Source organism: Maylandia zebra, linkage group LG10, assembly GCF_041146795.1.
Source record: "Maylandia zebra isolate NMK-2024a linkage group LG10, Mzebra_GT3a, whole genome shotgun sequence".
In the NCBI taxonomy this organism is placed as follows: domain Eukaryota; kingdom Metazoa; phylum Chordata; class Actinopteri; order Cichliformes; family Cichlidae; genus Maylandia; species Maylandia zebra.
The window spans coordinates 18,321,513-18,380,217 of NC_135176.1; the positions used below are offsets into that span (position 1 = coordinate 18,321,513).

General features: G+C 43.9%; 3 protein-coding genes and 1 pseudogene across 3 annotated transcripts; 2 read left to right on the forward strand and 2 right to left on the reverse strand.

Annotated features, from left to right (window-relative positions):
* The first annotated feature begins 3,461 nt into the window (after window positions 1–3,461).
* On the forward strand, window positions 3,462–4,439 carry LOC112435441 (olfactory receptor 1500-like). Its single transcript, XM_076888837.1, has one exon. It carries the CDS (start codon window positions 3,462–3,464, stop codon window positions 4,437–4,439), a length of 978 nt encoding a protein of 325 aa, XP_076744952.1.
* An 8,343-nt stretch (window positions 4,440–12,782) lies between these two features.
* LOC143420724 (olfactory receptor 1500-like) lies at window positions 12,783–13,763 on the reverse strand. The gene has a single exon (XM_076888838.1). The coding sequence runs from the start codon at window positions 13,761–13,763 to the stop codon at window positions 12,783–12,785; it is 981 nt and encodes a 326-aa protein (XP_076744953.1).
* A 27,182-nt stretch (window positions 13,764–40,945) lies between these two features.
* LOC143420725 (olfactory receptor 1500-like) lies at window positions 40,946–41,917 on the forward strand. The gene has a single exon (XM_076888839.1). The coding sequence runs from the start codon at window positions 40,946–40,948 to the stop codon at window positions 41,915–41,917; it is 972 nt and encodes a 323-aa protein (XP_076744954.1).
* A 6,964-nt stretch (window positions 41,918–48,881) lies between these two features.
* Window positions 48,882–49,861, reverse strand: LOC101471557 (olfactory receptor 1500-like; annotated as a pseudogene).
* Window positions 49,862–58,705: the final 8,844 nt, after the last annotated feature.

Sequence of the window (58,705 nt, forward strand, 5' to 3'; positions counted from 1 at the left end):
CATCAGCTACGCGGAGGAACATGGAAATCGAGCAGCCGCGAGAGAATTCAAGATTAATGAATCAATGGTTTGCAAGTGGAGGAAGCTGGAAAACAAGCTCCGACAGGTCAAGAAGACGCAGCTGAGTTTCCGCGGACATAAGGCGAGGTGGCCCGAGTTGGAGGAAAGACTCGAGCAGTGGATCATCGAGCAAAGAATGAGTGGGAGAAGCGTTTCGACGGTCACCATTCGACTAAAAGCAGTTTCGCTAGCAGAAGAAATGAAAATTGAACATTTCCGAGGAGGTCCGTCTTGGTGCTTTCGTTTCATGAAACGGTGCCATTTTTCCATCCGGACCAGGACTACGGTAGCGCAGCAACTTCCAGCGGATTATAATGAAAAGCTGGCCATCTTCCGCTCCTACTGCAGCAAACACATCGCCGACAAACACATCCAGCCCAGCCACATCACTAACATGGACGAGGTGCCGCTCACTTTCGACATCCCGGTGAGTCACACTGTGGAGAAGAAGGGGACCAGCACGGTAGCGATACGCACAACGGGGCACGAAAAGTCTTCTTTTACTGTTGTGCTTGGCTGCCATGCTAATGGACAGAAACTGCCGCCTATGGTGATTTTTAAGAGAAAGACTTTGCCTAAAGAGAAGTTTCCAGCAGGAATCATCAAGGCAAATGAAAAGGGCTGGATGGATGACAAAATGATGAAAGACTGGCTGAGGGAGGTGTATGTAAGGAGACCAGGTGGTTTTTTTCCACGCATCACCATCGCTGTTGATCTGTGACTCTATGCGTGCCCATCTCACAGCCGATGTGAAAAAACAAGTGAAACAAATGAACTGTGAGCTTGCTGTCATTCCGGGAGGCCTGACAAAGGAACTCCAACCGCTGGACATCGATGTGAACCGGCCGTTCAAAGTAAGGCTGCGAGCGGCGTGGGAGCGATGGATGACCGATGGATGACCGATGGAGACCACAGTTTCACTAAGAGTGGAAGGCAGCGCCGGGCGAGTTACGCCACAATTTGCGAATGGATTGTAGATGCTTGGGCTAACATGTCTGCATAAAAATGTGAGTACCTAACTCAGTTTTGCTCCCGCTTCATTTTTAAATACGCACACTTGTATGCTGATGATGATGACGATTACCGGTAATAAAAATGTGAGTACCAAACTCAGTTTTGCTCCCGCTTTATTTTTAAACACTGATACTTGTATGCGCCCTATAATCAGGTGCGCCTTATGTGTGTGTTAAATACAGTAATGGCACACATAACTGAGACTGCGCCTTTTAGTACGGTGCGTCTTATGGTTGTGAAAATACGGTATATAGGAAACTCGAACTGTGTCTAAAACGAAAGAGCGGGGCGAACGCCCGAACGCCAGCTCACACTGTAAAAGAAAACCGCTACAGGCCCCCGGGTCACCTGCGCACGGCTCCGGCTCCGGGGAAGCTGCGTCGCGGAACAGGTAAGCTCGCTGGGGCTCGGGATCTGCCACGGGCTGAGGTGAACTACTGGCGGCGGGTTCTGACTCCGCCGAGGGTTGAAGGGACTGGATGTCGGATTGCATTTTAACCTGCTCGTCTGTAAGCGTGTGTACTTGGGCTAGGAGATACTGCAGCGTCTGTTCGTGACTACCGATGATAGCCCCCTGCTTACTTATCGCTACACGGGTTGGGTCTGCTGTGTCCATAAAACTGTCCTGAGTATACTGTCACGGCCGAACGGCGCGAGGTAACAGAGATGGACACAAGTGCAGAAACCAAACCGGAAGCGAGACGATAAGTGAACAGAAGGTTTATTTCCCCCCACAGTTAAACACCAGCAAAACAACACGACGCCACCACACTAGAGGTGCGCAGAAAAACTAAGTTAACTAAGGGTGACCTAGACAACTCTAGGGTGCAGCTGAACAGCTGAGGCAGTGGAGAGGTGGAAACTGGGCTATGAAGTGGCCGGGGCACTGTAATGAGAGGAGAGGGCACAGTCAACGGGATCCAGCAGACAATCGGCGATCCTGGTGGATGAGGTGGAGGCGAGACCTCCACTCCAGGAGCTACCTCTGAGGACAAGAAAAACAGGTAAGTCGTCACACGGGTTCTGGACAAAGCAATCACACTCCACTTGACTAACATGGGGATTGCAGATACTCAGACGATGAACGGTTGAGTGCGCAGGTCTTATATGCTGCCGGAATAATTGCCCACAGGTGGTCAGCCAGGGAGGAGCAACCAATCTCTGCCTAAAGGAGGAGGAGCCGCTGTTGGAGACCTGCAGGTAACCACCCAGACCATGACAAATCTGAACCCATCTTATCTTAAAGGCCTCATGGTACCATATCATAGAATGGGAGTGGGTGACCTTGATATCCACCCTTAAAAGTCCTGGGCTTCTGGGGGGGTTCCTGAGATGCACTATTTCTTTTTCCTCATCTTTTTTGACTGACTGTTTATACACAACTTTGCATTTAATCATTGGTTATTATTAATCTCTGGCTTGCTTCTACAGTCTGGTTTTGTCTACTGTTCCTCTGCTCACCTCCAGCCAGTCGCAGCAGATGGCTGACCTTCCCTTCTGTCTGAGGATTTTTTCCTGTTAAAAGGGAGTTTTTCCTTCCCACTTCCCAATAATGGTGTATCACTTCAGCCTAGTGAAAGAACTACTGCTTCGAAGATGCCTACCTGTTCATCAGAGGTTTCACGCTTGAGCTTGTTGGAGGCATTTGCTGTCCCAGAATATCCAGGGTGTGGCTCACCCTGGATATTCTGTCTCTGCACATCTCACCGCCTGCAGAGACTGCTCCCCAACTGCAGCAATTGATACTGTCTCTCCACATTCCTCCACAAATGTGAGTGAAATTGACTTGGGCCCAACTTTAACCCAGCTTTACTTTGTTTTTTGAAAGGTTCCAGCAATAAAGATGACTTTTGAGTTTAGTTCTGCATCCAAGTCCTGCATTAGGGCCCATACACTGCCTGCCACACAGAGTCATTGTGACAAGTAGTGCAACAGCATTGCTACATAGAGCAAGAGTCCAGGTTTTAAACTGTTCTGGCAGTTCAGACCTCTCACTTTGTAACATATTGGCACAGTATAAATTTTGAATTATTGAAAAATGCTGAACATTTAAAAACCTATATCAAACAACAAAGGAAAAAAGCAACATGTGAAACTACCTCCCACCACCCACCCACCTCACCCCCACTGATAACACACACACACACACACACACACACACACACACACACACACACACACACACACACACACACACACACACACACACACACACACCAGCTATCAAACCAGAGTAGCTATTGGTTTGATAAATATAAACACTGAGGGGACCAGCTAGAACTTCATCATCTGGGGTACTCCAGTTTGCATAACAGAATCATGATGTGCAGTACTGCTGTCTGCATTATCACAGCTTAGGCAATATAAGACTCTAAGATTTTTTGCCAATGGATCTTTTCAACTCTGCACTTGGAAAAAATATCACTTTTTTGCGTCCTGCATTTTTCATTATAAGTGGATTTATTGGCATTCCTAATATAAAATATTATTATGCCTTTCTGTTTTTTGTTTATATTATTTCTGTCCTGGCAAACACAGCTGTCATGGCCGCAATATATTTGGATCACAATCTAAGAACACCGAAATATATTGCAGTTTTCAATCTTGCATTGGTTGATCTGTTAGGTAACTCTGCCATGGTGCCAAAGGTTCTCGATATCTTTTTGTTTAATCACCCTCACATTTCCTATAATGACTGCTTGACATTCCTGTTTTTCTGCTATGTATTCCTTTCGATGCAAGCTCTAAATCTGGTTGCACTGTCATATGACAGAGTTATGGCGATCGTTTACCCACTGCATTATCAACTGAAGGTGACTCAAAAGTTCATGCTCTGTTTAATTGCCTCCTTCTGGGTGTTTGTCATTATTGTTGTACTTATTGCAACTGGCCTTCTTACAAGGCTTTCCCTCTGTGAGTCAGTCGTTATTAAAAGCTTTTTTTGTGACCATGGTCAGATATACCGGCTTGCATGCAATGATTATACACCCAGCGATATAACTGCTTGGATTTTGCCAGCTCTTATTCTTTGGATTCCTCTTTTGTTTGTTTTGTTGAGTTATCTGAGTATAAGCTATGCTTTAGCTAAGGTAGCCACAGTTCGAGAAAGAATGAAGGGCTTTAAAACCTGCACAGCTCATCTTTCATTAGTGGCAATCTATTTCCTCCCAATATTAATCACTCTACGTTTAAACATAGAGCCAAATGCCAGAATCATAAACCTGTCTCTGACATCAGTCTTTCCTCCAATGCTGAACCCTATCATATATGTTCTTCAGACACAAGAAATCAAAGAATCTCTAAAAAAGTTAAAGGGAAGAATCACAACACACTACAAAAATAGAAAAGTCAAATTTAAAAAGTAAGAATAAATTTGGCATAAATATTTTTACCCCTTTGTTTATTTAAGGAATGCATATAAAATAAAATAAAAATGTTCAAGTATGTTTAAGTACTTCCAAATAGAACCCAAATTACAAATGTCACACTTCACGGGGCAGTGTGTGATTGATTTGAAAACACATCCTGTAGCAAAGATTTGTGATTTGTAATTTTTTAAGCAACTGTAATTGTTACTGTTAAGACCAACACAGAGAGACATACAGATACTTATTCACAACTATGGGTCAGTTTATGAACGTGAAAGCTTAGGAGTTTATCATAAATAAAATAAAATAAAATAAAGCCTGTTGACAAGTCATGCACAAACAGGGAAAGCATGGAAAGGTGAAAGATTAGATTCAAAGTAGGGACCTTTATGCTGTGAGGTGATAGTGATAACTAATCACATTTATCTTTAGCCAAATGTAAGGGTTGCCTTTCTGAGAAATATGCATTGCAGCATGACATATGCTTGTTTTGTTTTTTTTCAAAGTGAGATTCAGTAAAGCTACTATATAACTACAGAAATACATTTTAATGACTGTTTAAATAGATAATTTTCTGCTATGAGAATATGTCAGGAAGCCTTCCAACTTCTCTTTCTTCCAGATTCTATGTGGATATGGGCCGCCTTTGATTAGAGTTTCAAAGAATGTCCAACCAAAATGTAAATATAATGTAAAGGACTGACTAAACTGGTAGAAACCCAGAAATGTTATTTTTTGTGGCTGAATCATTGTGTAGTGACCCGATTGAGTAAATTCTACTTATAACAATATAATCACATGGTTTGATTACAGAGGGAACACAGGGCTAATAAAAGTGAAAGACCATGTGGTTAAGTTGAGACTATGAGTCGTATTCTTTATATTTATGAGAAAATTCATATTCACTCACTAATAAATTAAAAAACATTGGTGAAAAAAAGTTTAAAAAGCACAGGAGGAATCAGCAGTACTGAACAGGCCAATTGCTATCCGGTAATCAGATTACAATGTAGGGTTTCTGAGTGATTTGCCGTTAGTAGTAACAAACCACCCAAAGTGTAAACTCAAAGTGTAGACTCTACACACTGGGTACTCTTCAAGGGGTATAAAAGAAAATCTCACCAGTCTGTACAAGAGCGAGGTCTAACCAAGTGTGTTAGCTCACATACTGTAATATGTAATTTGCTGGTAATAGAATCACAGTCAGTCTTTCAGTAACAAAGGACAACAATGTTTCATGTCTCATAATAACAATATAACATTTTATAATTGGTGGTGAAAAGTGAGACTATTTAAAATGTAATGTATAAAAATCCTAAAAATAATGTGTGAACATTTTATTGTGAACACAATTGTGCTGGAGTAATACACTTACAAGTAGAAAATATTTTAAATCTAATTTCCAGTGTTTATAACGATGACCAGGAAGCAGGGTTGGAGGCAGTGACTCAGCGGAGGGTGGCCTCCAATTCCTGGTTGAGGCGTTCTGTCTGACCGTTAGTCTGAGGATGGTGTCCTGAGCTCAAACAGGGTTTTGTTCCTAAGGATGTACAAAACGCCCTCCAGACCTGCGACGTGAATTGCGGTCCTCTGTCAGACACGATCTCAGTGGGTATCCCGTGCAGCCTAAAAACATGGTCAACTAGCAGATTAGCAGTTTCAGTGGATGTGTTTGTCGAGGGCAATGAAGTGAGCTGCCTTGGAAAATCTGTCAATCACAGTGAGGATTGCGGTCTTGCCAGAAGAAACCGGTAGAACAGTAACAAAATCCAAAGAAATATGCAACCAGGGACGCCGTGGAATGGAGAGAGGCTGCAACAACCAAGCCGGGCATTGCGTGTTAGATTTGCGGTTTCACGTTGCGGGACCCTGGGCGGTAAGAGATCGAGAAGTTAAACCTACTGAAAAACATGGACCAGCGAGCTTGACGTGAATTCAGTCTCTTGGCTGTACGAAGGTAAGTCAAGTTTTTGTGATCAGTCCACACTATGAATGGGTGTTCCGCTCCCTCGAGATAGTGCCGCCACTCCTCTAAGGCCAGTTTCATGGCCAACAGTTCCCTTTCACCCACGTCGTAATTCCGCTCAGCGGTGATAAGCGACAGGGAAAAAAAGGCGCACGGGTGAAGTTTGGACGCCGTGCCAGAGCACTGTGACAATACCGCTCCTACCCCGACGTCAGACGCATCCACCTCAACTATAAATGGCTTCTTGGGGTCGGGGTGAATTAAAATCGGCGCTGAGGTAAATAGTTCCTTTAACTTGGAGAAAGCAGCTCCTGCTTCCGGACCCTAAATGAAAGGGAGCTTTGAAGATGTTAGCTGGGTCAGCGGTGCTGCTACTTGGCTGTAGTTTCTGATGAAGCGGCGGTAAAAGTTTGCGAAGCCCAAGAAACGCTACAGAAGACTCCGGGACGTTGGAATGGGCCATTGCACGACTGCCTGTATTTTAGCCGGGTCTGTCTTCACCTGCCCCCCCAAGGATGTAGCCCAGGAACGAGACGGAAAGGGAGTGGAATTCACATTTCTCCGCCTTAACGTACAGTTTATTCTCCAGCAACCGTTGTCACACGGCTCGGACATGCGTTTGGTGCTCCTCCAGGTTTTTGGAAAAAATCAGGATGTCGTCGAGATAAACGAAGACAAAACGGTCGAGGAAATCTCGCAGTACATCATTCACCAGATTTTGGAAAACCGCTGGGGCATTTGTGAGACCGAAAGGCATCACTAGATATTCAAAGTGCCCCAAGTGAGTGTTAAAGGTGGTTTTCCACTCATTGCCCTCCCTGATTCTGACGAGGTGGTACGCATTTCTGAGGTCTAATTTTGTGAAAATGGAGGCACCATGGACCGTCTCGAAGGCGGAACTGATCAGCGGTAAGGGGTATTTGTTTTTTATCGTTATGTCATTAATGTGAGTACCTAACTCAGTTTTGCTCCCGCTTCATTTTTAAATACGCACACTTGTATGCTGATGATGATGACGATTACCGGTAATAAAAATGTGAGTACCAAACTCAGTTTTGCTCCCGCTTTATTTTTAAACACTGATACTTGTATGCGCCCTATAATCAGGTGCGCCTTATGTGTGTGTTAAATACAGTAATGGCACACATAACTGAGACTGCGCCTTTTAGTACGGTGCGTCTTATGGTTGTGAAAATACGGTATATAGGAAACTCGAACTGTGTCTAAAACGAAAGAGCGGGGCGAACGCCCGAACGCCAGCTCACACTGTAAAAGAAAACCGCTACAGGCCCCCGGGTCACCTGCGCACGGCTCCGGCTCCGGGGAAGCTGCGTCGCGGAACAGGTAAGCTCGCTGGGGCTCGGGATCTGCCACGGGCTGAGGTGAACTACTGGCGGCGGGTTCTGACTCCGCCGAGGGTTGAAGGGACTGGATGTCGGATTGCATTTTAACCTGCTCGTCTGTAAGCGTGTGTACTTGGGCTAGGAGATACTGCAGCGTCTGTTCGTGACTACCGATGATAGCCCCCTGCTTACTTATCGCTACACGGGTTGGGTCTGCTGTGTCCATAAAACTGTCCTGAGTATACTGTCACGGCCGAACGGCGCGAGGTAACAGAGATGGACACAAGTGCAGAAACCAAACCGGAAGCGAGACGATAAGTGAACAGAAGGTTTATTTCCCCCCACAGTTAAACACCAGCAAAACAACACGACGCCACCACACTAGAGGCGCGCAGAAAAACTAAGTTAACTAAGGGTGACCTAGACAACTCTAGGGTGCAGCTGAACAGCTGAGGCAGTGGAGAGGTGGAAACTGGGCTATGAAGTGGCCGGGGCACTGTAATGAGAGGAGAGGGCACAGTCAACGGGATCCAGCAGACAATCGGCGATCCTGGTGGATGAGGTGGAGGCGAGACCTCCACTCCAGGAGCTACCTCTGAGGACAAGAAAAACAGGTAAGTCGTCACACGGGTTCTGGACAAAGCAATCACACTCCACTTGACTAACATGGGGATTGCAGATACTCAGACGATGAACGGTTGAGTGCGCAGGTCTTATATGCTGCCGGAATAATTGCCCACAGGTGGTCAGCCAGGGAGGAGCAACCAATCTCTGCCTAAAGGAGGAGGAGCCGCTGTTGGAGACCTGCAGGTAACCACCCAGACCAGACTTTTGCTCACCCTATCTCGGTGGGCAGTGCGGTTCGGCGGCTGTTAAATCTCCGTCAGGGCTGCCGTAGCATCGCAGATTATTTGATTGACTTCCGCACTGCCGCGGCGGCAGTCGGCTGGCCCGATAAGGCCCTTCAGGGAGTCTATTTGCAGTCGCTGAACGAGCACATGAAGGATCAGCTAGCGTCCCGAGACGAACCTGTCACTTTCGAGGAGTTAGCCTCGCTCACGCTTCGCATTGACAACAGACTGCGGGAGCGAGAGAGGAACTCCAGTACCCGTCAGCCAGTGCGGCGTGTGTCCCCGGTTTTCATTTCCCCATCGCCGCTTCCGGTTCAGCCTTCGGCCACAGTCGCCGTGGAGAGGACTGAATCGGAACCAGAACCCATGCAGATCGGGTGATCCCGGTTGTCCCCGCAAGAGAGGGAGAGGCGTTGTCGCTCTCGCTCGTGTTTTTATTGTGGCTCCGCTGAGCATTTTATTTCCACCTGTCCCAAGAAAGGAAAAGGGGGCGCCCACCGGTAGGTCCGGGGATACGGGTGGGTGGTACCAATATTGATTCTAAGCCCCGTTTTTGTTGCCGGTTACGCTCTTGCTCGGTTCTGCGACCCACACGTCCCAGGCATTAGTCGATTCGGGCGCCAAGCAAAGCCTCATTGATAAAGAATTAGCCAAGCAGCTGAATATTCCCCTTTTTGAGTTGGACTCTAGCATCCCAGTTAAAGCACTAGTAAACCAAGTTTTCTCTCACATCACTCACTGCACCGCACCTATTACTATAGTCACCTCAGGCAACCATAGGGACAGACTCCCCTTCTTGACATTCCACTCCCCCAGCACTCCCGTTATCCTTGGTTTCACCTGGCTAAAACTACATAACCCTCATCTGCACTGGGCAGGGCAGAAAGTTATAATTTGCAGCCCATTTTGCCATGCCAATTGTCTCGTCTCAGCCCCGCCGTCTGCCATTGTCGAGCTCGCACATGACGAAAGCGCCAACATAGACCTTTCTGTTATACCTTTGGTATACCATGACTTAAGGGAGGTTTTTAACAAAGACAAAGCTCAATCACTACCCCCGCACAGACCTTACAACTGTGCCATAGACCTGTTACCGGGTTTCACCCTACCTTCAAGCCGCCTCTACAACCTGACACGCCCCGAGAAGACAGCCATGGAAAAGTACATTCTCTGGCCGTGGGCATCATCAGACCCTCCTCTTCACCCATGGGGGCCGGATTTTTCTTTGTCGGTAAGAAGGACGGCCCTGTATCGATTTTAGGAGGCTTAATGACATAACGATAAAAAACAAATACCCCTTACCGCTGATCAGTTCCGCCTTCGAGACGGTCCATGGTGCCTCCATTTTCACAAAATTAGACCTCAGAAATGCGTACCACCTCGTCAGAATCAGGGAGGGCAATGAGTGGAAAACCACCTTTAACACTCACTTGGGGCACTTTGAATATCTAGTGATGCCTTTCGGTCTCACAAATGCCCCAGCGGTTTTCCAAAATCTGGTGAATGATGTACTGCGAGATTTCCTCGACCGTTTTGTCTTCGTTTATCTCGACGACATCCTGATTTTTTCCAAAAACCTGGAGGAGCACCAAACGCATGTCCGAGCCGTGTGACAACGGTTGCTGGAGAATAAACTGTACGTTAAGGCGGAGAAATGTGAATTCCACTCCCTTTCCGTCTCGTTCCTGGGCTACATCCTTGGGGGGGCAGGTGAAGACAGACCCGGCTAAAATACAGGCAGTCGTGCAATGGCCCATTCCAACGTCCCGGAGTCTTCTGTAGCGTTTCTTGGGCTTCGCAAACTTTTACCGCCGCTTCATCAGAAACTACAGCCAAGTAGCAGCACCGCTGACCCAGCTAACATCTTCAAAGCTCCCTTTCATTTAGGGTCCGGAAGCAGGAGCTGCTTTCTCCAAGTTAAAGGAACTATTTACCTCAGCGCCGATTTTAATTCACCCCGACCCCAAGAAGCCATTTATAGTTGAGGTGGATGCGTCTGACGTCGGGGTAGGAGCGGTATTGTCACAGTGCTCTGGCACGGCGTCCAAACTTCACCCGTGCGCCTTTTTTTCCCTGTCGCTTATCACCGCTGAGCGGAATTACGACGTGGGTGAAAGGGAACTGTTGGCCATGAAACTGGCCTTAGAGGAGTGGCGGCACTATCTCGAGGGAGCGGAACACCCATTCATAGTGTGGACTGATCACAAAAACTTGACTTACCTTCGTACAGCCAAGAGACTGAATTCACGTCAAGCTCGCTGGTCCATGTTTTTCAGTAGGTTTAACTTCTCGATCTCTTACCGCCCAGGGTCCCGCAACGTGAAACCGCAAATCTAACACGCAATGCCCGGCTTGGTTGTTGCAGCCTCTCTCCATTCCACGGCGTCCCTGGTTGCATATTTCTTTGGATTTTGTTACTGTTCTACCGGTTTCTTCTGGCAAGACCGCAATCCTCACTGTGATTGACAGATTTTCCAAGGCAGCTCACTTCATTGCCCTCGACAAACACATCCACTGAAACTGCTAATCTGCTAGTTGACCATGTTTTTAGGCTGCACGGGATACCCACTGAGATCGTGTCTGACAGAGGACCGCAATTCACGTCGCAGGTCTGGAGGGCGTTTTGTACATCCTTAGGAACAAAACCCTGTTTGAGCTCAGGACACCATCCTCAGACTAACGGTCAGACAGAACGCCTCAACCAGGAATTGGAGGCCACCCTCCGCTGAGTCACTGCCTCCAACCCTGCTTCCTGGTCATCGTTATAAACACTGGAAATTAGATTTAAAATATTTTCTACTTGTAAGTGTATTACTCCAGCACAATTGTGTTCACAATAAAATGTTCACACATTATTTTTAGGATTTTTATACATTACATTTTAAATAGTCTCACTTTTCACCACCAATTATAAAATGTTATATTGTTATTATGAGACATGAAACATTGTTGTCCTTTGTTACTGAAAGACTGACTGTGATTCTATTACCAGCAAATTACATATTACAGTATGTGAGCTAACACACTTGGTTAGACCTCGCTCTTGTACAGACTGGTGAGATTTTCTTTTATACCCCTTGAAGAGTACCCAGTGTGTAGAGTCTACACTTTGAGTTTACACTTTGGGTGGTTTGTTACTACTAACGGCAAATCACTCAGAAACCCTACATTGTAATCTGATTACCGGATAGCAATTGGCCTGTTCAGTACTGCTGATTCCTCCTGTGCTTTTTAAACTTTTTTTCACCAATGTTTTTTAATTTATTAGTGAGTGAATATGAATTTTCTCATAAATATAAAGAATACGACTCATAGTCTCAACTTAACCACATGGTCTTTCACTTTTATTAGCCCTGTGTTCCCTCTGTAATCAAACCATGTGATTATATTGTTATAAGTAGAATTTACTCAATCGGGTCACTACACAATGATTCAGCCACAAAAAATAACATTTCTGGGTTTCTACCAGTTTAGTCAGTCCTTTACATTATATTTACATTTTGGTTGGACATTCTTTGAAACTCTAATCAAAGGCGGCCCATATCCACATAGAATCTGGAAGAAAGAGAAGTTGGAAGGCTTCCTGACATATTCTCATAGCAGAAAATTATCTATTTAAACAGTCATTAAAATGTATTTCTGTAGTTATATAGTAGCTTTACTGAATCTCACTTTGAAAAAAAACAAAACAAGCATATGTCATGCTGCAATGCATATTTCTCAGAAAGGCAACCCTTACATTTGGCTAAAGATAAATGTGATTAGTTATCACTATCACCTCACAGCATAAAGGTCCCTACTTTGAATCTAATCTTTCACCTTTCCATGCTTTCCCTGTTTGTGCATGACTTGTCAACAGGCTTTATTTTATTTTATTTTATTTATGATAAACTCCTAAGCTTTCACGTTCATAAACTGACCCATAGTTGTGAATAAGTATCTGTATGTCTCTCTGTGTTGGTCCTAACAGTAACAATTACAGTTGCTTAAAAAATTACAAATCACAAATCTTTGCTACAGGATGTGTTTTCAAATCAATCACACACTGCCCCGTGAAGTGTGACATTTGTAATTTGGGTTCTATTTGGAAGTACTTAAACATACTTGAACATTTTTATTTTATTTTATATGCATTCCTTAAATAAACAAAGGGGTAAAAATATTTATGCCAAATTTATTCTTACTTTTTAAATTTGACTTTTCTATTTTTGTAGTGTGTTGTGATTTTTAAGAACTTCTTCAGAGATTCTTTGATTTCTCGTGTCTGAAGAACATATATGATAGGGTTCAGCATTGGAGGAAAGACTGATGTCAGAGACAGGTTTATGATTCTGGCATGTGGCTCTATGTTTGCACGTAGAATAAATGTGATTAATATTGGGAGGAAATAGATTGCCACTAATGAAAGATGAGCTGTGCAGGTTTTAAAGCCCTTCATTCTTTCTCGAACTGTGGCTACCTTAGCTAAAGCATAGCCTATACTCAGATAACTCAACAAAACAAACAAAAGAGGAAGCCAAAGAATAAGAGCTGGCAAAATCCAAGCAGTTATATCGCTGGGTGTATAATCATTGCATGCAAGCCGGTATATCTGACCATGGTCACAAAAAAAGCTTTTAATAACGACTGACTCACAGAGGGAAAGCCTTGTAAGAAGGCCAGTTGCAATAAGTACAACAATAATGACAAACACCCAGAAAGAGGCAATTAAACAGAACATGAACTTTTGAGTCACCTTCAGTTGATAATGCAGTGGGTAAACGATCGCCATAACTCTGTCATATGACAGTGCAACCAGATTTAGAGCTTGCATCGAAAGGAATACATAGCAGAAAAACAGGAATGTCAAGCAGTCATTATAGGAAATGTGAGGGTGATTAAACAAAAAGATATCGAGAACCTTTGGCACCATGGCAGAGTTACCTAACAGATCAACCAATGCAAGATTGAAAACTGCAATATATTTCGGTGTTCTTAGATTGTGATCCAAATATATTGTGGCCATGACAGCTGTGTTTGCCAGGACAGAAATAATATAAACAAAAAACAGAAAGGCATAATAATATTTTATATTAGGAATGCCAATAAATCCACTTATAATGAAAAATGCAGGACGCAAAAAAGTGATATTTTTTCCAAGTGCAGAGTTGAAAAGATCCATTGGCAAAAAATCTTAGAGTCTTATATTGCCTAAGCTGTGATAATGCAGACAGCAGTACTGCACATCATGATTCTGTTATGCAAACTGGAGTACCCCAGATGATGAAGTTCTAGCTGACTCCCTCAGCGTTTATATTTATCAAACCAATAGCTACTCTGGTTTGATAGCTGGTGTGTGTGTGTGTGTGTGTGTGTGTGTGTGTGTGTGTGTGTGTGTGTGTGTGTGTTATCAGTGGGGGTGAGCTGGGTGGGTGGTGGGAGGTAGTTTCACATGTTGCTTTTTTCCTTTGTTGTTTGATATAGGTTTTTAAATGTTCAGCATTTTTCAATAATTCAAAATTTATACTGTGCCAATATGTTACAAAGTGAGAGGTCTGAACTGCCAGAACAGTTTAAAACCTGGACTCTTGCTCTATGTAGCAATGCTGTTGCACTACTTGTCACAATGACTCTGTGTGGCAGGCAGTGTATGGGCCCTAATGCAGGACTTGGATGCAGAACTAAACTCAAAAGTCATCTTTATTGCTGGAACCTTTCAATAAACAAAGTAAAGCTGGGTTAAAGTTGAAGTTGGGCCCAAGTTCAATTCAATTCAATTCAATTCAATTGTATTTATATAGCGCCAAATCACAACAAAAGTCGCCTTAAGGCGCTTCATAGATACAGAGAAAAACCCAACAATCATATGACCCTCTATGAGCAAGCACTTTGGCGACAGTGGGAAGGAAAAACTCCCTTTTAACAGGAAGAAACCTCCAGCAGAACCAGGCTCAGGGAGGGGCGGCCATCTGCTGCGACCGGTTGGGGTGAGAGAAGGAAGACAGGATAAAAGACATGCTGTGGAAGAGAGACAGAGGTTAATAACAGATATGATTCAATGCAGAGAGGTCTGTTAATACATAGTGAGTGAGAAAGGTGACTGGAAAGGAAAAACTCAATGCATCATGGGAATCCCCCGGCAGCCTACGTCTATTGCAGCATAACTAAGGGAGGATTCAGGGTCACCTGGTCCAGCCCTAACTATATGCTTTAGCAAAAAGGAAAGTTTTAAGTCTAATCTTAAAAGTAGAGATAGTGTCTGTCTCCCGAATCCAAACTGGAAGCTGGTTCCACAGAAGAGGGGCCTGAAAACTGAAGGCTCTCCCTCCCATTCTACTTTTAAATACTCTAGGAACAACAAGCAGGCCTGCAGTGCGAGAGCGAAGTGCTCTAATAGGGTGATATGGTACTACAAGGTCATTAAGATAAGATGGGGCCTGATTATTTAAGACCTTGTATGTGAGGAGCAGGATTTTGAATTCAATTCTGGACTTAACAGGAAGCCAATGAAGGGAAGCCAAAACAGGAGAAATATGCTCTCTCTTTCTAGTCCCTGTCAGTACTCTTGCTGCAGCATTTTGGATTAGCTGAAGGCTTTTCAGTGAGTTTTTTGGACATCCTGATAATAATGAATTACAGTAGTCCAGCCTGGAAGTAATAAATGCATGAACTAGTTTTTCAGCGTCACTCTGAGACAGGATATTTCTAATTTTAGAGATGTTGCGCAAATGGAAGAAAGCAGTCTTACATATTTGTTTAATATGTGCGTTGAAGGACATGTCCTGGTCAAAAATGACTCCAAGGTTCCTCACAGCGTTACTGGAGGCCAAGGTAATGCCATCCAGGGTAAGAATCTGGTTAGATACCATATTTCTAAGATTTTCAGGGCCGAGTACAATAACCTCAGTTTTATCTGAATTAAGAAGCAGAAAGTTAGCGGCCATCCAGGTCTTTATGTCTTTAAGACATTCATGCAGTTTAACTAATTGGTGTGTGTTATCTGGCTACATGGACAGATAGAGCTGGGTGTCATCAGCATAGCAGTGAAAATGTATGCTATGTCTTCTAATGATGCTGCCTAAGGGAAGCATGTATAATATAAACAGAATTGGTCCTAGCACTGAACCCTGTGGAACTCCATAATTAACCTCAGTGTGTGAAGAGGACTCTCCATTTACATGCACAAATTGGAGTCTATTAGATAGATATGATACAAACTACTGCAGTGCAGTACCTGTAATACCTACAGCATGTTCTAATCGCTCTAATAACGTCAGACACATAAAAACCAAAATTTCCAGAAGCCTCGCAGTTTTGAACAAAGTGAAACAATTCCTTGATAAAGATGCACTTTGTACTCTGTACTGTACCCTGGTTCTTCCATATCTTACATATTGTGTGGAAGTGTGGGGAAATACATATAAAAATACAACTAATCCATTAGTCACAGTACAGAAACGAGCACTGCGTATTATTCACAAGGCTGGTTATCTAGATCATACTCACAAATTCTTTCTTCAGGCAAAGTTACTTAAATTCCAGGATCTGGTTAATTACAATACATCCATAATTTTGTATAAAGCTTTTACTAAACTTTTACCGGCAAATTTACAAACTAGATTTGAAATTCGAGAAAAGGTTTATAATGTGAGAGGCTTTGGAGAATTCAAATTACCCAGAACTCGAACAACCCGTAAAGGTTTTTGTGTGTCTGTATGTGGTGTGAAAATCTGGAACAGTCTGAGTTTACAATTGACACAATGCAAAAATATTCATAGATTTAAATTCCTCTACAAACAGTTGGTCTGGTCACAGTATACTCAATGATGGTTTTTAGTGTGCTCTGTAATGTCTGTTCTCTTACCATTGCTGGTATGGATTCAAAAAAAAAAAAAAGTGTGCGTATGTATGTACATATATGTACATGTGTGTGTAGATATATATGTATGTATATGTATGTGTGCTTGTTACTTGTAGTTACCTGTGGTAATGCAATTTATAATTTACATATTCTGTATTCAGTTATGAAGGCTCTAATTGTTGTTTGCGAGCTGCCGTTTAGATGCTTGTATGTGCCCGGGGCTGTTGATGGGTCTGTATGCAATGATGGGCGTAGCTGCGGGAAGTTTATTGTTTTTTTTGTTGATGAGTGAATATAGGGGTGGGATTTAATAAGTTTTCTTCGTCCCACTTCTTTTTCAGGCAATTTTTGTTTTTTGTTTTGTGCATTTTATGTTCAATATAGGTATTTGTTGTGCCTGAAAATGAACAAATAAATGAAATGAATGAAAAATGAAATGAATAGGATATTATGGTCAACAGTATCGAATGCTGCAGTAAGGTCTAGCAGGACAAGCACAGAGATGAGACCACTGTCAGAGGCCATAAGAAGATCATTTGTAACCTTCACTAAAGCTGTTTCTGTGCTGTGATGAGCTCTGAAACCTGACTGAAACTCTTCAAATAAACCATTGCTCTGCAGATGATCTGTTAGCTGTTTGACAACTACTCTTTCAAGGATTTTTGATACGAAAGGAAGGTTGGAGATTGGCCTATAATTAGCTAAGACTGCTGGGTCTAGAGATGGCTTTTTGAGTAAAGGTTTAACTACAGCCAGCTTGAAGGCCTGTGGTACATAGCCGATTATTAGAGATAAATGATGATCAAATGATCAACCTAAGATCGAAGAATTAATTAATGGCAGGACTTCTTTGAGCAGTTTTGTAGGAATGGGGTCTAAAAGACACGTTGATGGTTTGGAGGAAGTAATTATTGAAGTTAACTCAGAAAGATAAATTGGAGAAAAAGAGTCTAACTTAACATCAATGGTACTAAGAGTAGCTGTAGATAATATTACATCTGTGGGATGATTACTGGTAATTTTTTCTCTAATGATAAAAATTTTATTTGTGAAGAAGTTCATGAAGTCATTACTAGTTAACGTTAAAGGGATGGTTGGCTCAAAAGAGCTCTGACTTTTTGTCAGCCTGGCTACAGTGCTGAAGAGAAACCTGGGGTTGTTCTTATTTTCTTCAATCAGTGATGAATAGTAAGATGTTCTGGCTTTGCGGAGGGCTTTCTTATAAAGCAGCAAACTATTTCTCCAGGCTAAATGATGATCCTCTAAATTTGTAACACGCCATTTCCTCTCCAGATTACGAGTCATCTGCTTTAGGGTACGTGTTTGAGAATTATACCACGGAGTCAGGTACTTCTGATTAGAGACCTTAGTTTTCACTGGAGCTACAGTATCCAGAGTGGTACGTAGTGAGGAGGTGAAATTATTAACAAGATAATCGACCTCTGTTGGGGTAGCGTTCAGATAGCTGCTCTGCTCTGTGTTGGTACAGGGCATTGAAGATGATAACAGTGGGTGGATTATATTCTTAAACTTAGTTACAGCGCTTTCAGAAAGACATCTACTTTGATAAAGTCTACTCTCCACCGCTGTGTAATCAATTATTGTAAATGTAAATGTTATCAGGAAATGATCAGACAGGAGAGGATTTTCAGGAAACACTGTTAAATGTTCAGTTTCTATGCCATATGTTAAAACAAGATCTAGAGTGTGATTAAAGTGGTGGGTGGGTTCTTTTACATTTTGAGAGAAACCAATTGAGTCTAATAACAGACTAAATGCCATGTTGAGGCTGTCATTTTTAGCATCTACATGGATGTTAAAATCACCCACAATAATTATTTTATCTGAGCTCAGAACTAAATTAGATATAAAGTCTGAGAAATCAGACAGAAACTCTGTGTAAGGCCCAGGTGGACGATAGATGATAACAAGTAATACTGGTTTCTGAGTTTCACAGCTGGGGTGGACAATGTTAAGCATCAGGCTTTCAAATGAATTAAAAGTCTGTCTTGGTCTTTCGTTAATTAATAGGCTGGTGTGAAAAATTGCTGCCACACCGCCCCCTCGGCCTGTGCTTCGAGATTTCTGGTAGTTAGAATGACTCGGGGGTGTTGATTCATTTAAACTAACATAATCATCCTGCTGCAACCAGGTTTCTGTAAGGCAGAGTAAATCAATTTGTTGATCAATTATTAAGTCATGTACCAACAGAGACTTGGAGGAGAGAGACCTAATATTTAATAATCCACAATTTCACTGTTTTACTCTTTGGTTCAGGTGTGGATACTGTATTGTTCTTTCTTTGTAATTGTTTATGTTTAAGTTGTTTGTTGCTGGTTTTTAGTTTGTTTTTTGTCTTTTTGGAAGCTGACACAGTCTCTATGGAGATGGGTTTTTGGGGGGGTAGCAGGAGGAGAGAAGCTGCAGAGAGGCGTGTAAGACTGCAACTCTGCTTCCTGGTCCCAACTCTGGATAGTCATATTTTGGGGGGTTTAATAAATTTTTCCATATTTCTAGAAATGAGAGCTGCTCCATCCAAAGTGGGATGGATGCCGTCTCTCCTAACAAGACCAGGTTTCCTCCAGAAGGTTTGCCAATTATCTATGAAGCCCACATCGTTTCTGGGACACCACTCAGACAGCCAGCAATTTAAGGAGAACATGCGGCTAAACATGTCACTCCTGGTCTGATTGGGGAGGGGACCAGAGAAAACTACAGAGTCCGACATTGTTTTAGCAAAGTTGTACACCGATTCAATATTTATTTTAGTGACCTCCGATTGGCGTAAGCGGGTGTCATTACTGCCGACGTGAATTATAATTTTACTGAATTTACGTTTACCCTTAGCCAGCAGTTTTAAATTTCCTTCAATGTCGCCTGCTCTGGCCCCTGGAAGACAATTGACTATGGTTGCCGGTGTCTCTAGCTTCACATGTCTGAGAACAGAATCACCAATTACCAGAGTTTGACCCTCGCCGAGTGGGGAAAAACGGTTAGACACATGAACGGGTTGGTGGTGTACCTGGGGCTTCTGTTTAGGACTATGCTTCCTCCTCACCGTCACCCAGCCGCCCTCTTTCCCCAGCTGCTTGGGGTCTGCCGGGGAATAGCTAGCGGGGCCTACGCTATCTTCGGCTGTACCAGCTACAGGGGCCTGGCTAGCTACGGGTGAATGAAGGGTGCGAAGCCGAGTCTCCAATTGAGTAATCCTGGCCTCTAGAGCTGCAAATATGCTACATTTGTTACAGATATCATTACTGCTAAAGGAGGCCGAGGAGTAACTAAACATCTGACACAATGAGCAAGAAAGTGCAGGAGGGACAGGTGAAGTAGCCATGGTGCTAATGAGTCGGCTACGAGCTAAGCTAAGCTAGCGAAACAGTACAGAGACAGTGAGTGAATACTTTGGCTATAAATTAGGTAGTGAGTACACAGAAAGTGTGCTTCGGATAAAGCACGTGAAGATTATACTATGAAAGAAGAATGTATTTAAAAGTTGTTAATTAAATTGCTAAGCAAATAAGCTACTCAGAAACACCACTGTGTTTGAGCAGGAACAGGAAGTGATACTCTACCGCAGAGCGAGCGAACACCAATTTCATTCACATTTGTGGAGGAATGTGGAGAGACAGTATCGATTGCTGCAGTTGGGGAGCAGTCTCTGCAGGCGGTGAGATGTGCAGAGACAGCAAATGCCTCCAACAAGCTCAAGCGTGAAACCTCTGATGAACAGGTAGGCATCTTCGAAGCAGTAGTTCTTTCACTAGGCTGAAGTGATACACCATTAGTGGGAAGTGGGAAGGAAAAACTCCCTTTTAACAGGAAAAAATCCTCAGACAGAAGGGAAGGTCAGCCATCTGCTGCGACTGGCTGGAGGTGAGCAGAGGAACAATAGACAAAACCAGACTGTAGAAGCAAGCCAGAGACTAATAATAACCAATGATTAAATGCAAAGTTGTGTATAAACAGTCAGTCAAAAAAAGATGAGGAAAAGAAATAGTGCATCTCAGGAACCCCCCAGCAGCCCAGGCCTTTTAAGGGTGGATGTCAAGGTCACCCACTCCCATTCTATGATATGGTACCATGAGGCCTTTAAGATAAGATGGGTTCAGATTTGTCATGGTCTGGGTAGGTACCTGCAGGTCTCCAACAGCGGCTCCTCCTCCTTTAGGCAGAGATTGGTTGCTCCTCCCTGGCTGACCACCTGTGGGCAATTATTCCGGCAGCATATAAGACCTGCGCACTCAACCGTTCATCGTCTGAGTATCTGCTATCCCCATGTTAGTCAAGTGGAGTGTGATTGCTTTGTCCAGAACCCGTGTGACGACTTACCTGTTTTTCTTGTCCTCAGAGGTAGCTCCTGGAGTGGAGGTCTCGCCTCCCTCATCCCCGCCTTCCTGGACCTGGGCCACCTGCTGCTGGTACGACGTTGCCAACTGGCCCGCCACTCACTTGAATGCCTCCCCACGCCTCGACCGCATCCGGGCCTTCCGCCCCACCTGTCCCCTTCACCTGAAACCAAGTAAGGCAACTCAGTTTGACTGTGGAGGATCGCCGATTGTCTGCTGGATCCCGTTGACTGTGCTCTCCTCTCATTACAGTGCCCCGGCCACTTCATAGCCCAGTTTCCACCTCTCCACTGCCTCAGTTGTTCAGCTGCACCCTAGAGTTGTCTAGGTCACCCTTAGTTAACTTAGTTTTTCTGCGCGCCTCTAGTGTGGTGGCGTCGTGTTGTTTTGCTGGTGTTTAACTGTGGGGGGGGGGGGGGGGGGAATAAGCCTTCTGTTCACTTACAGTCTCGCTTCCGGTTTGGTTTCTGCACTTGTGTCCATCTCTGTTATCTCGTGCCGCTGGGCCGTGACAAGATTATTAAAGATCTTATATGTGATCAGAAAGATTTTGAATTTTAGTTCTTGATGTAATGTGAGCCAATGAAGAGAAACCAGTATGGGAGAAATATGATTAAGTATGTGCATTGATAATATTCATCAACAACTAAACGGGATTGTAGAAGACAAAACTAGAGGCTAACTCCAAGGCTACTGCACAAGTCACCATCAAATGTGGAATATGCCAACATGCGCAATATGTCCCTATGCTATTCTGATTAGGCATCAACCCCAAAGCCCGCTCATTGCTAAGGGTGTTTATGGATATACTCAACAAAAATATAAACGCAACACCTTTGTTACTGCTCCCATTCCCCATGGGATGGACGTAGAGACCTAAAATTCATTCCAGATACACAATATAACCATCCCTCCCAAACAGTGGTCACAAAATCAGTCCAAATGTGTGGTAGTGGGCACATCTGCTATATTGAGATAATCCATCCCACCTCACAGGTGTGCCACATCAGGATGCTGATCTGACATCATGAGTAGTGCACAGGTGTACCTCAGACTGCCCACAACAAAAGGCCACCCTGGAATGTGCAGTTTTGTCTCACAGCAAAATGCCACAGATGCCACAAGCAATGAGGGAGCGTGCAATTGGCATGCTGACAGCAGGAATGTCAACCAGATCTGTCGCCCGTGCATTGAATGTTCATTTCTCAACCATAAGCCGTCTCCACAGGCGTTTCAGAGAATATGGCAGCACATCCAACCGGCCTCACAACCGCAGACCTCGTGTAACCACACCAGCCCAGGACCTCCACATCCAGCAGGTTCACCTCCAAGATCGTCTGAGACCAGCCACCCAGACAGCTGCTGGAACAATTGGTTTGCACAACCAAACAATTTCTGCACAAACTGTCAGAAACCGTCTCAGGGACGCTCAACTGCATGCCCGTCGTCCTCATCGGGGTCTTGACCTGACTCCAGCTCGTCGCCATAACAGACTTGTGTGGGCAAATGCTCACATTCGATGGCGTCTGGCACGTTGGAGAGGTGATTGGGGAGGGGACCAGAGAAAACTACAGAGTCCGACATTGTTTTAGCAAAGTTGTACACCGATTCAATATTTATTTTAGTGACCTCCGATTGGCGTAAGCGGGTGTCATTACTGCCGACGTGAATTATAATTTTACTGAATTTACGTTTACCCTTAGCCAGCAGTTTTAAATTTCCTTCAATGTCGCCTGCTCTGGCCCCTGGAAGACAATTGACTATGGTTGCCGGTGTCTCTAGCTTCACATGTCTGAGAACAGAATCACCAATTACCAGAGTTTGACCCTCGCCGAGTGGGGAAAAACGGTTAGACACATGAACGGGTTGGTGGTGTACCTGGGGCTTCTGTTTAGGACTATGCTTCCTCCTCACCGTCACCCAGCCGCCCTCTTTCCCCAGCTGCTTGGGGTCTGCCAGGTGTGCGCTTCACGGATGAATCATGGTTCACATTGTTCAGGGCAGATGGCAGCTGAGAATGTCCCAGTTCTTGCATGGCCAGCATACTCACCGGACATGTCACCCATTGAGCATGTTCGGGATGTGCTTGACCGGCGTATACGACAGCGTGTACCAGTTCCCACGAATATCCAACAACCTCGCACAGCCATTGAAGTGGAGTGGACCAACATTCCACAGGCCACAATTGACAATCTGATAGACTCCATGCGACGATGTGTTGCACTGCATGAGGCAAATGGTGGTCACACCAGATACTGACCGGTTCTGGGTCCCCAGACCCCCAATAGTGCAAAAAACTGCACATTCCAGGGTGGCCTTTTGTTGTGGGCAGTCTGAGGTACACCTGTGCACTACTCATGATGTCAGATCAGCATCCTGATGTGGCACACCTGTGAGGTGGGATGGATTATCTCAATATAGCAGATGTGCCCACTACCACACATTTGGACTGATTTGTGACCACTGTTTGGGAGGGATGGTTATATTGTGTATCTGGAATGAATTTTAGGTCTCTACGTCCATCCCATGGGGAATGGGAGCAGTAACAAAGGTGTTGCGTTTATATTTTTGTTGAGTGTATGTCTGTGAAGGTTCTCAGTCATCCAGGTCATCGTAGTCAAAGGAGCTTGCAAAGAAAAGCGTCTGGACTTCTTTAAGTTGCTTGAAGACGTTTCACCTCTCATCCGAGAAGCTTCTTCAGTTCTAAGGTCAAATGGTGGGGAGTCCCAGATTTAAACCTAGTGGGAGTATCCCCCCACAGAGGGACAAAAGGACCCCCTGATGATCCTCTAATCGCCTGAGCCAAGGTGTGAAACTGGGTGTGGGTCCCAATCAGCCAGAGTTTCGGGTGAGCTCATTGTGAAACCTGGCCCCACCTTATCATGCAAATTCCTGAGGTCAGATGGCCCAGGATGTGAGTGGGCGTTAAGGCGTCTGGGGAGGGAACTCAAAACTGGATTATAGATGGCAGACAGTTGGTGTCATAAACCACCGCCTCTGTTCAAAGATGGTCGCTCACAGTGGACATAGATGGCTTCTTTCACTCCTTTTTCAAACCATCTGTCCTCTCTGTCCCAAACGGGAACATTGGCATCCTCGAAAGAGTGTCCTTTATCCTTCAGATGCAGATGGACTGCTGAGTCTTGTCCTGTGGAGGTGGCTCTTCTATGTTGTGCCATGCGATTGTGAAGTGGCTGTTTGGTCTCTCCAATGTAGAGGTCTGGGCATTCCTCGCTGCACTGTACAGCATACACCACATTGTTAAGTCTGTGTTTTGGCGTTTTGTCTTTCAGGTGAACCAGTTTTTGACTGAGCGTGTTGCTGGGTCTGAAATGCACCGGGATGTCATGCTTGGAGAAAACTCTCCTGAGTTTTTCTGATACACCGGCTACATAGGGGATGACAATGTTGTTGCGTCTGTCCTTCTTATCCTCCCTCGCTGGTGTCTGATCTTCGACCAAACTATATTCTCTTTAACTCTGATGTATATTACGGAATCTATTTTCAACACGACTCAGAAAGAGAAATAAGAGTAATATTAAAACTAAATAGCTGGAATTGTTAAATAGCTGGAGATGTTAGCCCAGTGCATCTTGTATGCACACTTTCTCACAGTGACCTTTGCATTGTAAACAATAGAAGGTCATATTAACACACAGCTTGTAAATAGACACAGAAAAAACTGGCAACCAAAAGATCTGCATGGCCTACAAGACATGCAAAACTAAGATGTTGCTTTCATCCTCCTGTTCCTGTAAAAAAAAGAAACATCCATGCTTTTTGCTCTGTGGGTGGAGGTGCAATCTTGCATATTGGTGTCAAGTCAGTCAAGTTTTTGTCAGTCCAGTCAGTCCCCATGTTTATTGCTGATAGCCGAACCTCTCGTGTCGCATTAAGTTTCTACTGCCAGCAATATGATGACATTTCAAAAAGAACAAAAATAGAATTTTAGAATGGATTACCTCGCTGAATCCTTTTAGGCAGGGACTCCCTATCTGGTTGCGTCCCAAATAAGTGACTTTCTCCAGAGCCCATTGTAATGTGGAGAAGCTCAGTTTGCGATCATTTTCCAGCAAAAATTTTACATAACGCTTTCAGATCCAATCATGCATGCCTGCTTGAAGGAGAGAAAATGGTCAAACAAAACTTTTAGTGCACTGTTTAAAAATACCAGCATAACCAAATATATAAAATCGTAGTCTTAGGGCTTATCCCTAAGTTACTGCAGTAGGTAACTGAACAAACTGGCGATCAGTAGCAGGCAGCGCTGGCTTAAATAGTCCTCCTGTAATTGGCAGCGGTTTGGGCTCAAGTGCGGCCCAGGTGGCTCCGCCCAGGAGAGAAGCCAGGGAACAATACTGATGACAAAATGCAAAAAGCCCCTAAGCTGCTCCCACAGACCATGACATTCTCTCACAAATCATTAACGTATTGCATTCATTGCTTTTAAAAAAACTTGTGTGTGATATGCAAGCTCCATTGGCAGCATTTATGACAACATGTAACTGCATATGGAGGGAGGCTCATGTGGGATTAATGCTATTAATTTACAGAAGGTTTTGTGGTTATGACACCTGTCTCCCACAGGCTAAAACTTAAAAAAAGAAGAAAAAAACCACAGAAAAACATTCATACCCACACCAATGGGCAATTTGTAATCACCAATTAACCTAACCCCACTAAGTGCATGTGTATGTACTGTAGGTGGAAGCTATGCAAACTCAGGTAGAACGTCTCAGCCAGTCGAGCAAAATATAATGTTCAACATAGAGATGGCACGATACCACTTTTTTATGTCCGATACCGATATCATAAATTTGGATGTTGGCCGATACCAATATGAATCCGATGTAGTGTGTTTTTCAATCAATAAAACTGTTTTTTTAATATCTTGCTGCATTTTGTATAAGTTCATACTCAAGTTGAAATAAACAACAACACTAAAGCTATTCTGTTATACCGGTATGTAAAAAATACACTGCACCCAAAATATTTCATAGTTCAGCAAAACTGATCAATCTAATGAACTTAAACCTACTCCATCCTCACTATTCTGGTATTTTAAAGAGTACTTAGCAGAAATATTAAGCAACCTAACTAATAGGGTTGCAAACTCCCAGCAAAAAAAAAACATAGGGAACTACCCCCCACCCCATGATGCTTAATTGACGTAATCAACTTTAATTTGATGCAGTGTGGAAAGAAAATGCACAGAAATAAATTATTTTCCAAGAATAATTAAATAGATTCAACATCTTTCTTCAACAGAATTGCAGACTGCACAGATGGTACCTTCCCAAAGGAAAAAGTAGTATAGCTAACTAGGGTATATTAGACTTAACAGTTACTATATACAGTAATGGACTTCTATATATTTTACATAAGATTAAAACTTTGGGTGTAAAATTCAGATAATTATTTATTAAAAGTGAGACATTTTAAATGAGAATAAGAAAGAAAAGTATGTCTTTGTGCCCCCTTCTCCCTGTTCATGTCCTATCGGCCCCCCTGGCTAAACTTTGCTAGATCCGCCCCTGCACAGTTACCAGCCATCAGCTACGTAGAAAAGGATCCTGGTCTAGAAAGTTATATAATATTAAATAAATTCTAACAACACCTTATCAAGCTTAAACGTGCTGCTGTTGTTCAGCCGCTGTTTTCCTCTTTCTGGTTGTTACGTCCCCTGGCTAGTCTAGGGGGTTGAAGGGACGAACATAAAGGTGGATAGAGAAGGAGGAGCCAAGATGGTAATTTTAGAAGGTTTATTTAATACTGGTGATGGGATTTGGGTTCAGACTGAGGTATAACGTCAGGGAGAGCCAAGGCCAACATAACAAACTGTTACGGCCGAGAGGTCCAGGCTGTGGGTGTGGACTCAAATGCAGACACAGAGGGAGGCAAAACGGGCAAAACGGGCGTGAACACAGTGCTTTATTTACAGTGCCTAGTGAACTTACAAAGCAGGAAACTATGAATGCCACATCTCGCTGATTCTGATGCGTCGGCGGGTCCACGGTTTGTGTTTACGTCTTTGTGCAGAATCGGTGTACCTGCTCTCATTTACTGTTTCAGTTGTTTGGTGGTGGTTGAAATGTAGTAATATTTATATTAAAAATCGATTCAGGGTTTTAATGAATCGATATCACGTTATCCAAGCCTGAATCGATTTTAATCGATAATCAAAACCTGCTCCTAGTACCTGTGTAATCATGCTTATGTACATCTGGATAATGACACAAACTAGTGTTTGGTGCTTCACTTTTTATTAAACTAAAAGACAGAAATCAGATTATAGGATCTGTAGTGTTGTTTATTTATATTATGGTGCTTATCATTTGTGATATTTATTACTGTGTGCATACTTTATAAGGAGAGATAAAAGAAAAGAAAAAATCTCTTCCTTGCTGGTTCGATCGAAGAAGAAATGCTCAAGTAACTACACTCAAAAAAGTCAACTAAGGCAGTTGTTTGATTAATTCAATAGACATTTGTCTATTGAACATGAACATATTGAGTTTAGGTTTTTAAATCATTATCAGTTGTTGGTTTAACATAAAATAACAAAAAGTTTAATGAACTAGATTTGCATTCTTCAGTTCAATTAAATGTAATTACTTTAAATCAACAACTCTAAAACCGATGCCTAGTGCGCATGCTCAAACTTCCCAGAAGTGAAGAGGCGGGAACGCGGAGAAAGTTATATGTGTTCAGTGAACTGCCATTTCCCTCTGCGGAATCTTCCACAATACAGGTAGGGCTGCCACAAACGATTATTTTGATAGTCGACTAGTCACCGATTATTTTTGCGATTAGTCGACTAATCACATCATCATCCATTGGACATACAGCATACAGCTTATTGCACCAGCAGCATCTGCTCTTATATAACTATCATTAGTTTACAGCTTTAAGTGTTTAAGGTATGTGCTAACTAAAAATGGTAAATGGCCTGTATTTATATAGCGCTTTACTAGTCCCTAAGGACCCCAAAGCGCTTTACATATCCAGTCATCCACCCATTCACCCACACTGGTGATGGCAAGCTACATTGTAGCCACAGCCACCCAGGGGCGAGGCTGCCAGACACTGGCGCCACCGGGCCCTCTGACCACCACCAGTAGGCAACGGGGGAAGTGTCTTGCCCAAGGACACAACGACCGAGACTGTCCAAGCCGGGGCTCGAACCGGCAACCTTCCAATTACAAGGCAAACTCCCAACTCTTGAGCCACAATCGCCCCAAAATAAAGACAAGATGATAGTTTATTAAAGTTTAATGAAATTTGCAGATTGTTTCGGTGAAGTTTAATAAACTCCTTGCTATCTAAAATATAACAGGACACCTGAGTATATTCTCGGCATCTCACACTTCTGATAATCAGCTGTCTGCTTGACGTTTATTCAGCTGTGTAAAAACTATAACTTTAATCTCAGCCAAACTGATTTACTCAGGAACAAATAAAATACTAAAAAAAAAGCCAAACAATAACATTTTAAGTTATCTAAGTGACTTATATATCATGTTTAACCTGAGTAGCGAAAGACGGCGGTGGGTTGGAAAACGATTTGCCGGGAGTCCGGTGTTCTCACGGGCTCTAGTGAGCCTTGAACCCCGGCTAGCTATCGAGCTGGTGAGACGTCTGTTACCCTCGTCAGAGCGCAAAACGTCGGAGCGCTTTTGAAAATATGCGGTGTCTTGATAAACTGAGCAGGTATTTGAGGTTTACACAGCTACATTCTCGCCTGAAAATATGTTAAACGTTTATTTTGTGACCCAGAAAGAATAATATGAGTAATATAAAAACTAACTAGCGGCCATCATTGTATTAGACGGTGCCAATCGGTACCGTCTAATACCTGATTCCTAATCCGCTCCGGGTATATTTATAAAAAAAAAGAAAAAGAAAGAGAAGAAAAAAAAACAAAAAAACAAACTATGAATGCTATGAACTATGAATGCTATGAACTGTGGAAGCTATGAACTGAGAACTGTGAGGCCAAACTGTGAACATGAAACTGAGTGCTATGACTAGGTGCTAGATTTCACGGATGGATCCGGGAATGGAAAAAAGGGGCAGCGGCTTGGATGGAGGTACGCAGTCACTATAATGAGAGGAGACAAGTAGTCAGTGGCAGTCTAGTGAATCACAGCTGAAGGATTAGACTATGGTGGTTAGGGCTTACGCGTTGCAGGTGTAAAGTGTCATGCGAGGAGGGGGTGTCCAGGGGGTTCCGGGTGAGGAGTGTCCAGAGAGGATCCAGAATATGCTTGAAGTGAGGGACTTGGCAGGGAGGCAGGCAGGTGTAGTCCGATGATGGAAAGGAAGCAACCAGATGACAGAACCAGCGTCCAGGCGGAGATGTGAGTAGTCTAGGTTGGGAAGCGCGACTGCCAGGTGGGTCCTATGACAAAGAAAACACGGTGAGGAGAAAAGCAGTAGTTAAGGGTTCTCACAAGGGCTTGGCGGCCTAGCACTAACATGAGTTAGCAGAAGATCTGGCAGAGGTCTGTTGTGAATGCTGGTCTTATATGCTGGTGACTTGATTGGAACCAGGTGTGGAAGCTGATTGGAGTCTCTGCCTGAAGGTGGAGCCCAGCGGAGTGGAAAAACCCCGTACTCACCCGGACCATGACAGTACCCCCTCCTCAAGGATCACCCCCCGGCGACTGAGCCGACCCGGACACGCGACAAGACCTGTAAAAATCAGAAACAAGCGCCGGGTCCAAGATCAGAGACGGAGACACCCACGAACGCTCCTCAGGCCCGCACCCCTCCCAGTCCACCAAAAACTGCCAGACCCCGCCCTTCCGCCGCACGTCCAGGATACGCCGCACCGAGTAGGCAGGATGACCATCGACGAGCCGGGCGGGAGGAGGGGGGTCGGAAGGAGGGCACAGAGGACTAGACAACACTGGCTTGACCTGCGAAACATGGAACACTGGATGGATCCGCAACGATGCAGGTAATGTGAGCCTGACTGCCGCAGGGCCGATTAGCCTGTCAATCTTGAAAGGCCCAATATAGCGCGGAGACAGTTTGCGGGAGGTTCCCTGGAGTGGGATGTCCTTAGCTGCCAGCCACACCTTTTGCCCCGGAGAGTAAGTAGGTGCTGCCGTGCGCCGCTGGTTGGCGTAGTGGCATTGGCGAGACACAGCGTGCAACAGCGCCTCACGAGTCCGCGTCCAGGCCCGGCGGCAACGCTGCAGATGATGCTGGACAGAAGGCACAGCAAGCTCAGCTTCTTGCTCAGGGAACAGAGGTGGCTGGTAACCTAAGGATGCTTCAAAAGGTGTAAGACCTGTGGCTGAGGTGGTGAGTGTGTTATCTGCATATTTAACCCACGGTAAGAATGTGGACCAAGAGGCTGGGTTATGGGCAGTAACGCAGCGAAGAGTGGTCTCGAGTTCTTGGTTTAGGCGCTCAGTTTGGCCATTGGTCTGTGGATGGTAGCCTGAGCTCAAACAGGGCTTGGCCCCCAGGGCCGTACAAAAGGCTCCCCAGGCCTGAGAAGCAAACTGGGGACCCCTGTCAGACACTATTTCCATAGGGATCCCATGGAGTCTGAAAACATGTTCAACCAATAGTTTAGCTGTTTCTGAAGCAGTGGGCAGTTTATCTAGAGCTATGAAATGTGCTGCCTTGGAAAATCTGTCAACTATGGTAAGTATGGTAGTCTTTCCTGCTGAGTCTGGGAGTCCTGTAACAAAATCCAACGCAATATGTGACCATGGCCGGTGTAGGGTGGTTAGTGGTTGAAGCAGTCCGTAAGGGCGGTGATTTCTGGACTTATTACGAGCACAAACTGTGCAAGCAGCTACGTATTCCCGTACATCCCTATCCAACGTCTCCCACCAAAAGTGTCTCTTCAGTAGCATAGCTGTCCTACCTCGGCCCGGGTGACCTGTGAACTTGGCCGTGTGAACCCATTCCAAAACCTTGGAGCGGGCTGCTGTGGGTACATAGCGCTTGTTAGCTGGACCGGTGCCCGGATCAGGTTCTGCTTGTAGAGCCCGCTGAATGACGGAGTCTACTTCCCATGTGACAGCCCCTACACGACAGCTGGCAGGGAGTATAGAGGGTACCCCTGACTGCTCCGAGGCAGCTTCGAACTGGCGGGAGAGAGCATCTGGCTTAACATTCCGGGTACCTGGGCGATATGAGATAGAAAAGTTGAAACGGGCAAAAAACAGTGACCAACGGGCTTGGCGTGTATTTAGTCTCTTTGCATTCCGTAGGTATGTTAAATTTTTATGGTCTGTCCAGACTATGAATGGGTGCTCAGCCCCCTCCAGCAGGTGCCGCCACCTCCTCAAATCAAATCAAATCAAATCACTTTTTATTGTCACATCACATGTGCAGGCACACTGGCACAGCACATGCGAGTGAAATTCTTGTGTGCGAGCCCCACAAGCAACAGAGATGTGCAAACACAACAACACAAACGAGCAAAATACAAGAATGGCCAACCTGAAACTAATAAATATATGTACAATGTATAATAGTGTATGCATTTCTGGATGTGTATACTAAATATTTTCCTACGTGTGTGTGTGTGTGTGTGTATACACATTTTTACAAATTAAATAGTAAAAAAATTAAATAATAATAATAATAATAATAAAATATATAAAATATACAGAGTTGAATATGTGCAAAACAAGTGGCATTTATATACAGTGTGGAGTGCATAATGTTGAAGTTCCAGTAGTGAAGCTGAGGTGTCTATGACGTGTTCAGCAGTCTGATGGCCTGATGGAAAAAGCTGTCTCTCAGTCTGCTGGTACGGGACCGGATGCTGCAGAACCTCCTTCCTGATGGAAGCAGTCTGAACAGTTTATGGCTGGGGTGACTGGAGTCCTTGATGATCCTCCCCGCTTTCCTCAGGCACCGCTTCCTGTAGATGTCTTGGAGGGAGGGAAGCTCACCTCCAATTATCCGTTCAGAGCACCGCACTACTCGCTGGAGAGCTTTGCAGTTGTAGGCGGTGCTGTTGCCATACCAGGTGGTGATGCATCCAGTGAGGATGCTCTCAATGGCACAGTGATAGAAGGTCCTGAGGATGCGGGGGCTCATGCCGAATCTTTTCAGTCTCCTGAGAAAGAAGAGGCGCTGCTGCGCCTTCTTCACTGTTTTGTTTGTGTGTACTGACCACGTAAGATCCTCAGCCAGGTGTACGCCAAGGAACCGGAAGCTGCTCACTCTCTCCACAGCAGCGCCGTTGATGGTGATGGGGGTGTGTACTTCTCTGCACCTCCGGAAGTCCACTATCAACTCCTTTGTCTTGGCGACGTTGAGGGTGAGATGGTTGTCTTGACACCAGTGGGTCAGGGCGCTGACCTCCTCCCTGTAAGCCGTCTCATCACCGTTGGTGATAAGACCCACCACTGTAGTGTCGTCCGCAAACTTCACAATGATGTTGGAGCTGTTAGTGGCTGTGCAGTCGTAGGTGTAGAGTGAGTACAGGAGAGGGCTCAGTACACACCCCTGTGGAGCACCAGTGTTCAGTGTGATGGGGGATGAGGTGATGCTGCCCAGTCTGACCACCTGGCGTCTGTCAGACAGGAAGCTAAGGATCCAGCTGCAGAGGGAGCTGCTCAGTCCTAGATCCTGCAGTTTCCTGTCCAGCTTCGAGGGAACGATGGTATTGAATGCTGAGCTGTAATCTACAAACAGCATCCTCACATACGTGTCTCTCTTCTCCAGGTGTGACAGGGCAGTGTGTAGTGTCAGGGCTATGGCATCATCAGTGGACCTGTTGTGGCGGTATGCAAACTGTAGAGGGTCCAGTGAGTCGGGTAGTGCAGAGCAGATGAAGTCCCTGACCAGCTTCTCGAAGCATTTGCTTACGATGGGGGTCAGGGCTACAGGTCGCCAGTCGTTCAATGAGGAGATGGTGGAGGATTTGGGTACAGGGACGATGGTGGCCATTTTGAAGCAGGCTGGGACTACAGACAGAGAGAGGGAAATGCCAATGCCAGTTTCACAGCAAGCAGCTCACGGTCCCCAACATCGTAATTTCTCTCTGCCGGAGACAAGCGACGAGAGAAGAAAGCGCAGGGTTGTAACTTTGCTGATGGACTAGTATGTTGAGACAACACTGCCCCCACTCCAACATCTGATGCATCTACCTCTACAATGAAGGGCTTGCTGGTGTCGGGCTGAATTAGCATGGGAGCTGTTGCAAACAGTTGTTTTAGCTTGTTGAAAGCTTTGTCGGCTTCGGCAGACCATGTGAATGGGTGCTTGGTAGACGTGAGGCGTGTTAGAGGTGCAGCTACCTGACTGTAGTTCCTGATGAATCGCCTGTAGAAGTTGGCAAAGCCCAGGAATCTTTGGAGAAGCTTACGGGATGTGGGTACCGGCCACTCTGTGACTGCCTTGACCTTTGCTGGATCAGTCTTCAGCTGTCCCCCTGCCAAGATATAACCAAGAAAAGAGACTGACGATGCATGAAACTCACACTTTTCTGCTTTTATGTACAGTTTGTTCTCCAATAAGCGCTGGATGACAGCACGGACATGAGCGTGATGTTCCTGGAGTGATCTGGAAAAGACAAGTATGTCATCCAGATATACGAACACAAATCTGTTCAGAAAGTCCCTGAGAACATCATTCACCAACGCTTGAAATACGGCTGGGGCGTTCGTTAGTCCAAAGGGCATGACTAAGTACTCGAAGTGGCCCAGTGGCGTGTTAAAGGCCGTCTTCCACTCATCTCCTTGCCTAATGCGTACCAAATGATAAGCATTACGAAGATCCAGCTTTGTGAAGATAGTGGCGCCTTGCAGGGACTCTGACACAGAACTGAGGAGTGGCAATGGGTATTTATTCTTTATAGTTATGTCATTGAGGCCACGGAAATCAATACATGGTCGTAGCGACCCGTCCTTCTTACCCACAAAGAAGAATCCAGCTGCAACAGGTGAAGATGACGGTCGAATTATTCCAGCAGCAAGTGACTCTCTGATGTACTTCTCCATAGCAACACGTTCTGGTTTAGATATGTTGTATAATCGACTGGAGGGCAAAGGAGCACCGGGGAGAAGGTCTATGGCACAGTCATATGGTCTGTGAGGCGGCAAAGATTGTGCCTTACTCTTACTAAAAATCTCTTTGAAATCGTGATATTCCATGGGCACACCAGTGAGATCGGGGGTTGTTTCTTCCAACGCATAGGGCTCCTCGGGGCCCGGGGGACACGCCGACATCAAACAGTTAGAATGGCAGAATACACTCCAGCTTATTATCTTTTGTCCAGACCAATCCAAGTGTGGATTGTGTAGCTTTAACCAAGGGTAGCCGAATGTGAGGGGAGTGTCAGGCGATGAGAGGGCGAAGAAAGTGAGCTCCTCCCTATGATTTCCTGAAGTGATTACAGTCACTGGCTCTGTGTGGTGAGTTATTTGTGCAAAAACCTGGTTATTAAGTGGTCTCGCTGAAATAGGCAGGTCTAACGGCACAAGACGCAATCCTAACCGTGTGGCGTGGTCAAAACTGATTAGGTTTTGCTCTGAACCGGAGTCGACCAGGGCCTGAAAGGAGTGCGTGGCACGGTTGATAACTAAACTGACTGTGAGAAGCAAACGGGGTTTATCATCACTATGAGAACCGCCCACCCGTATCCCCGAATCTACTGGCGGGCTGGCCCTTTTCCTCTCTTAGGACATGCTCCGATTAAATGTTCTGTTGACCCGCAATAAAAACACGTGCGTGCACGAAAGCGACACTCTCTCTCTTCCGGCGGCAGCTGAGCGCGGCCAATCTGCATCGGTTCCGGCGCCGCGTCTACGACGGAGGGAGAGGCGACTGACACAGGCGACTGCATTATGGGTGGAGCTGGCACAAACGAACACGGAAGTGGACGGAGGAGGGAACGTTGGGGTTTTGTAGGAGTGTTTAGCTGATTTAGAGTTTAGAAATGTGTTATCATAGAATGTAGAACTGTTGTAGAGACACTGACACTGCCCACAATATAATAAAGGCTGACTGTGTCGTGAACTTAGGAGTAGATTGTACCCCTCCCCCACTTGAACTGTGAAAGTAGAACAAAGAGAGAGTTTTATGACCTTTAGGGAGCACCTACACCCACAGTGTGTCAACTGTTACGCACACACATCCACACGCACACTCACTCATGAGCACTCACACATACACACAGGTATGCGCACACAGTCACACACGAGCACTCACATAGACACAAGGGAGCGCGCACATGTAGGCATTCATGTGCTCGTGCACATAGACACAGACACAGAGTTTGCAGCACACCGTGGGGGTTTTATGATGGGGACTCTATAAAGCTAGCTGCAACGAACAAAGGGGTGAAGATTTGCAGAGGGATAACACCGGACTCGTCTTCCCTTCTAGAAGTGCATGCTTAAATGAAGATGAATAAAGTTTTGTGAAAATGACTACTGAGTTCCGGTGCCATCTCTGGAAGTTTCGACGAAGAAAAGAGCCGGGGAGAAACTGATTTCGTAACAGTTTGTAGTTCCTTTCATTCTCCCTCTCTCTCAGCCTGTTGTCAATACGGAGAGAAAGGGAGACTAACTCCTCAAACGTAGCGGGCTCATCCCGTGAAGCAAGCTGATCTTTCATGTTATCATTCAGGGACTGTAGAAATATTCCCTGCAACGCGTGATCCAGCCACCCCGTCTCCGCGGCGGCTGTTCGAAAGTCTATGAGGTAATCAGCAACACTACGGCGACCCTGGCGCAACTTTAACAACTTACGGGCCGAACTGCCCTCAGAGACAGGATGAGCGAATGTCTTTTTAAACTCACCCAGGAAGTCATCATAAGAGCAGGTTCGCAAGGGATGGCTTGACAGGTATGCTTCTGTCCATTTTAGAGCACGGTCCCGTAATTTCCCTATGAAATAGGAAATCCGAGCGTCGTCGTCAATGAAGGTGCGCGGTGAGCGACCAAATACCAGATCGCACTGAAGTAGGAACCCCGTGCAGGTCCCCGGATCCCCAGAAAAAGGTTCGGGCTCCGGGGATGATGCATCGCGAAAAATCGGCCCACTTTGGAGCGCAGAAGCTGAGGTGGGGGACAAAGTGGATGGCTGTGTGTCTTGTGCGGGGGCCGCGGGTTCGGGGGCAGGACGCGGCACGGGAGCGAGGTTAGCTTGTAGAGCCTCTAGGGCAGCAAAGATCTTAGCCTGTCCCTCACCAAGGTCTTTCTGTGAAGCCAGGAGATATTGAATGGATTGCTTGTGGTGACCTAGGATGGCACCTTGTTTCTGAATGGCTGTCCGCTCTGCGTCTGCTGAGTCCATATTGTGGCCAGATCTTACTGTTACGGCCGAGAGGGCCAGGCTGTGGGTGTGGACTCAAATGCAGACACAGAGGGAGGCAAAACGGCCGTGAACACAATGCTTTATTTACAGTGCCTAGTGAACTTACAAAGCAGGAAACTATGAATGCTATGAACTATGAATGCTATGAACTGTGGAAGCTATTGTGAGGGGCTACTAGCCCAGCTATGTAGGGGTAGAGGGGCGCACAGGCTGCCTTGAACGACTAGCGGGTGGTGGGATCTAAGTCCGTAACCCCCTCTAGCACAATTGACCCGGACACTTACTTCTGTAAGAATGGGGTTAGTTACCTGGCAACAGTAGGCACAAAAGGAAGACTCCAGGCCCGGACCTGCAGTGATAGCAGCGCCTGCCCACGGAATACTAGCACGATCCCACTTAACTCCGTCGTCCTGTGCCTAACCAAATAACTCGGGTGCCCCTACTCCAAGGCAACCTGAGTCGGACAAAAGCATTCAACAACGACTTTTTAAACAACGTGGCTCCTTTTATTTGTCTGGAGAGCCCTCAAAAAACCCCAAACTTGGTTAACAATGTCCACAGGGCCCTGGAGAGCAAAGGGGAAACAGCAAGGAGCCTCCCCAGGACCAAAGAAATGAAAGAAATAAAATGAGGTAAAATAAATCAAAACAGGCCGGTGAGGCCCAGTGTTGGGAGTCCTCGACTCCGCACAACCCACCCTCGTCACAGGAAAAGCACTCACAATACAGAAGAGCAGTAGGGGTTAACACAGTAATTATCCTGTCTAGGATGGTTAACACAGTCTCATCGCATCATTTACAATGTCAGACACCAAAAGAACATTTCCAGTCTTTACAGTTTAATCCAGCAAATTGTCTCTGGGGTAGAACGGATAGATAGTTCTAGGGGTAGGTGTCGTTAACCAGAGTTACAGTCTGCTAGGCTGTCCAGAACTTCCACAGCCGGAAGAGAATGTCCATTCTTCGGTCCACACAAAACAAAGAACTAAAACACAGAAACAGTACCTTTGCCCCTCCTGCAATGGGGCATGATGAACTCACGGGTAGGCGAAGCTTTTACATACAGCCAGCTGAAGCAGGGTGAACATCCGGAGCGTCGTCTGGGTGGCAGGGTACTCCAAACACCGCCGACGTTGAGGCCCAAAATGGCGGTCCCGCGGGCTATCAGAGCTACGGCAGTCCCCAGGCCGGGCGAAGCGAAGCCGCCCAATTCCTCTTCCGGAAACCCGCTGGTCCTTCGCCAGACAGCCAGCCGTGCTGTCTCGCTTTCTAAACGTTCCTCACCGCCAAACTCTACCGGTAACGCCGGGAAACTGAGGCAGATTGGAGGGGAGCGGCCGCTAGCCTCAGCTCTCGATTAGCCCCTCTGCTAGCGCTATCTCCGCCGACACTTCGCCCCAGCGCCGCACCCGTAAGGCTGCTGTAGCCGGAGTCAGAGTCCATACACGGAGGGAAACCCAGCCTAGACTCGCTGCGGCACCGTACACTGTCTCACTAACCTCCCGTTTACACTTTGCTCGGGTCTTTTCCTGACCGCGGCCCGTTCCTAGCGTCTTTTTTTCCGACCGGACACGTGTGCTTCTCACTGCTCCGCTCGTCTTCTTCACGCTACGTCACTTCCTCTTGGCTGATTTAGGCTGTAAACGACCCCGTCTGACCGTTTTCTAAGGGTCGCAAATATGTGCCCTCACATGAACTGAGAACTGTGAGGCCAAACTGTGAACATGAAACTGAGTGCTATGACTAGGTGCTAGATTTCACGGATGGATCCGGGGAATGGAAAAAAGGGGCAGCGGCTTGGATGGAGGTACGCAGTCACTATAATGAGAGGAGACAAGTAGTCAGTGGCAGTCTAGTGAATCACAGCTGAAGGATTAGACTATGGTGGTTAGGGCTTACGCGTTGCAGGTTTAAAGTGTCATGCGAGGAGGGGGTGTCCAGGGGGTTCCGGGTGAGGAGTGTCCAGAGAGGATCCAGAATATGCTTGGAGTGAGGGACTTGGCAGGGAGGCAGGCAGGTGTAGTCCGATGATGGAAAGGAAGCAACCAGATGACAGAACCAGCGTCCAGGCAGAGATGTGAGTAGTCTAGGTTGGGAAGCGCGACTGCCAGGTGGGTCCTATGACAAAGAAAACACGGTGAGGAGAAAAGCAGTAGTTAAGGGTTCTCACAAGGGCTTGGCGGCCTAGCACTAACATGAGTTAGCAGAAGATCTGGCAGAGGTCTGTTGTGAATGCTGGTCTTATATGCTGGTGACTTGATTGGAACCAGGTGTGGAAGCTGATTGGAGTCTCTGCCTGAAGGTGGAGTCCAGCAGAGTGGAAAAACCCCGTACTCACCCGGACCATGACACAAACAAAACATCCCTGATGTAGAAATAAAGGAAACTTACCTAACTCCAAAGAAACAAAATATACAACCTATAACCATAACCTACCTAACAACACATAAACAGGAGAAAACAGGGTGTCAAAACAAAAGGCAGCTCTCCCCTAAAAGCAGTCCAAACATGAAACAACAATGCTCATACAAGATACAAAGGCATGCAAGCCTGCACAAGTATGGCAACCAAAATGTCCAGAGAGCACAGAAGCACAGCTCCACAGGCCTTAAATAGTGCTCTGTTGATTACCAATTAGCCGGACTCTGCGCAGCATCCAATCAGGACAGAGAAGGTGGAGCCTGGACAAAACAAAGGGTTAGTAGGGAGAAGAGACATCCTCCTGGGGGATGTAACACTGGTGCAAAGTGGGCGATAAACAAACAAGAGAGACGGACTCGCCACAGAAAAGCAGATCAGCTGATAATTAATCAGTTTCATGATTGAAGCAGCAGCAGGAGAGGGAGGGCGAGAGAAGAGGCAGTTGCTCCATATATCGGTTGCTAAGCTTAACATGGGAATGATTTAAAAAAATTCAGAGATGAACTTACACACTTGCTTTACTGCTCTCTGGGATAACTTCCTCGGAGATGAAATGCTGGTTTAGTAGCGAGGCTACAAATACACAAAGCTGCTCTATCACGTGACACACTGCACAGGTGCTACGCTTATGAGCTGAGTTACGCCATGTCGCAAGTTTTGTGAGGTGCTTTTTTTGATATTTAATGGATCGGATTACATTTTTTATTTCTCTCCAATATCCGATCCAGTAATTTACGTCAGTATCAGACCGATACCGATACGTAATATCGGATTGGTCCATCTCTAGTTCAACAGAATGAAAGGCAGAGGTCATGTCCATTGTCAGGAAAACACAATATTCGCCTATATTACATTACGTCAAAATCTTGTTGGACACTCTAAGACTAGCTGGGTCTGTAAAATGAGTAATATGAATTCATATTAATCAATGTATGTTCTCATCTGCACCGCTCATGTGTTGCTAATTGGATGTATTCTGATTTCCTGCATCTCAATTCAAGTAAAACTGAGGTTCTAGTGCTCGGCCCAAACATTCAAAGTTAGCCAGTACATCAGTGCCCTCGCTAATACCATCAAATCATCTGGTTAAAAACCTTGGTATCCTTTTTGATACCAAGATGAACACTTGAATTTTGAAAGTCATATTTCAAAGGTTACCCAGTCTTGTTTCCTTCATCTGAGAAATATTGTGAACAACAACCCTTTACTGTGAGTTTGTCATCTTGAACTTACTTTTAGTACACACTTTAATTTTCTCCTGTGTTGATTATTACAATTCACTTTTCACGTACATCTCTCAGTTCTTTCATAGCTCATCTTCAATTAGTTCAGAACGCAGCAGCAAGGCTGCTAACGAAAACTAGCCAGCAGTCACATATTAAACCTATCCTTGCTTCCCTTCACTAGCTTCCAATGAAATTCAGAATCCACTTTAAATTATGTTATTAACATATAAACTTTACATGGACAGGCCCCTGCACACCTTATCAATGCAGCCGACCTTTTGGATCTAACCAGGGCCTTCTAGCCATGTATGCGTGTATGTAGGGATGAATATCCCTCAGTATGGCTGATTATATGCCTGTTTATGGGTCTCTATGTTTTAACATGTAGATTTAACTTCTATCTGTTCTATGTGTTGCTTTTATTTGAGCTGTAAAGCACTGTAACTTGATGTTTCGAAAGGGTGATATAATTAAGTTATTATTATTAACAATAATAATATTATAAGTCTGTTTGCGTGGGTTCTCTCCGGGTACTCCGGCTTCCTCCCACCGTCCAAAGACATGCAGCTTGTGGGGATAGGTTAATTGGATAATCCAAATTGCCACTAGGTGTGAATGAATGTGAGTGTGAATGGTTGTCTGTCCTTGTGTGTTAGCCCTGCGACAGACTGGCGAACTGTCCAGGGTGTACCCTGCCTCTCGCCCTATGACAGCTGGGATAGGCTCCAGCGCCCCCCGCGACCCTGAAAAGGATAAGCGGAAGCGAATGGATGGATGGATGGATGAATATTATAAGTCTTAGCAATGAATGGGAATTATGAGATTGACCTTTAGCTGCCAAGAAGACAAGGCACAAGCCTATTTCTTTATTATTCTTTTAAGTGGGTGGATAACACTTGTGAACCCAGGTAGTCCAATACAACCACTGTGACCTGCTGTACAGCTGCAACCTAAAATAAAGCACCTGGAGCTTGGACGCTATTATCTGACTCCCGTATTTTGAATGGTGTTTGGCTGGCTGCTGAATTGTGTACCCTATGCACACATGCACACACATGAGGAGAGCAGTACACAAGAGAACAGAGTACTGCTATAAGTATCAGAGCACAAAGTTGCTCTGCTTATATTTGTAGCTAGCCTTCACAAACTAGAGGCAGCCTACACAAACGAGTACAGAGAATTATAGAAGATTAACAGAAGCTCTTTCCATGGCGTTGATTAACTCAGCTGCTGAGAACAACATCACCTTTGTGCAACCTGCATATTTTATAATAAGTGGTTTTATTGGCATACCTAATATTAGATATTATTTTGTCTTTCTGTGTTTTATTTACATTCTTGCAGTGGTGGGAAACACATTAGTGATGATTGTAATAACATTGGATCGCATGTTGAGAAGTCCAAAATATATTGCTGTTTTTAACCTTGCATTTACAGACCTGTTAAGTAGCTCTGCTTTGGTTCCAAAGGTTGTTGACATTTTTCTGTTTAACCATTATTATGTTTCCTACAATGACTGCTTGACTTTCATGTTTTTCTGCTTTACTTTCATTTTTATGCAAGGTTTTAATCTGGTTGTATTGTCCTTTGACAGAGTCATGGCTATCATGTACCCGCTGCACTATCAAATGAGAGTGAGCCACAAGCTCATTTTATCTTTGATCGCTTTTTTCTGGCTTCTTGCCATAACTCTTATACTCATTGCAGTTGGCCTTCTCACAAGACTTTCTTTTTGTAAGTCTGTTGTTATTCAGAGCTACTATTGTGATCACGGTCCTATGTATCGTCTTGGCTGCAATGATAATACCCCCAATCATGCATTTGCTGGTTCGGCACTAGTTATAATTCTTGGGTTTCCACTGGCATTTATCGTGGGAAGTTACTGCTGTATTGGCTATTCTTTGTCAAAAATTTCTACATTTAGGGAAAGAGTGAAAGCTTTCAAAACCTACACAGGTCACCTTTCATTAGTGGCAATTTATTTCCTTCCATTTACATTTGTGTATATGTTTGGGAGTGTAATACATCCAAATGCTAGAATCATAAGCCTTTCTATGAGCACTGTATTGCCTCCCATGTTAAACCCAATTATCTATGTTCTTCAGACACAGGAGATCAAAGAGTCATTAAAGAAGTTGCTGAAAACTCGAGTTACATCCAAAATTGCCACAAAATATTAAAAAAGGATTTAGACTTGAATGTCTGCAGTGCCCTCTGCCATCTGATGTAAAAGATTTCGTTTTTCTGTGATCAAAGAGATTCTGCTCCTCTGTATTTTTCAGGAGTAAGATGTAGACATTATTTTAACTTTAGTCAGTTTTAGTAGCAGCAATCTTCTTTTTTCTTTGAATTTGTTGTTTCAGTACCTGCGTGTGCCACTGTTATGGTACTATTATAGAATCTAAATGACCATAGAATTGAAATTACAAGTTAATATAATTGAAAAAGAATATTCAACAATAAAAATATAAGTGAAGTAACACCAGAGTAAATTGTCTTGCATGACCATAGTAAAATGAAATTGTAAAAGCTGCTTTCCATTATAATCACTTACTTTTTTTAGAGTCGTACAATACCACGTGTCACATACTAAAAAAATTTGAAAAATACGAAAAATATATCGATTCTCACATTAAAATATCAATGTTTTAGTAATTTAGATTAAATTTGTAGTTTATCATTAACAGGAACACAGTGGAAAGAAACTATAACATTCGGATTGTCTACATTAAAAGGAAATACTTCCTCTTCCGTCTTTCATAGTCATGTGCGAAATACGGCTGTATAAATGTCTCGCAGCCCCTTGACTCACAGCAATGGCTGAGCGTAATTGGAGTCATGTTTGGACGTATTTTACCTCCACAAACAGCTGAGACGTGGTTTGCGATTCATGTGGCAAAAAAGTGAGGTGTTGTGACCATACTTGCCAACCTTGAGACCTCAGAATTAGGGAGACATTCAAAAGGGCTGTTGGGGGGGGGGTGTGTGTGTGTGTGTGATAAATACATTTTACAGGGTTTATTTATCGGGTAAAATACGTTAAATGTCACCGTTATTATTGGCCGGCCGGTAAACAGCGGTGGTGTCCAAATTAAGAGGCTGCTTCCACCTGAGGACCCGGCCTTCGCGGTCTAAAGAAAGCCGGGTAGTACGTCACAAGCTCCCTCAGTGAAGTGAAACTGCCGTCTGCTCCTTGCTATCTAAAATATAACCGGGCGCTGACTTAAACTCTCGACCATCTCAAACTTCTGTTTAATCATTTTCTGTTAGACATTTATTCAGCTGTGTGAAAACCCCGGAGGAACCCTCCCGAGGGATTAATAAAGTTAAATTTAATTGAATCGAATCTAATAACTTTAATCTCAGCCAAACCGATTTACTCATGAACAAATAAAACACTGAAAAAGCCAAACAATAACATTTTTAAGTTATCAAAGTGACTTATATATCATGTTTAACCCGAGTAGCGAAAGATCGCGGGGGTTTGAAGATGATGTGTCGGTCGCCTCAGATATTTGAAGTTTACACAGCTACATTCTCACCTGAAAATATGTTAAAAAAAATTTGCGACTGTTGAGACAACGCCGGTGTCTGCAATTCTTTTGGTCCTGGTAGAGATCACGCTGAGATGTTTCCATGTTTTACACAATCCTTTTATTACCCATTATTCTTACAGATCCATCTGGAGATCAGCACACTGCATCCTATGCAGTCCTTTGCTAAAGGCTGATCTAAAGAACTCCACACAACAGTTACAGTTATAACCTCTGGTCTCCTCCCCCCTACAGTAAACACCCCCACAATGCAAATACACTAGTACAGTGGCCAAGGGTGCTGACACCCTGACCCCCATCTCCTTTTAAGGTCTTTGTCTGCCCCTCACCCTCAGTAACTCTTGCATCCTTGCCTGGGGATGGGGGTTGATTGTCCTCCTGCCCTGCACCCCAGTTCTTTGTTCCCATTCCAGGCCTTCTTACACCCATTAACGGCCATATTGTAATATTACAATCAATCCCAAACTATATTCTCTTTATTCTGATGTATATTATGGAATCTATCCTCAACATGGCTTAGAAAGAGAAATAAGAGCAATATTAAAACTAAGTAGCTGGAATTGGCTGGGCCGCGCTATGAATTCTGCAATATGGTTTTTCAATTTTGTTGTCCGGGAGGAAAATCGGGAGAAATTTGGGAGAATGGTGGCTCCGGGAGATTTTCGGGAGGGGCACTGAAATTCGGGATTCTCCCGGAAAAATCGGGAGGGTTTGCATGTATGGTTGTGGCAACACCACTAACCTTGTCAAACACCTCAGAGTAAATCATATCACAGAATATGACGAGCGTATGTTGAGGCGAACTGAAAAGGAGGAGAGGGACAGGTGCTGCTAGCGCGAGATAGACGTCTCTCACGGAGTCCTTTAGTGCTGCATGCAGGCACAACTTAAGTTTTTTTATTTTTATATGATGAACCCTGCATTATTAAGTGATAAGAACAAGTAATCTGATGTCCTGTAATCATTATGATGCTATAATTTGAGATACAATAAATAAAAAAAGTTTTTGTACTAAGTATCCGTACGGATCAGTATCGTCGATACCACCCTGAATATTACTTGGTATTGGATCGGAAAGAAAATCACTGGTATCGCACATCACTACAATTCACACTAAAACATCCAACAAAACTGTGAGACAAAATGCACAAAGGGAATGAGCAGTGTTTGAATCACTTTTGTTATCTTTAACTGTGTTTAATTGCTCTGCATCCGGGGACACTAGTGTACAGTCACCTCGCCTCAGCGGCCGCTAGCCAACTGAGGAGAATAGCGCGCAACCACAGGAAGTGACTTTGTGAGAATTCAAAGGTCACACAAACAAAATAAAAGCTCCCAAAATACAAATACAGACATTGAGTACGTATAAATAAACACATATACATAACCAATACTGACAAAGCAAAATAACACTAGAGGATTGATCTTTGGTGAAATATAAATGATTTTTTAATACACCTGTTACATTTTGTTTTTTATTCATTAAAATAGTGCCTTATCAGCTTAGAGTGACCTGCTTATAGATTAAAAGCCTAAAGTGTCTGGATGTGGGTGGAAAATTTTCCCCTCTGCCTGCATCAGCATGTCCCTGCTCTGCGGGAGTTTCCACGGCTGCCTGCACAGAAGCTCTGTCAGCCAATGCACTGTTGGCCAGAGCCGAGCAATCAAACTTAGGATGTGATGATTCTCCCTCACTCTGGAGAAAGTGGGAGATATCGGGGGGGGGGGGGGTGGTGGTAAAGAAGGATGGTCCAGATGGCTGAACCTGACAAACCTCTCAGGCAGACCATGTGTGTGCGAGTGGTCGATGACCGCCCTTGCAACACACTCCAGAACACGGCAAGTGAATGGGGAACATTCAGCTTCTGAACCTGTGGGAAAGGAAGGGCTGTTAGGCCGCCTACTTCTTTTTTCTGGCCTGGTGACTGACAAGCTGACAGCCCGCACTCGTCTGTTGCCTGAGTGGAGATGCAAGGGCTGGCTGGGGCTTCATTTGTTTTGGGATCTTGAACTGAGTGGGAGGCTGGGTTACCACTTTCATCACGCGAACATTCATCACAGGGCCAGAGATGTTGTTGGCTCAGTTTTCCGGGGATGGCCTCATCATCCCTCTTCCTCACCTCACATTTCTGCTGCATGGAAGCCAGAGGAGTCCCAAAAATGTTGTCAGTCATGATCAACATGTCCAAGATGTCCTCCTTCCTCTCTGAGAGGTTTCTCAGGTTGAGCAATCTGGCTCTGCTCCTTTCAGTCATGGTGGACTGAAAACAGTCTTATTTTGATGGGATTCTGGGGGTCCTGGAGGAGGCCATAGCCAGCCCCAAATGGAGGTGGGCTGTGACTAACTGTTCCATAGGGGGCATGCAGAGTAAGGCGTGCTTGCCCATGCCCTCAAAATTAAGTGAAGAATCCCCCTGTATAGGGCTTCTGCTGCTGAATGGGTAGTCCTTCCAAGAGACAGTTACCTCTTCCAGTAGCTCCAAGAAGACTGAGAGTAACTGCTTTGCTACCCTTATGGCCTGCGCAATTTCTTCCCTTCTTAATATGATCTGGTGGTCTCAGTTAATACATTTGTCCTAGCGTTTCCCACTGTAAAACGTTTATACATGTTTTGCAGTGGGAGAGGCTGGTGTGCTCTAATTCTCATCCTGAAGAGTGGTCGTAACATTAGGCTTGGCAGCCTAAGAGGGAGGTACGAAGATTTCATATTCTTCCTCGTCGTAATTAAACTCCAACACATCATTTTTCTTTCTCTGTGTTGTTAGGAATATGGCTGGGATGAATAGACCTATATGTTTCCACTCTCCCTAATTACCCTTGTGTGTATATTTTGTTTCATTTTTCCCTCTGTTCATTGACAGGTCATCTGCTCACCTTGCACCATGTTTCTGGTTGTCATGCTTCATGCTCAGGTGTTCCATCTTTAAGTATTCCAAGTTAATGTTACATGTCCCTAGTGTTTAGTTTAGTCCAGTTTTCCCAGTTTAGTCTTAGTACGTTTTGCTTTAGTTTACTCCTGTCTTCCATTTGTATCACTCTCCAGTTTTCCGATTTAGTCAAGTTTTGTTTCCACCTGAATATGTTGGAACCAGCAGACCTTTAGTTTAGCAACAATTTTGAGTTTGGTGTCTGTGTTACTCCGCTCCGCATCATATGGATATTCTCCACTAGAGAAGAGAAGGGCCTCAGTTGGCCCAGATTGCTATGGCCAACCCAGGTTTTATGGATTGCCTACCGTCTCGGCTTGCCAGCATCACCCACAACATCGTTGTTCTGAACTGATTAGAGTCAGCAACCTGCGTCTCTCACCAGCGGCATACTCACCAGCTCTATCACTGCCATTAAGCCCTTCAACATCCATGTTGGCGCTGCTGCGGCAAAGCCTCTAAAGTCCTTCCAAGTCCATGTCACCACAGAAACGGACAAACTCCTCGGCAGGCATGTGGTCTGAAGATGGGGAGCCTATTGTGCAGACGTATCGTGTGAGCAAAGTATTCAAATACAACTAACTTGCATGAGCATGTATGTGCCCCACAGCTGAGTATGCTCGGCTTCTGCTTCTGCAACTCCATCAACAAGCATTTGGGTGCACTCTGAGGAGGATGCATTTACTCGCAGATGAAAGAGGGTACTATTAAAACAGCGCTATTATTATTATTTTTTTTCTGTTGACGGTTTCTATTAGCTTCATCATTATTAGCAAACTTACTCATGGGCAAATAAATAAATAAATAAATCACCCTTGTAAAAACGATCACCGTTGTGCTCAGTCTATCTATGACAGTCAATATATTCGTCCAGTCGCCCAACCCTAGTGTTCATGGAAATGTATGTTGAAAATGTTTTTTGTGTCGCCGAATCAGCTCTCCCAGATACTGAGACTCTGCTCAGGCTCCGTTTAATGACTGAAGAAACTGTGAAAGATGAGAGATGGATTGTGTTTTGGATTTGTGGAAAACACATTTCCCAAAAGACTGTAAATACCAGTGGTTATCCCTGAGTGCACCCTTCTCATGTTTCTTTCCCCGGGGCAGCCGCAGTCCTGTCTTCCCCGCACCCATCAAAATTTCCCGGATGAGGGTGGCTAGGGCTCAGCCACTCCCTGTTTCTACTCCTAGGGTGGCTGCAGTCCAGCCTCCCCCTGTACCGAATCCAGTTCCCCAAATGAGGGTGGCTAGGGCACCTGACTTATGCTTTAGCAGGAAAACTACATCATAGCTACATTGTAACTGCAAATCCCTTGGAAACTGTACAGCGTAAATTGATTGCCTGATAGCAATTGGACTGTTCAGTATTACTGATTCCTCCTGTGCATTTCTAACTTCTTTTTCACCAATATTTTTGATTTTATTAGTGAGACAATAATAATTTTCTTATCTTATCATATTCATATAATGAATACTAATCAAAGCATCAACTTAAGGACTCAAAAATTCCTGGTGGGAAGTTGTTGAAAGTATGTATGTAATGTACAAAGAAGTAGAAAACCTTGCCTGCAAATAAAAACTGATAACAACAAACAGCAGGGACACAGAAGGGAAAACAACTCTCTACATTTAATTTGTTTCTATTGGCAGGCAACGTTTATAGCACACAACCACGAAGAGCAGCTCAAAAGCTGGCTAGTTAATGTCTTCACTCAGAGAACCAATGTTACAACATAGCTACTAAACGTGTGGTTATGTTGTAACATTGTTACAATTTTGTTGTAACCATCACATGGTTTAATGAAGAGGAACAGACAGCTACTAAACGTGACAGGCTGTGTGGTTGTCTGTTCCTCTTCATTAAACCATGTGATCATAAAATTATGAGTAGAATTTACTCAATCCGGTCACTACACAATGATTCAGTTTATTTGCCACAAAAAATAAAGTTTCTAGGTTTCTACCAGTTTAGTCAGTCCTTTACATAATATTTATATTTTGGTTGGACATTCTTTGAAACAGTAATCAAAGGTTCCTGATATCCACATAGAAGGTGGAAGAAAGAGAAGTTGGAATACTTCCTGACATATTCTCAGAGCAGACAATGTTTAAATATGTTTAAACAGTCATTAAAGTGTATTTATTTAGTTATATAGGGGCTTTAATAAATTCCCTTTAAACAAAAACAAACAAACAAACAAACAAGCATATGTCATGTTGCAATGCATATTTCTCAGAAAGGCAACCCTTACATTTGGCTAAAGATAAATGTGATTACTTATCACTATCACCTCACAGCATCGAGGTCCCTGCTTTGAACCTAATCTTTCACCTTTCCATACATGACTTGTCAACTCCTTTTTATTTTATTTATTTTGTATATGTAATGATAAATGGTTCATAAACTGGCCATAGTTGTGAATAAGTATCTATCTGTCTCTCTGTGTTGGTCCTAACAGTAACTATTACAATTGCTTAAAAAATTACAAATCACAAATCTTGCTACATGTGCTTTAAAATCAAACGCACATTCCCCCGTGAAGTGTGACATTTGTAATTTGGGTTCTGTTTGGAAGTACTTAACCATAATTCAACACAGTTTTTATTTTATAAGCATTCCTTAAATAAACAAAGGGGTAAAAATACTTATGCCAAATTTATTCTTACTTTTTAAATTTGACTTTACTAATTTTGTAGTGTGTTGTGATTCTTAAGAACCTCTTCAGAGATTCTTTGATTTCTTGTGTCTGAAGAACATATATGATAGGGTTCAGCATTGGAGGAAAGACTGATGTCAGAGACAGGTTTATGATTCTGGCATTTGGCTCTATGTTTGCGCCTAGAGTAAATGTGATTAATATTGGGAGGAAATAGATTGCCACTAATGAAAGATGAGCTGTACAGGTTTTAAAACCTTTCATTCTTTCTCGAACTGTGGCTACCTTAGCTAAAGCATAGCAGATACACAAATAACTCAACAAAACAATTGTAAGAGGAAGCCAAAGAATAAGAGCTGGCAAAATCCAAGCAGTTATATCGCTGGGTGTATAATCATTGCATGCAAGCCGGTATATCTGACCATGGTCACAAAAAAAGCTTTTAATAACAACTGATTCACAGAAAGAAAGCCTTGTAAGAAGGCCAGTTGCAATGAGTACAACAATAATGACAAACACCCAGAAAGAGGCAATTAAACAGAACATGAACTTGTGAGTCACCTTCAGTTGATAATGCAGTGGGTAAACGATCGCCATAACTCTGTCATATGAAAGTGCAACCAGATTTAGAGCTTGCATTGAAAGGAATACATAGCAGAAAAACAGGAATGTCAAGCAGTCATTATAGGAAATGGGGGGTGATTAAACAAAAAGATATCGAGAACCTTTGGCACCATGGCAGAGTTACCTAACAGATCAACCAATGCAAGATTGAAAACTGCAATATATTTCGGTGTTCTTAGATTGTGATCCAAATATATTGCGGCCATGACAGCTGTGTTTGCCAGGACAGAAATAATATAAACAAAAAACAGAAAGGCATAATAATATTTTATATTAGGAATGCCAATAAATCCACTTATAATGAAAAATGCAGGGCGCAAAAAAGTAATATTTTTTCCAAGTGCAGAGTTGAAAAGATCCATTGGCAAAAAATCTTAGAGTCTTATATTGCCTAAGCTCTGATAATGCAGACAGCAGTACTGCACATTATGATTCTCTTATGCAAACTGGAGTACCCCAGATGAAGTTCTAACTATCTGCAGATCCCCTCAGTGTCTCCCTTAAGCGTATTGTACACCTATTCCAAAAAGGCCTATGCTTTTAAACCCATAACTACTAACACACATAGGTGTTTGTGTGTGTGTGTGTGTGTGTGTATTTTCACACACTATAGTTTCCAAATGTAAATGTTTTATTTTCTTTTCTTTGTTTGATATAGGATTTTAACTTTTCAAGCTGTAGGCTCTGTTTCTCAGTTCTACTTTTAAATACTCTAGGAACCACAAGTAAGCCACAGACTGAGAGCAAAGATCTCTAATGGGGTGATACGGCACTATAAGGTCAATAAGATAAGATGGAGTCTGATTATTCAAGACTATATGTAAGGAGCAGAATTTTAAATTTGATTTTAGATTTAACGGGGAGCCGGTGAAGAGAAACCCATATAGAATAAATATGCTCTTGGGTGCCGGTTTAGCTTTAGTGGGCTGAGCAGGTGACCATATGCCGTATGGCTAAGAGTGGCTGGCCTGGGTTCGAATAGGACCTTTGGCCCTTTGCTTCATGTCTTCCCAGCTCTCCCTCCGATTTCTTGTCAGTCTCTACTGTCCCTATCAAAAAAAGAAAAAAAAATACTAAAAAGGATAAATGTGTTCTCTCTTTCTAGAGATAAATGTGAAGTCATGCCGGCTTGTTGCCCGGATCAACAAGGTCCGTGTCAGGTGTTGAGGAACCAGGGCACCCTGATGAGAAGTGGGCTACTGGAACAAGAAGGCATTGGTAGGCAAGAGACGAAAATGGGGCGTTGTTGGAATGCTACTATGGAAGTAACCCCGGCGAAAGGCGCTACACGAATAGGATGGAATCTTCAATATACAACATCCACATTGAGCTACTAGTTGTTTCACAGTCGGAGTTTCAACATTCAGAAGAAGGGATTGTACTCACAGCTAGAGATTGACAAGGCACAACACACATGCTACAGCAAGGGTGAGCCAGGAAGACATCCGAGATTGGGTACAGGTCAGGCATCATAGCAGCTAAGATGAACAGGCACATGGGTCAATACATGACTGGGACACAGAAAGGGATTGGCAAGAATACCAGATGTGCAAAACACCAACGACTGGTAGACTAGGACCCTCAAGCTCCCACGCCTCTGGTAGAGGACCCGAGCTTGAAGCATATTAAGGGGGAGTTATCTAATTGTGTGTGTGTGTGTGTGTGTGTGTGTGTGTGTGTGTGTGTGTGTGTGTGTGTGTGTATTTCACAGTTCGGGTCAGTTCGATACTTTGGTTATATGGTTATATATTTTTTCAATACAAAAAAAAATGTTCATGCCTTTTTTCATTTGTAATTTATTAAAATTATAAATATTTCTTTTAACTCAAAATTACAGTTTTTAAATTAAATGTTGCTGAAACATCAAAATAATAAAATAAAAAAATTCTGATGGAGAGTTTATTACAGAGAAATGGCTCTTTCCAAAACAAAAGCTATACTATACGCTTCTTCTGGGGTATTCTCAGAAGCATATTAAACATATCAGGTCCCCATAAGGAGAATCATGTGCTAACGGCTGTCTAAATGACTCGGGTAAAGTTTGTAGCATGCGTGCTTGTTTTTGTCTGCTTCCACTTGTCTTTGCACTAGGATGCTGTCGGAGTAAATGTGCAGTCATATTCGTTGTGTTCCCACTAGTGCTGTCAGCGTTAATCTCGTTGAAACGGCGTTAACGCCACAATACGGCAAATCTCCGTTAATGAGCTACCGCGGATCGCCCCGTGCATGGGGCTGGACGGCCAACATGTTAACGAGCAAACTGCGCTAACACACTAGTTCCCACCCATGTAATTGAGCATTGCATGGCACATCCAACATACTGTTTTACTTTAGTCCATGACGCGCTTACCTTCAGGGTCATACGTCACATGAAAACCAAAATAGTTCCAAACGCCAGATCTGAATGAGGGTGGGGGAGGTTCATTTTGCCATGTTGCAAGGAGAGCTTAACTTCTGTCTCGCTAGCTTGCCCTGCGCTCAGTGAATCTGCATTCGACTACTCCGCCTAGGCTGCACTGTCGAGCGCAGATCCACTGAGCGCTCAACACAGACAGCATCGTCAGAAGGAATGTTGATAAAATAAATTAAAAATTTTGTATTGTTTGATACATATGCGTACCGAACTGAAAGCACTGTATCGAACGGTTCAATATCGATACGAGTATCGTTGCACCCCTAATATATATGTATATATGTATATGTGTATATATATATATATGTATATGTGTATATTTATATATATATTGTTAGATTATAATATTATTTTATGCCATGTTATACCCCTAATTAAAGATTGTGAATTAATATGTAGTTTTAGTTTGCATTATTCTCCTGAATTAGAAGAAGCTGATAACTATTGCATTAGTTAAACTGATTAGCATTACATTAAACTGCTGACTTGTTGTGAATGAATGATATTGTTTTATGATGCATTATACTGCTGAGTTATAAGAAATCTAATTTGTCTGAGTAGAAGAGAACAGAGTGTGCTGGAGTTTTCTGCCCCATTTCAGCAGGAGCAGATAAACAGGGAGCCAAGGTTGTAGCTTAGGCGCTGTGTGAGAGAAAGCATGTGAATGTTTAGGCTTTGTATGATAAGGTGGAGGCACCAGAGGCTATAAAAGTTTGAGCAATGCTCCACCATTTTGAGATTTTGAGGCTGTCTGCATCAGTGTCCATCTCCCACGTGTGTGATCATTAAATCATCGTTTGACTCAACCCGACCGGACCAGTGTTGTTATTGTGGTTTTTCTCTTGTCTCCATCCCCAATATTTTGAACCTTAACAATATGTATATATATATATGTATATGTATATATATATATATATATATATGTATATGTATGTATATGTATATGTGTATATATGTATATGTGTATATATATATATATATATATATATATGTATATGTATATATATGTATGTGTATATATGTGTATATATATGTATATGTATATGTATATATATGTATGTGTATATATGTGTATATATATGTATATGTATATATATGTATGTGTATATATGTATATGTGTATATATATATATATATGTATATGTGTATATATATATGTATATGTGTATATATGTATGTATATGTGTATATATATATACAACCACGATTACCGACACTAACAAGCTGATCTACAATACGGCAGCAGTGATCAGTGAGATGCTTGGCTACAAGTTGAACAGCGACAAGGGGCAGTACCCTCCATGGAGAAGGAGGCTAGAGGACAAGATCAAAGTAGCACGGAGGGAGGTTAGCCAACTAACAGAGTTGCAGAAAGGTGCGACAAATAAGGTGCCTAAGAAATACAGCAAGCTGTCCATACCTGAGGCCTTGGAAACTGCCAAGCAAAGACTCACAGCCTTAGCCAGCCACTTGAGGAGGTACACCAGAGAGATAGAAGGCAGGAGAATAAACCAGCTGTTCTCCACAGAACCAGCAAAGGTGTACTCTCAGTGGCAAGGGAACAATAAGAGAACAGCACCACCAAGGCTGGAGACGGAGCAATACTGGAAGAGCATATGGGAGAAGGACGCAACCCATAACGGCAATGCTCAGTGGCTAGTGGATCTGAGGGCAGACCACAGCGACCTCCCTGAACAGGGTCCAGTAACCATCACAGTGGCAGATATCCAAGAAAGGGTCTCCAGTATGAAGAGTTGGACAGCACCAGGGCCCGACATGGTTCACGCCTACTGGCTGAAGAAGCTGACTGCACTCCACGAGCATCTGGCAGCACAAATGAACCAGCTGCTAGTTAACGAGAGACACCCGGAATGGCTAACCGAAGGCCGGACGGTCCTGATCCCCAAGGACCCCAAGAAGGGACCGGTCCCCTCCAACTACCGACCAATAACCTGCCTCAGTACTACATGGAAGCTCCTGTCAGGCATCATATCGGCTAAGATGAACAGGCACATGGGTCAATACATGAGCGGGACACAGAAAGGAATTGGCAAGAATACCAGAGGCTCAAAACACCAGCTACTGGTAGACAGAACAGTCAGCCGAGACTGCAAGACCAGACTGACCAACCTGTGCACTGCCTGGATTGATTACAAGAAGGCCTATGACTCAATGCCCCACAGCTGGATACTGGAATGCCTAGAATTGTACAAGATCAATGGGACCCTAAGAGCCTTCATCAGGAACTCAATGGGGATGTGGTGTACAACACTAGAGGCCAACTCCAAGCCCATAGCACAAGTCACCATCAAGTGCAGGATCTACCAAGGAGATGCTCTGTCCCCACTGCTGTTCTGCATAGGCCTGAACCCCCTCAGTGAGATCATTAACAAGACTGGCTACGGATACCGACTACGGAACGGAGCAGTTGTCAGCCACCTCCTGTACATGGATGACATCAAGCTGTATGCCAAGAGTGAACGAGACATCGATTCACTGATCCACACTACCAGGCTATACAGCAATGACATTGGAATGTCGTTCGGACTGGAGAAGTGTAGTCGGATGGTAACAAAGAGAGGGAAGGTAGTCAGAACTGAGGGGATTGAACTACCAGAAGGCAACATTGCAGACATAGAGGACAGTTACAAGTACCTGGGGATCCCGCAGGCAAATGGGAACCATGAAGAGGCCGCTAGAAAAGCTGCAACCACCAAGTACCTGCAGAGGGTCAGGCAAGTCCTGAGGAGTCAGCTGAATGGTAAGAACAAGATCCGGGCCATCAACACGTACGCCCTGCCCGTGATCAGGTACCCTGCTGGGGTAATAGGCTGGCCAAAGGAGGAGATAGAAGCCACTGACATAAAGACAAGAAAGCTCCTTACCATGCATGGAGGATTTCACCCCAAGTCCAGCACCCTGAGGCTGTACGCTAAGCGGAAGGAAGGGGGCCGGGGACTGGTGAGTGTCAGCACCACAGTCCAGGATGAGACAACGAACATCCAAGAATACATTGGGAAGATGGCCCCAACTGACCGAGTGCTCAGCGAATACCTCAGGCAGCAGAAACCCAAGAAAGAGGAGGGAGACAAGGAACCATCATGGAAGGACAGGCCCCTGCACGGTATGTACCACAGGCAGATAGAGGAGGTGGCTGATATCCAGAAATCCTACCAGTGGCTGGACAAAGCTGGACTGAAAGACAGCACAGAGGCACTAATCATGGAAGCACAAGAACAAGCTCTGAGCACAAGATCCATAGAGGCTGGGGTCTATCACACCAGGCAAGACCCCAGGTGCAGGCTGTGTAAAGATGCCCCAGAGACAATCCAGCAAATAACAGCAGGGTGCAAGATGCTAGCAGGCAAGGCATACATGGAACGCCATAACCAAGTGACCGGCATAGTGTACAGGAACATCTGTGCCGGTCACTTGGTTATGGCGTTCCATGTATGTGTATGTGTATGTATGTATGTATATATGTATATATACGTATATATATGTATATACATATACTGTATATATGTATATACATATATATATATGTACATATACAGTAACAAAAGTGTTGTTTTAAAATGTGCTAATGCAGCGGTCCCCAACCTTTTTTGCGCCATGGACCGGTTTATGCCCGACAATATTTTCATGGACCGGCCTTTAAGGTGTCGCGGATAAATACAACAAAATTAATCTAGTACCGGTACCGAAAAAAAGAAAATTTATTCATAAAACACGTGAAAAGATCAAGGAAAACCGAGTAAACGATAAAAACGATAACAAAATAACGCTGAAAACCGATAAAAACCCTGAAAACTATACATTTCACACCTGAGCCTCAACTCTCGCGGCCTGGTACCAAACGACTCAGGGACCGGTACCGATCCGAGACCCGGGGGTTGGGGACCGCTGTGCTAATGAATAAATTCGACTTGCCTTTAAATTCTGCACTGGTCCCGTTTCAAGTCAAAAGGCAATTACATTGAAGTAGCCTATTATTGAAAATCACATGTAAATTTGCCTTGTTAGGCTTAAAGATTTCAGTGGAATATGACACCCTTTTTTCTTTAACACCCATGTCATGAAATGTATTTAATTTTATGAGGCAATGTAATTCTTGTTTTCTTTCTGCGTACCTACCAACTTCCCTAATCCTTCTCCCTTGGCTGTTAAAGTGTTTACCTAACCTTTCAGGACATTACATCATCCCGCGAGAGCAGTGGCAACAAACAGCTCATTAACAGTCTCATTAAACAGAGATTTTCCAACCTAGGGAGGTAAGATTGTTGTGAAGTCAAGTTCATTCAGACTTTACTTTATTACAGTATTTCTGAGGTAAGCTGTGTGATTATATATGTATACAATCTGTATACTCAATCAAGCTATTGTTTGTAGAAACACATATCAGATTTATTATATTTGGATTCCATACACACCCCTTAATGTTTTATACCAAATTTATAATGAAAAATATGCTGGATAATACATTGCCATGTTTTTTTCAATTTAAGTATCTCTGCAATTTATGCCACAGATAAAGATGGATGTATTTAACTGAAATGTGTCCCTCGTATCTGAGCTCGGTTAGCATTTGTCAAAACAAACATATTGTTTCTGAGATCAACACCTTACATCTACGTGTGCCATAAATGTGTGGTGAAAAGTTTATGCACTTCAGGATTCAATTAAATCTGAAGTTGATTCAGATCAAGTGTTAAATAACCAAGAAACACAACATAAAGCAACCCCAAGGTTTCAAGCTTTAACTACATGGAAAACCAGTGAAAAGTAACACTATTCTCCAGTACTTTGATGTTATACTGTAAGTGGCTGTATGCCATTTTTTTTCAGAACCCAGCTATGAAGGGAGGTGTCATAAATCAGTGTAATCCTAGTGCTAATTCCTAGCCTAGACAAATGAGAGTTTCATCATGTAGGGGATCCTAGTGTAAAATCTTTGCTTAATAAAACGTATAGAATGATGTCAGAATGGTTTGAAGTTCAGGTCCAGCGCTGCTCGTCAACATGGTGCTGGTGGAAAGTTTGCTACTGCTGCTTCTAGCATCCACATGCATTAATACTCTGATGGATATACAGTGGTATGCAAAAGTTTGAGCACCTCTGATAATTTTCATGATTTTTCTTCATAAATCATTGGTTGTTTGGATCAGCAATTTCATTTAAATATATCATATAGTAGACAAACACAATAATATTTGAGAAGTGAAATGAAGTTTCTAGGATTTACAGAAAATGTGCAATAGTTACTTAAACTAAATTTGGGCGCCCTTGTCATTTTATTGATTTAAATACCTTTAGCGCTAATTATTGGAACACAAAATTTGTTTGGTAAGTTCACTAACCCTTGACCTACATACACAGGTCAATCCAATCATGAGAAAGGGTATTTAAGGTGGCCAGTTGCAAGTTTTTCTCCTCTTTGCATCTTCTCTGAAGAGTGGCAACATGGGAGCCTCAAAACAACTCTCAAATGACCTGAAAACAAAGATTGTTTGACATCATGGTTTAGGGGAAGGATACCAAAAGCTATCTCAGAGATTTCAGCTGTCAGTTTCCACTGTGAGGAATGTAGTGAGGAAATGGAAGACCACAGGCACAGTTCTGTTTAAGGCCCAAAGTGGCATGCCAGGGAAAATCTCAGACAAGCAAAGGCAAAGGATGGTGAGAACAGTTAGAGTCAACCCACATACCAGCTCCAAAGACCCACAACATCATTTTGCTGCAGATGGTGTCACTTTGCATCGTTCAAATATTCAGCGCACTTTGCACAAGGAGATGCTGTATGGGTGAGTGATGCAGAAGAAGCCCTTTCTGCGCAAATGCCACAAACAGTGTCTCTTGAGATATGCTAAAGCACATTTGGACAAGCCAGCTTCATTTTGGAATAAGGTGCTGTGGACTGATGAAACAAAAATTGAGTTATTTGGACATAACAAGAGGCGGTATGCATGGCAGAAACAGAACACAGCATCCCAAGAAAAACACCTGCTACCCACAGTAAAATTTGGTGGGGGTTCTATCATGCTATGGGGCTGTGTGGCCAGTGCAGGTACTGGGAATCTTGTTAAAGTTGAGGGTCGCATGGATTCCAGTAAATATCAGCAGATTCTTGAGAACAATGTTCAAGAATCAGTCACAAAGTTGAAGTTGCGCCAGGGCTGGATATTTCAACAAGACAACGGCCCTAAACACTGCTCAAAATCTACTAAGGCATTCATGCAGAGAAACAAGTACAACGTTCTGGAGTGGCCATCTCAGTCCCCAGACCTGAATATTATTGAAAATCTATGGTGTCACTTAAGCAGGCCATCCATGCTCGGAAACCACCAAACCTGACTGAACTGGAGATGTTTTGTAAGGAAGAGTGGTCCAAAATACCTTCAACCAGAATCCAAAGTCTCATTGGAAGCTATAGGAAACATTTAGAGGCTGTTATTTCTGCAAAAGGAGGATCCACTAAATATTGATGTAATTTTTCTGTTGGGGTGCCCAAATTTATGCACCTGCCTAATTGTGTGGATGCTTTAAGCATCCACACTATTGAGTTCCTGTTTCTCTTTATTCTTTATCTTTATTACTAGAAAAATTTGCATTTCCTGCGAAAATGCAGTGTGGATGCTTTAAAGCTGAAGCTGTCTGCAAAAACTAGCTAAAAAAGCTGAAAAGTTGCAGAAATTGTAAAAACTTTGCAGAAGCAAAGGAACTTTGCTAAAATGAAATAACTTAGCAGAACTGCAATATCTTAGAGGAAACATAATACTTGGCAGAAATGCAA

Excerpts from the sequence above, each read along its gene's own strand:
- LOC112435441 (XM_076888837.1), top strand. The coding sequence starts at position 3,462 with ATGGATCTTTTCAACTCTGCACTTGGAAAAAATATCACTTTTTTGCGT.
- LOC143420724 (XM_076888838.1), bottom strand. The coding sequence starts at position 13,763 with ATGGATCTTTTCAACTCTGCACTTGGAAAAAATATCACTTTTTTGCGT.
- LOC143420725 (XM_076888839.1), top strand. The coding sequence starts at position 40,946 with ATGGCGTTGATTAACTCAGCTGCTGAGAACAACATCACCTTTGTGCAA.